The 69,253-nt window shown below is 35.1% G+C and overlaps 3 protein-coding genes and 1 pseudogene across 4 annotated transcripts in view; all 4 read right to left on the bottom strand.

Moving 5' to 3' along the window:
- Window positions 1-5,204: 5,204 nt before the first annotated feature.
- LOC105883079 (UDP-glucuronosyltransferase 2B31-like) lies at window positions 5,205-23,612 on the bottom strand. 2 transcript variants are annotated; one of them, XM_075997818.1, is made up of 6 exons: window positions 22,820-23,602; window positions 21,125-21,273; window positions 11,986-12,117; window positions 9,881-9,968; window positions 8,779-8,998; window positions 5,205-6,283 (listed from the first exon to the last, which is right to left on the bottom strand). In XM_075997818.1, exons 1-6 carry the CDS (start codon window positions 23,583-23,585, stop codon window positions 6,004-6,006), a joined length of 1,635 nt encoding a protein of 544 aa, XP_075853933.1. In that variant the 5' UTR covers window positions 23,586-23,602; the 3' UTR covers window positions 5,205-6,003. The 2 variants fall into 2 exon arrangements, with proteins under 2 accessions (XP_075853933.1, XP_075853934.1); XM_075997819.1 differs by lacking the exon at window positions 11,986-12,117 and having other exon boundaries at window positions 22,820-23,612.
- A 1,526-nt stretch (window positions 23,613-25,138) lies between these two features.
- Window positions 25,139-44,929, bottom strand: LOC105883081 (UDP-glucuronosyltransferase 2B7-like). Its single transcript, XM_012785960.3, has 6 exons — window positions 44,070-44,929; window positions 42,101-42,249; window positions 33,913-34,044; window positions 31,806-31,893; window positions 30,704-30,923; window positions 25,139-27,369 (listed from the first exon to the last, which is right to left on the bottom strand). The coding sequence occupies exons 1-6, from the start codon at window positions 44,833-44,835 to the stop codon at window positions 27,090-27,092; spliced, it is 1,635 nt and encodes a 544-aa protein (XP_012641414.2). The 5' UTR covers window positions 44,836-44,929; the 3' UTR covers window positions 25,139-27,089.
- Window positions 44,930-45,069: 140 nt separating this feature from the next.
- Window positions 45,070-58,143, bottom strand: LOC142864717 (UDP-glucuronosyltransferase 2B4-like; annotated as a pseudogene).
- Window positions 58,144-67,842: 9,699 nt separating this feature from the next.
- UGT2A3 (UDP glucuronosyltransferase family 2 member A3) overlaps window positions 67,843-69,253 on the bottom strand; it is a 15,403-nt gene continuing 13,992 nt past the window's right edge. The window contains exon 6 of the mRNA XM_012785953.2: window positions 67,843-69,253. This exon is cut by the window's right edge and continues 1,244 nt beyond it. The gene's annotated coding sequence lies outside the window, so the exon portion shown is untranslated.

The following is a 69,253-nucleotide window of genomic DNA, read 5'->3' as shown; positions in this document are numbered from 1 at the left end:
TCTATGGGAGGAGGGGTGATGTAGTCATCAACCAGCTTCCTGCTGAATTGGGGTGATGTTTCAGATGGAAGGTTTACATTTACTTATGTAATTGCAAAGCTTTGGCAATATATTTATTAAAATAAAGAATGCCACCAATGACCAGGTGACAAATGGTATAAGGAACAATTACAAACATGATGATTGACAAGGTGAAATGTGGGATACCTGATAAGAGCAATTTTATCTCACTTGGTATCTAAGACACTATTAAGATGTGGGTCTTGCTGTCACCTGGTACATAACATCTGATAGTGGGCAGGGCAAGAAGGAAACATGGCTCCTCTGAGTGTAGAGCTATTTATTGCACCCTGTAGACGATACGAGAATCCATCTTCTGCAAATTCTGAAGTCATATACAAGAAAAGTTCCACCAACTGAGGTCTAGGATGACAAACCCAGCTTTGAGACAGATCAGGAGAAAAGGTAATACTCCAGGGAAATTGTCACTAAGGACTTGTATGTCCATCTGATAGACAGGACAAATTAACAAATGAAAGACCAGTGCAAATATCAACATTTTCATTTTTCCTTGTTTTTAAACAGATACATTAGATCACCTAAAGGCTAGCACATCCACTGGCGGTTTTGGTCCCCTTCCTCTATGGGACACCTCTTTATTCTGGCATGATGTATCCAAGGTTTTGCTCCTAATGATTTCAATAAGGTATGAGTTGTTAAAAGCACTTCATTGGATCCCTTCCTCTTCTCTACTTCCAACTGGGGCAAGGGCCTGAAACAGGCAAAATCATGCATAATGGCTAGTATCTGACCCAATGTTTGACATATTGCTTTACTTTGCTTACTTTAATCATAGTTATATTACCTTACTTACCTTAGGGAGACAAGAAGGATCTCTCATAAACTATTTCTTAGGGGCTTAAGTTAAGCCTGCTTCAAGGGGCTACCTTTACCTGGAGGAGGGCAAGCGGCAACATCCTTCCCTCTTTAGATGGGTTTCCTTCATCAATTCTAAGATGCACACAACTTACATTCTAGATGTTGGACTTTCCGGGTTATCTCTGCTACAAAGAGGGTCCATTATCACTCTGGATGGAGGAAAAGAGACTATGAACATTATGATGACCTTCAGAATCATTTAGTTCACCATGTCCAGCTACTTGGAGAAGCAGTTCACCAGTTTCCCACTTAGGATCCACTCGAAGAAGCTCATGGGCTACAGCAAGACATTGTTAAGTAGATGCAGGTGTAGACATCAGGAAGAAAAGACCAGCCTCCCCCAGTGGACACTGCCATGGAGTAGTCAAACACTGTGATACCTTGTGAAATGCTCAGGGCATCGTGGAGTGGGCTCCTGGATCCTGTCAACTATGGGGTCATCAGTCCTGAGACTAAGCCAATAGTTAGACGCCAGGGTGACAACATGGTTACACAAGAAGAGCAAAATGCTCAGGAAGGAGATCAATAGTCTGACAGCCTTCATATAACCCTTGACACAGCTTGACCTTCCCTTGATAATTGGAATCCCAGAGAAGTAACCTGCTACTTACAAATCTGTCCAATTGCAGGTTCCACAAGTCCCCCACTAAGCTCCCATCAAACAGAGCAGGGGAACCTTTTTAAAGCCATGAGGCCACTCCAGTCCCAGGATTCTGCCATTTAAATGCAACTGAGCGCCATTCAAGTTCCTCAGCCTCAGCTTGTCTAGGGCTGACTCACTGCTGCCTAGCCCCTCCCCCACCCCCTGTTTGGCTTGCTGAGCACTGTGCATGGCCAGTGCCAGGACCTGGGTCAGTGGACAGCGGGGAGAGGCCTGGGCCACTTTTGCCCATGCAGCTTTGCCCCAGTGAAGTCCCTGCTGTCAATTTTATCCGGGGCTCCTGTGGGGAATATGTGGATTGCAGCCACTAATGAGGCAGGGGTCTCCAGGTCCCTTCCTTCATCATCTGAATCCTGGACTTGGGAAAAAAAAAGAAACATTTGTTGTCCTGGGGGTTTCTTATTACCTGGAGCTCTTTGCAATTTTGTGCAATCTCTTTCCAATATCCTTCCTCTTTATAGAAAGCACACTGATAATACATCAATCTGGGGTGTCTTTTTATGTCCTTACTTTGCACATTCAAGCCCTCTATTTGATAAAGTAAATTGCCCTGCCCTAGCGAAAGGTGCTCTCTGGCTAATTTGAGTTCTCTGATGGGTCTTACAAGTAGAGACCATTCTCAGCACTGAGTCATAACCTAGTGGGTGTTGGATTGAAAATTAGCTCCTGTCATGACAGCAGACAGCAGTTGCCATGGTCAAGGCTCAGCATGGAGGCCCACTTCCCAGGCCAGCTCTGGGCCTCTGATGGGGTCCCATCTGCTCAAGTGCAACTGAGCCCACAGTGCCTTCCCAGGGATCTCCCCTTCTGTATCAGGTGCTCCCTCCCTGCCCCCCATTTGCCCCTTGCTGCCTGGTAGCAGGTCACACTCACCAGTGGGCCTTCCCACTGTGTCCTCTGGGGCTGTGCCAGAGCCCGGCAGCCAACCCAGAATGGGTGCCCACCAGGGGAATCTGTTTAACTAGAAGAAAGCATCACAAAGGCCTGTCGTATTCCAGGTAGTAAGGACCCCAGCAGAGCGAGCTTTAGCATGGCTGAGCCAATGGTGCCCCCCAGGCTGGGGAGATCTGGCAGTGGACTAGCCAGGTTCATGAGATCCAATTTAGTTAATCCCCGTTCATTTTTATCTGACTATTTCACTCAATGCCCATAGAGGTCCCTCTTGTGTCATTAACTTTATCCCAGGACTTTACACAATTGCATAGAAGATTGTACATGTGGGCTCTCATCCCATTTACCTGGCCTTTGACAAAATAATTCCAATTTTAAGATAGTATAATAATTTATGATTGTGTTCAATGGTCACTTCGCCTCATACCCCAACATGTATTATAATAATACCCCAAACTGTATTATAATAATACACCATTCTTTCTTTAGACATAGGTTCATAGGTATAAATTAACCAGTTAGCCAAAACATTTCCCAAGGTACTTTCACGTGGAACAGAATCAGAGCCTCCCATATTAGGACAAAACTCACAAATAATCAAGCATAGACAATATAAGGCAATCCCAATGCACACAATCTAAAATGCCATGGCCTTCCAAACAAATGGGGACCACTAAAACTGAGAACCAAATTCTCTCAAACAAAAACCAACACCTCATTATTGCAGACAAAAGAACTCCAAATATAAAGCAGGTTCCCTGGTTCCACTCAATCTCATGACTTCCACCCCTAATGGCACCTCTAAGCAAATCCAACAGGGAGGTGTGAAAACCTCCCCCATATGGGTGGAATCAAGAGTCTCAGAATGCATGCCGAGAAACTCACTTAAACAACAATGGCTGAGACTGTCATGTCTCTTCCCAAATCCGTTACCTCCTCATCAACTAGTCTCCAGTTGGTTAGAGCTGTGTCAATTCCAAGGGGAAGGAGAATGGAGTACTCCACAGCTAAAACAGGCTCTGGCAGCTGCTGGAGCCATGACTTACTCTTTCCCATTGAAAAGAAGTTGCTCCTACTGGCAAAGACCCATGGCTTGACCTCGGGCTACTCTCTGCCTCTTTCAGTAGTCACAGGGTACCATTCCACAGGGGTACCACGGACAGTCCTACCACGGACACCAAATTCTGTTACTGAACATTTTGCACTTGTCCCTGAGGCTGCATTGGAAGAATGAGGACAAGTGGTTTGAAGAGAAGGAAAGGGAGGTTTGTTAATTTGCCAGCAGGTGAGGAGAACGGAGACTCTGGTCTTAAAATGTCTTCATCCTCCCTACCAACATAAATGCAGAGGGAGGGTTTTCAACTTCAGTGTATTGCTGTTTAGCTACAGTTGATGGTTCTGATTGATCCCATCTCCAGTGAAGACAATCTGTGACTTCTGCCTGGACAGTTCCTTTGAGCCATCTCCTGTGGTACAAAGAACAAAGGACATTCCCTAACCCTCCTGACCACTGGCCTGGTCAGGGATACAGATTTTAATTTCCAAGAAGAGTGGGGGTGGTTTTAAAGAGACACCTTGTAATACATTCTGCCCTTTTCAGGCCATTCCCTCTGTTACACAGGTATGGGCCACCAATACTGGCTTGTTTGGACTATTTTTAGGTCCCTTGAACATCTATATAAGTTTTAAGATCAGTTTATCAATTTATGTAAAGAAGCTAGCTATGATTTTTATTAGAATTGCAGTGAATCTACATATGAATTTGGGGAGTATAATAAGACCATTATAACAATATTTAGAGTTTCAATCTAAGAACATGAGATACCATTTCATTTAACTGTATATTCTTTAATTTCTTTCTGCAGTGTTTTATAGACTTCACTGTGCAGTTTGAAAATATTCTGTTGTTTTGTTAAATTTGTTCCTAAGAATTATGTTGGTTTTGATGGTATTTTAAGTGTGATTGTTTGAAACTGAATTTTATTTTGAATTTTCATTGCAGTTATCAGGAGTATAGTTTTCTTTTTTATTGATTGATCCTATACATTAAAAACCTGCTTTATTTGTTTATTGTTCTATTTTTCAGTGGATTCCTAAAGATTGTTTTCTATCTTGATATCATATCGTATGACAATATAGTTTAACTTCTTTCTTTCTAAAATGGAGTATTTTCATTTATTTTTTTATGCCTATTTGTGTTGGTTAGAACCTCTAATGTAATGTTGATTGGAAGGGAACAAAATGGATTTATCCTTTTTCCAAAGTATAATGTTAGCCGGATTTTTCTTGGTTTTGTTTTTAATAGACACCATTATTCTGTTTGAGGAAGTTTCCCTCTATATCTAGTTTAGTGATGATTTTTTTGATGTAATGTATTGGATTACAACAAATGATTTTTATGCATGTATTGAAATGGTTATGCAGGTTTTGTTCTTTATTCTAATGATGCATTTATATTAATTAATTTTTGAGATGTTAAGACATCCTTGTATTTTGGGGATAAATTTCAATTGTTTATGGGATATAATCTTGTTACTGCATTGTATTTGCTAACCTACTGTTGAAGATTTTTCTTCTATGATTACAACAATTATTGATCTATAGTTTTCATTTTTATCATGTTTATATGGGGAAGGAAAAACTTCCCCTCACTCTCTGAAGATTCACTATAAAATCACCTGGCAAAAGGAAGATCAATTAGAGACAAGACACCTTTGTTGTGCAGGTTCTATATTATCATAAATTACAACTGAGACATTATTTCTATTATTAAAGGCTGAAAATGAGAGTGAAAGCAACCAGGTCAATCTATCTAAAGGGACATGAGAAAAGAAAACAAGTTAGTGAAACCAAAGACTTTCCCAAATAGTTCGAGTTTATGATAGGAAACAGGTAAAGAGTTGTTATTTTCTAATTCCACATTCATTCACCTAGGAAATGACTAGAAGCAGGTAAAATTCTCTCCATGTCTTTTAGGAATGATGTGTTGCTAAGACTGGATGTTTTATATAAGCCAAGCAGCACTACCAGTCTTCCCTCCAAAAGTATAAGGGTGAGATTTTTTTATACAATTCTAATTATTGACTAATTTTTAACAGAAGTTAAACAGTTAAATCCTATACCAAATTGAAGTAAAGAAATCTGAGCATTTGCAAAAGAGCATTGATACTGAGTGGACTTCTTCCTGTTCTTGTGTTCATGCACAACATGTAAACTAAAAGTGAATACACATTTTAACATAATTTCTGAATTAGAACAGCACATATCAATATAAACTTATATAGTTTTTGTATTTTTATTATCCCCCACTTTTTCTTTTCTCTTTGCCATAAAATATTTCTATCCTTTAAAAAGGTAGTAAATCCTTTGTAAACAAAGATTGACTTGACAAATTATTTGTCATGTTGTCACAGGAGCAAAGAAATCTTATACCACAACCCCTTCTTGCTGGAATCAACTGGACGAGTCCTATCTATGATTATCAGGTATCGCAGATTCAGAGCTAGATCTAATTACTCCCTTTTTTCCTTCTTTCCTGCTGTAGCAAACATCCGGAAGAAAAACAGGCAACATTTTGTGATGACGAATATAGCAGTGGCCACACAGGCCAGCAGGAACCCAAGCACATCCAGAGAGTGGTACTGGAACCAGGTGAGGTCGTGGGCTGCAACCCGAAGGTGTTTGGCTCCCTTGTGGCGCATGACAAACTCGATCCAGAAGACTGCTCGATCGAGAGGCTTCATTGGCTGATCACGTTGAATTCTTGATAATTTCATAGCATTCTCTTTATACCTGGAAAAAACAAACATAAAGATTCCAACACTGAAAGTAAGTAAATTGGCTAAACGTATCACATTCTTGAAAGGTTTATGAAAATGTCATACAAGTGACTGAAAGTAAATGCCATAAAACTGACAAAAATTTGAATATCTTAATATGTCATATTTTAATAAAAGTTATGTTTGGCTTTTAATTGGAAATTTATCACTAACAAATCTTTTTAAAAGTGATAATGGAAGATCAGTTGGGAAAGGTAATATTTTCAAGCAGAGGAAATAGTTGGAATCATTCTAAGTGGTTTAAGTAAGGTAGTGGAAATGCAATCTGAGAAACATCATTTTGATGTTTGCAAAAGGGATTTGTGTCATAGTGGGTGAAATGCCTCCTAAGCAGTCTCTCTGCTTCTATTCTCCTCTTCTCTCTTCTACTTTCTGATTCCTATCCAGCACTCAGATTGATTATTTTTGAAACTCATGTCTCATTATCACTTTGCCTGATTAAGATTTCCATCTGCCTTCTCATCTCATTAAGAATATAACCAAATCTCTCCATTGGTCTATAGGACCCTAAGTCATCAAATGCAAGAACTTCTTGTCATAACACTTTCCCCTGGCACATTGTCTTATAGAGACATTATCATTTAATGTTCTACTATTTCTCCTTGACAAAAGATCTTCCAAGTTTTCCTTTGGGTGATACCTCTTTATCTAGAAATATTATTATTTTTTTTTGAGACAGAGTCTCGCTTTGTTGCCCAGGCTAGAGTGAGTGCCGTGGCATCAGCCTAGCTCACAGCAACCTCAAACTCCTGGGCTCAAGCAATCCTCCTGCCTCAGCCTCCCAAGTAGCTGGGACTACAGGCATGCACCACCATGCCTGGCTAATTTTTTCTATATATATTAGTTGGCCCATTAATTTCTTTCTATTTATAGTAGAGATGGGGTCTCGCTCTTGTTCAGGCTGGTTTTGAACTCCTGACCTCGAGCAATCCGCCTGCCTCGGCCTCCCAGAGTGCTAGGATTACAGGCGTGAGCCACCGTGCCTGGCCTTAGAAATATTATTGATAGTAGTAATAAATCTGAATTGATAATAGCTGGTCTAGATATAGCAAATTCCTAATTATTACCTGTGGAGTACGAAAGCAATTAATTATTAAAGATTTATTTTACTAAAATTAAAAATTTGTGCTTCAAATTAGATCATCAAAAATGTATAACAATAAACCCATTCAGATTGGAAGAAAATATTCGACAATCATATATCTGATAAGAAATTATAAACATAATATATAAAGCATTATTATAAATCATGAATAAAAACATTTAAAATAACCAATTGTTTAAAAGATTGAAATAAAACTTTCTCCAAAGACGATATGTGAATGACTAGTAAGCACTTGAAAAGATGCTCAGTATTTTGAGCCATAAGGGAAAAACAAATCAGGAGTAATGAGAGACTACTTTACACTAGTACAAAGACAGATGATAAGCATTGGGAACACTATGAAGGAATTGAAACCTATTCTGCTGGTAGTAATAAAAAATGATGCATGTACATTGGAGAACAATTTGGAAGTTTTTCATAAATAAAAATTCTCATATCGTCCAGCAATTCCACTAATAATCCCTACCTTCATTATATAAAAACATATTTCCATGGAAAAACATGTATAACGATGTTCATGACTGCAAACAAAATGTCCATGAGCTGATAAATGGATGGATTAATTATGGTATATTCATATACTAAAAAATATTCTACAGCAATAAAAGGGAACAAAATACTGATACATTCAGCCACATGGATAAAACTAAAACTAATTAGGCCTAATGGAAAAAGCTATTTATAAAACATTATAAATTGTATGATTCCATTTATAGCAGATTTCTATAGTGGGTAATCCATACAGAAAAAATTGATATTTCCCTATGGCTTTTGGGAAAAGACATCTATGCCTTATGAAGTTTATTTGGGATTGATAAAAAAGTTCTAAATTTATATTATGGTGACGGCTTCAAAACTCTGTAAATATACTAAAAATATTTAAATTTTATCCTTCAAACATGTGAATTTTATGCATTGTGAATTATATCTCATTATCAAATCTATTAAAATAATGATAATATAAAAGTAAATTTTTGAGTAAGAAAAAGTAATACATTCACAGATATTAGGAATTGAATTAAAATATTTTGTCATATTTCTCAGTTCATTACTCCTTTTGAGGTGAATTCTGCCTTATTTTTAAAAATTCATGCTTTTTATACTTATCTATATATCTGAAGTTATTTTTATGTAGAATATTTTTGCACTAATTTGTTACTCATTAAATTTATAGAGTTCAATACAACTGTGAAATAACTGGTGAAAAATAAAAGCAAATTTCATATTGTTTAAAACATTTAAATTCTTTCAAAGTCTACTAATAAAAGGGCTGAGTCTCATCTTCCTTCTGGACAAGAGAACATATCTATAAATACCACTTATTAAAGAATTATTATACTCACGAAGGATCATTAATGACTGTCCTCAAAGCACTGAGCAAATCTGCACTTGACATTGTGTTGAAGTCCACTCTAACAGCTGCTCCCTTGGCCTTCATGTGAGCAATGTTGTCTGGTTGATCCGCAAACAAAGGGATGCCCACCATGGGGACCCCGTGGTAGATGGCCTCATAGACACCATTGATTCCACCATGAGCTATGAAAGCCTTGGTTTTTGGATGACCTAAAATTGAGTGAATTTCAGCAAAATTATTAATTATGAGTCTTAGGAATAAAATGAGAGTGGCAATGTTTTCTATATAGCAGATTAGAAGACCCATGGAACTTCCCTGAAATTGCATTGGGATTTCAGAGGAAGAAGCACCTACATTTTGTGGAGAGGAAAGTGAAGGCTGCATGTAGAAAATGGTGTGGGACTCGAGAATGGAAAAATGGATACAAGATTTCAAGGAGGACAAATGAAAAAGCACATTCTAGAAAAAGAAAATGTACAGATGTTATAAAAAGGAAAAGAAAAAATAAAGAAAAGGGTTAGGCATGTAAGAACATGTTTTCTGAAAGCAACATGCAGTCAGGGAGTCTGACACGCATGGTGCCCAGAGCAGCAGGGAGAGTGCTGGGAGCAGGGCTGGGAGCAGAGGAAGGACAGGCACACTTCCCTGTGGAGGTGTCATCACAGTGTAGTAAAGACCAGGATTTATTCCCATAGAAAATGCAGAGTCACTGTTAATAGAAGAGGACCTGTTATTTTTCAGTGTCATGTGAAATAAAGCTACTGTAGGGAAAAGGATGGGGTAACGTTCTAGGAATAGGAGACAGACAACCCAGGAAGCTATTTCAAAATTTTCTGAGAGATAATTACACCTGAAATAAGGATATTAATACTTTGTTATGGACACAAAGAATATGGGTTTATGTAACAAAATGCCAACTGGTATTAGGAATTATATTTGAGTTTCAAAATAAATACTATGGAATTTAGGAATTCCATAGTTAGGAATTATATTTGAGTTTCAAAATAAATACTATGTTAGTGACTGTTGGACTACTATCACTCTAATTGGCTGTTAGTCACATATTCAGTATTTTTTCTCCAGTATCTTACCAAGAAGGTCATTCTGGGGCAACCATTTGTACAGCCGAGTATTGGGTCCTATGGTGTCTGGTTTCTTGCCATCAAATCTCCATAGAACCTGTTGGGTAAAGAAAATACCTTGCTCCATGGGTGAGACTCCAAAAGTATGGCACAGTAAAGCTCTAAAGGGGTTAACACCATCTAGCTAAATCCCCTTCATAAAAAAGATGAAGAAATGAGAACAAGGTTGCTAGGTAATGAGAACTACTCAAACCCTGGAGTAAATAGCATAACCAGATTTCAAATGCATAGTGTTATAATCAATTTTGTATATAAGAATTCTAAGTAATGTAAACAAATGATATTTTTAACCACAAATTCAAGTATTTAAGAAAAGGACAGTAAATATTATTCTAATATAAAAAATGTGCATCAGTCATTACATCAGTCTTTTCATTTTTTTGTGTTTTATACTAGGTGTCATCTTCTAAATTTGATAATATTCTTTTTATTGCTTCTTTTACATGTTTTATTTTGAATTATCTTATACACATATTAGTTGTATATATATGTATGAGGTACATGTGAGGTCCTCATATAGAAATAAATGTGTAATAATCAAATCATGAAAATTGTGTTATCTATCACTTCAAGCATTTGAGAGATATGAGTAGAAGTTCATTTATATAAACCTGTTATATAAGTAATTTCTTTACAGTTTGACATTATTTGACTTACAAAAAAAATTATAAGATAAGCTGCTTGTGAGAAAGTTACCAATGCTGCATTGAGAGTTTGCATTACTAAACTTAGAAGTTTTAAACACTTCTTCCAAGAAAAAGTTTAAATGGCAATTTTTGATAAAAAATCAAAGTATTACCACAGTTTCTAGTTTTGGAAATTCTTTCAATGTAGAAAAGTAGAGACAGTGGGCAATTTATGAATAAGAGCACAGCCGTTGAAAAAGTCTGAAATTGTATTTTGTTAAATTTTGCATAATAGATCATTAACACTTAGATGATAGGCTACAGCAGTGATTCTTAAGGTCTGCTATAACCACGCCATGTCCATGCCCAGTACCAAAATAAGCTACTGATTGCAGAATTCCTAGGTAATTCTTATAAACTTGAGTTTAATTTAGAAGTCTTTACCTTCTACTTGTATGTGAGTGTGAGAATAATATAGAGTTTTTTGCAGAAAGTAACAAAGATCATTAAGAAAAGTTTAAGATAGAAAACTAAAAGTAATTCCCAAATACTCATAGACTGTCAGTGTATTCTATACATTAGAAAATAAGTTCTTATTCTATTTTATGGAGGCAGTATTGACCTCTCCCATTCCTGGCTTCATTCTGATTGACTCCTTCCTTTATTCCAGTCTCCTCTCAACAGAAGGAGCTGTTAATCTAGTGGTGAGATCAGAGACTCTGTGGGGCTACATTATAGAATGCACAGGTTCTTCCCTAAGGGCAGGATCCCTCCTGCATCTTTTCATTAGACCAAGGCCCAGTCCAGAAAGGTAGTCAAGTTTGTCTCTTTCTCTAAATATACTTGGCTAGGTGGATACGTATGGTAGTGATTTCTTAGCATGATCATCCTTTCTCTGAATAGCACACAAACAGCACACTAAATAGCCTTATTCCAAATGTATAGGCGGTACACAAAGTCAGAACACATGGGAAGCCTAAACTGGAATGCATTGTACACTTTTTGCAATATATGCTTATTGTTATTGTGCTAGTGCAGATACTCACTAAAATTTATCCTTTCTGATAATATCTATGGTGGGTAGAGTGCCCTCAGGAAGTCTGTTAGCAATAGCACCAACTGACAGGGCAGAATTTGGTGATTTCTGTGTACAAGCTTTCAATCCCATGATAATACCAAAACTTCACTGCACCTCTTCAGTATATTTGTTATGATCACAATGTTAATGTCAAAGGTATTATAAATGAAAACCCATCTCTTTATTATTGTAGCATTTTCCATTTATATTTTAGTCTTTGAGCTTATACTGAGATAAGTAGAGTTATCCTAACAGTTAGCTTTGTGGACAGAAAATTTCTGTAGCTGTACTCTTTACAAAGTTGAACAGCGGGATTCAGTAGCTGTCCACCATTAGGTGCTTTATCTAACCTTTTGTGGGATCTGGGCAAGGGCTGAAGCAATGACATTGGCTCTCTCTTCTGTCATGTTATGGATCATCGACCCCAGAGAAAACACCACAACACCATTTTCTCCAGAGCTCTGGACGAAGTCCTCCAAATCCTGTGAAGAAAGAAGGTGTTCCATCTCAAATGAGTATCAGTATAAGAAACACATTTGAGAAGATTGTTAAAAACATCTAAAAAAAATAAAACCAAGTATTATTAAGAATTATTAGAGTAAGGGTTATTTTTTAACTGAGCTAATCACTAAGTGTATTTAAAAAGAAATGTGTATTATGAGATACATGGCTTCCATTATAGATATTTCTGCAAATATGTGTTTGCATGTGTATGCAGGTATATATGTGCATGGGAGGGAGAAATGAAGTGGAGCTTTACAATGCAGTTGGGAGAGATAATGTTAGAAAATATACACAGATTCTTTATTTATATTATTATGCTTACTAATATAGAGTATTAGTAAATACTCTACTTACTAATAGTGTAATTAGTAATAATTACTAATTATTAGTAATAGTTAATATTACTAATAACAGTACTAATAATATAATTAGTTATTATATTATAACTAATATAATATATTATATTATTATATAATATATAATATTATATAATATAACTAAATTATTTGATGTGGCTTCACTGGGCTTCAATTCTATATAGTTGTAGTTCTAAATTACTATTGTTCATTTCAGGCATTTTTCTATAGAATTTTTTTAGTTTGGAGCCATTACAATCATTCTCTGATTAAAACGAGGAGGAAATCTTACTAAGAGTTGAGATGTGTTTATATTTGCATTTCTTTAGTTATATAAACTTATACACCTCACTTAAAGTTTGTCACAGTTCCCAAGTCTTTTCCCCTAAAGAGCGCACACACACACACACACACACACACACACACACCCATACACTCTAAATAGCTAAAGGTTAAGAATCACTGATATTAAGGATTCTGATACTGTGGCTTAGAGTTTCAGTGAAATAGCCCCATGTATTTGATTTATAATACAGAATTTTATGGTATATAGTTACCTAGTTGAAAGATCACATTTCTTAGGTCATTATTCAGGTATGAGGCAATTTTTATTCTGAAATTACACTGTTAAATTGATGTGCTATTTATAACTGTATAAGAAGGACTGTCATTGTCCCCTCACTGTGTTCCACAGAGAGCAGCTTAGCTATAATGGAGAGAACGACCAGGCCTTTCTGACATGGACATCTGATCAGTCTCTTGAGAAGCTCAATACTATATAAAACTATATAAAACATATATAAACAAAATATATAAAACTATATAAAATATAAACACAACTATATAAAACTAAACACTATATAAAACTCTTTGTGAATATGTGCCTACTTGGAATTAAATGAGAATTACTCTGACCTTGCGATTTCAATTCTGTGCCAAATTTTAAATTGTAATACATTCTATAGAGGAATAATTCTAAATTACTCAATATAGTCTCCCACCAAAGAATAAACAAACAAACCTAAGAGAAGAAAAGAGGAAGAAAATTTAAAAAAGAAAGAAATATAAAGCCAAATGTTTTCTGATATCACATCAAAATTATATAGACTTAAAAGAACAAACTGGGAGGCATTAGTCCTCCTGACTTCAAGCTGTACTATAAAGCAAAAATAATTAAATCAGCATGGTATTGGCACAAGAACAGAAGCATCGATATTTAGAATAAGACTGAGATTCCAGAGATAAAACCATCTGCATACAGTAACCTAATCTTTGATAAAGCAGACAAAAATATACAATGGGGAAAAGAATCTCTCTTCAATAAATGGTGCTGGGAAAACTGGATAGCTACATTCAGAAGAATGAATCTGAATCCCTACCTCTCACCTCTCACAAAAATCCACTCGAGATGCATAACAGATTTAAACCTAATGCATGAAATCTTAAGAATACTAGAAGAGGTTGGGAAAACCCTCTCAGACATTGGCCTTGACAAAGAATTCTTGAAGAAAACCCCCAAAGCAATCACCACAGCAATAAAAATAAACAAATGGGACCTGATCAAATTAAAAAGCTTCTGCACAGCCAAGGAAACTATCATTAGAACAAATAGACAACATTCCTACAGAATGGGAGTAAATATTTGCTCTTTACACTTCTGATTAAGGTCGGATAACAAGAATCTATCTAGAACTCAAAAGAATTAACAAGAAAAAATCAAACAACCCCATCAAGAAATGGACAATGGAAATGAACAGAAACTTTTCTAAAGAAGACAGAATAATGGCCAGCAAACATATTTTAAAAAATGCTCCAAATCTCTAATCATTAGAGAAATGCAAATCAAGATCACAATGAGATATCTATCATCTAACCCCTGTGAGATTGACCTATATCAAGAAATCCCAAAGCAACAAATGCTGGCGAGGATGTGGAGAGTCAGGAACACTCTTATACTGTTGGTGGGACTGTAAATTAGTGCAACCTTTGTGGAAAAGAGTTTGGAGATACTACAAAGAGCTAAAAATAGAAATACCATTCGACCCAGCAATAGCATTATTAGGCATCTACCCAAAAGAGCATAAGACATTCTATTATAAAGACATCTGCACCCAAATGTTTATGGCAGCACAATTCACTATTGCAAGGACATGGAAACAACCCAAGTGTCCGTCAATTCATGAGTGGATTATTAAAATTTGGTATATGTTTACAATGGAATATTACTCAATTCTAAGAAATGACAGTGAGCTACCACTGCTTATATTATCCTGGATTGAGCTTAAGCCCATTATCCAAAGTAAGGCGACACAAGATCAGAATAATGGGCTCCACATATACTCACCATCAAATTGGTACTGAGTGATTAACACTATGATGCTCAAAGGGTGGTGGTGTTCACCAGGGATTTGGGGGTTGGAGGCATAGTCCCACATCTGAGGGATGTGGTGAACATTGTGGTGGGAAAGGGCATACCTCTAATCCTTGCTAGGGAGAGGCAAATATATAAAATGTAACCAACATGTTAAGAAAAAAAGAAAACATTTGTTGGGTGTAGGGCATGTGGGAGGGAGGAGGAGGGGATGGGTATATACATACATTGCAAGTGTGATGCACACAATCTGGGGGATGGACATGCTTGAAGCTGTGACTTGAGGGTGGAGGAGAGACAAGGGCAATGAATGTAACCTTAACGTTTGTACCCCCATATTATGCTGAAATAAAAAAAAAATTCCTATATTGAAGCCAAAATATATTTTATAACTGCCTTTTCTATCTTGACATAGACTTTAAAAGAGGGTCCTTTTGAGTTATAGGGTTAGGCTTCTTCAATCAAACTAGTTAAATATCAATAAATCACGTAAATTAATGATAAAAAAATCATATACTCTTTTCTGTTGTTGTTGTTCCTTTCATACTAAATTAAATCATTGTTTTTCTTTCTTTAAATAATGTTTAGTTCCTTCCAACATAAGGAGTATGCTTTTGTATGCTAATCCTTGGGGTGAAGTTTCTGATTAAAACTTTTGTTTACAAAAAATAATTCCCTACTTTGAAAAATATAGTTTTAACCAAATCACTTCAATTTTAATATGACAGTCACTGTGCTATTAATACTATTCCATGTAATATATGGAGCATCCAGGTATTCTTTGTGAATCCATTTACCTGAAGCCACATTTTATGTAACTTGTGCTCAATGTTCTGTCTCACTGTCTCATTGCCAAAAAACTTTTCTTCATCATTCAGTATAGAAGTAATACAACCTCTCTAACACAATCATTACTGATCTCATTCTGTGACATCTTCATAAAAATAATACAAGATCAATGTGAGAAATTTTGTAATAGTGCAAAAAATTTACAAAAAGATATTGTGTTTCACCCATATTCTCTGCCCAGAGATATTCCCCATTTAAAGTTTGTGTGCTTTCATTATGATTTTTATTCTGTTTATATACCTCAATGTATTTATGTGTCATATATTTAGAATATTTTAATCTTATTTTATATAAATTATAATCATAGAAAAAATTGTGATCTTGTTCTCTTCATCATTTGACCCTCAGTTTCCAAAAAAACCTGCATTATGGATAACTATTCTTTTGTAAAATTATTGTAATAACGTGGTATGCATATAGTATAAGTCTTTATCTTTTTTAATGTAAGATATGTAAATTACTTCAAGTATTCATTTTATGAATATCTGCCACAAATATTGAATCTGCCCATCTTGATTTATTTTGGGTTTATATAGTTTCATATAAGTATACTGAGAAGCCAACAGCTATATGCATTTTTAAAATGCTGGATATATTTTGATGAATGTCTTACTATTTTGAAATATACAGGTATTGTCTCAGAACTTAATATTTAATAGAAAAGTAAGCAATTGTGGCAACAATTATTTTGTATGATAATTAGAGATTACATTTCACAACTATTGACTTGAATTTAAATCATTATGCAAGTTAGTAGCAACAATTATTATTAGTAATTATCATTATTTTACTACTAGTCATCTGGTTCCTTACTTATGCATCTTCTCCTATAATCTTCCACTCTTACTGGCACTATCATCTTCCTTTCAAGTAAATAAGAAAGTATATTACTAGGATTAGAGAGCACAGAATTTTCATTAATCTTACCTCTCATTTTGTCCCTTGTTATGATAAACAATTTGCAAGCAACATAAATATTGGGTTTTAACTATGAATAAGATTTCACTTTTATATGAGTACTAATAAGAAGGTAATTGATAAAAAGCAACACCATAATAGCCAGAGACTTGAACACCCCACTGGCAGCACAGGACAGATCCTCCAACAGAAAATTAACAAAGAAATAATGGACTTAAACAGAATTCTAGAATAAATGGGCCTGACTGTCATTTACTTGACATTCGACCCAAACCCCACTGAATATAAGTTCTTCTCATCAGTTCATGGGACATTCCCTAAGATTGACCATATTTTAGGACATAAAGCATGTCTCAAAAATGTTTAAAAAATATAAATTATATCATGTATCTTCTCAGATCACAGTGCAATAAAAGTAGAAATCAACCCTAATAGAAGCTCTCATTTCCACACAAAGTCATGGAAACTAAACAACCTTGTGATGAATGATTACTTCATAAAAAAGGAAATGAAGATGGAAATCAAAAGGTTCTTTGAACTAAATGACAAAGGAGACACACTTTATCAAAATCTGTGGGACACAGATAAAAAAGTCCTGAGAGGAAAGTTTATTTCCATAAATGCCTATATCCAAAAATGAGAGAGATCACAAATAGACAACTTAATGAATTGACACAAAGAGCTGCAAAAAGAACAGACTAACCCTAAAAGCAACAGAAGAAGTGAAGTCAATAAGATCAAATCAGAAATTAAATGAAATTGACAACAGGAAAACTATAAGGAAGATTAATAAAACAAAAAGTTGGTTCTTTGAAAAAATAAAATTGACATGCCTTTGGCTAGGCTAACGAAAAGCAGAAAAGAAAAATCTCTAATAAGCTCCATCAGGACAAATAAAGGAGAAATTACAATTGATGCCAAGGAGATACAAGATATAATTTATGAATACTACAAAAATCTTCATGCACACAATCTGGAAGATGTGGAGGAAATGGACAAATTCTTAGAAACACACAGCCTCCCTAGGCTTAACCAGGAAGAAATAGAATTCTTGAAAGCACCAATATCAAGTACTGAAATTGAAACAGCAATAAAAACCATCCTAAAAGAAAAGTCCTAGACCAGATGGTTTCACACTCGAATTTTACCACACCTACAAAAAGAACTGGTGCCTATCTTGCAGAAATTATTTCACAACATCGAGAAGGATGAAATCCTCATGAACACATTTTATGAAGCCAACATAACCCTGACACAAAAACCAAGAAAGGATGCAACAAAAAAGAAAACACAGGCCAATAACCCTTATGAATATAGATGCAAAAATTCTCTGCAATATCCTAGCTAACCATATCCAGGTGCTTATCAAGACAATAATCCATCATGACCAAGTGGGCTTCATTTCAGGGATGCAGGAATGGTTCAACACACGCAAATCTACAAATGTAATTCACCACCTAAACAGAAGCAAAAACAAAGACCATATGTTCCTTTCAATAGGCACAAAAAAGGCATTTTACAAAATTCAACACCCTTGTATGATAAGATGCTTAACACAATAGGCATAGATAGGGCTCACTTAAAAGTGATACAAGCCATATATGACAAACTCACAGCCAATATCATACTAAATGGGGAAAAATTGAAAGCATTCCCACTTGGAACTGGAACAAGACAAGGTTGCCCACTATCTCCACTTCTATTCAGCATGGTGCTGGAAGTCCTAGCTATAGCAATCAGACAAGAAAGTGGAATTAAGGGCATCCAAATGAGGGCAGAAGAGATCAAACTCTCATTCTTTGGTGATGATATGATATAAAATCTAGAAAACCCCACGGATTCAACAAACAGACTCCTGGAATTGATAAATCAATTCAGTAAAGTCTCAAGATACAAAACCAATACACACAAATCAAAGGCATTCAAATACGCCAATAACATTCAAACAGAACCAAATCAAAGACTCAATTCCCTTCACAATAGCAACAAAGAAAATAAAGTACCTAGGAATATTTAACTAAGGAAGTAAAAGACCTCTACAGGGAGAACTGTGAAACACTGAGGAAGGAAATAGCAGAGGATGTAAACAGGTGGAAAGCCATACCATGCCCATGGGTCAGCAGAATCAACATTGTTAAAATGTCTATACTACCCAAAATGACCTACAGAGTCAATGCAATCCCTATTGAAATACCAACATCATTTTTCACAGATATAGAAAAAATAGTTTTACTCTTCGTATGGAACCAGAGAAGAACCCGTATAGCAAAAGAAATCTTAGGCAATAACAACAAAATGGGAGGTATTAATTTATCAGAATTCAAACTATACTACAAGGTTATAGTAAGTAAAACAGCTTTGAACTGGCACAAGAACAGGGAAATTCACCAGAGGAACAGAACTGAGAACCCAGAGAGAAAACCATCCTCATATAGCCATCTAATCTTTGACAAAGCAGACAAAAACATACACTGGGAAAAAGAATCTTTATTCAATAAATGGTGCTGGGAAAATTGGACAGCCACATGTAGAAGACTGAAAACAGGATCCACACCTTTCACCTCTCACAAAAATCAACTCACACTGTATAAAAGACTAAAAAGTAAGTTGTGAAACTATTAGAATTCTAGAGGAAAACATTGGAAGTACTCTTCTAGACATTGACCTAGGCAAAGAATTTATGAAGAAGACCTCAAATGCAATCAAAGCAAGAACAAAAATAAATAAATGGGACCTGATCAAATTAAAAAGCTTCTTCACAGCCAAAGAAACTGTCACGGGAGCAAACAGACAACCCACAGAATGGGAGAAAATTTCACAAGCTACACATCCAATAAAGGGCTGATAACTAGAATCTATGTAGAACTCAGGAAAATCAGAAAGGAAAAATCAAACAACCCTATCAGAAAGTGGGCAAAGAACATGAACTGAAGCTTTTAAAAAGAAGACAGAATAATGGCCAACAACCATGAAAAAATGTTTAACATCTCTAAACATCAGGGAAATGCGAATCAAAACCACAATGAGATATCACTTATCTCCAGTGAGACTGGCCTTTATCACAAAATCCCCAAACTATAAAGTGCCAGTAAATGTTGGCATTATTGCGGAGAGATAGGAACACTCCTACACTGCTGGTGGGACTGCGAACTAGTGCAACCACTGTGGAAAGCAATATGGAGATACTGGGCGGGTATATACATACATAATGAGTGAGATGTGTACCATCTGGGGGATGGTCATGCTGGAGACTCAGATTGTGGGGGGAGGGGGGAAAGGGCATTTATTGAAACCTTAAAATCTGTACCCCTATAATATGCCAAAATAAAAAAAATAAAAAAATTTTTAAAAAATATGGAGATACCTTAAAGTGATACAAGTAGATCTAACATTTGATCCAGCAATTCCATTACTGGACATCTACCCAAAAGAACAAAAGACACTCTATAAAAAATACATCTGCACTCCAATATTTATGGCAGCACAATTCACAATTGCAAAGATGTGGAAACAACCCAAGTGCCCAGCAATCCATGACTGCATTAATATAATGTGTTATATATATATATACCATGGAGTACTACTCTGCTATAAGAAACAATGGTGATATGGGAGCTCGTTTATCATCCTGGATAGAGCTGGAACCCATTCTACTAAGTGAAGTACCCAAAAATGGAAAAATAAGCACCACACGTAATCACCAGCAAACTGGTTTCACTAATCAACACCTAAGTGGACATATAGGAATAACATTTTTGGGCATCAGGTAGAAGGGAGGGGGAAGGAAGGGATAGGTATATACATATATAAGGGGTGCGAGATGCACTGTCTGGGGAATGGACACTCTTGAAACTCTGACTCAGGGGCGGGTAGCAAGGCAACATATGTAACCTAAACATTTGTACCCCCATAATATGCTGAAATTAACAAAAAAGGAGGTAGACATCATACAATAGTGCACTAAGAAAGGTTGCTTTATCTTTAGTCTAGAAATTATGATATTAAAGTAAAATATATTTGATTCTGTGTTCCAACATAAGGAATATTATTTTATATTCTGGAATAGTTCTTTTGCAAATTAAAAATCTAAGGTTACTTTTCAGATACACTCTATAGAGTTTATTTGGTCTATATTTTATATGCATTGTACATTTTCTCTGTGCTTCTCTGTTAGGCAATTATGATGTTGAGACAAAAGTTTCCCCAGGGAGCTTTACTGCAGTGTCCTACAGACTTGGCCTAAGGCAGGAAACACCTGCTCTGATAAGGTAAACCATCCTTTTTGTGCTCTAAGAGGTAAAACTCTGGGATCTCAGTGAGGAATGATCTCAATGCTGGAGTGAAACAAGTAAACATTAAGTTTTGTTGTCAACATTTTGGGGACACCTTTACATTGGTGAGGAACAGTGTTCCTTTTAAGCTAGAACAATGGTGAAGAGCCTCAACTCTTACAATAAATAAACAAAGCCAAACAAATAGGAATATGTTCACCTTAGGCAGGGGTTTGGCAGGTTTGCAATGGAGTCCTCCAACGAATTCAAAATTTGGTAAGAGTGGGCGAGGAAATTCAAAATCCCAATAGGTTCGAATAAGCCACATATCAGCTTTCTTCATTGTCTCATACAATGTAGTGGGTCTGCCTGAAGGGGAGAAAGAAAAGAAAATATAGATGACACCAGAGAGTCATCATGATAATATAAAAGTAGTTTCCTGAAAGATGTTGGAATAAAGTAGCCAAAAGGAAGCAAAGGGTTAAAAGACTATTTAGAGGAGATATGTCCCTACAACAGATCAGTATATTTACAATCATCAATGATCATTAATATAAGCCACTATTGAATTACCCATGCATTTTTTTAAAAGCTGAAGTAATAACAAATGCACATTTAAGCAAATCTTGGAGTTACGCTATCAATTAATCCTACTAAACCTAGAAAAATTTCCTTCTAATAAGAACTCAGTTTACTTTCTACAATTTATGAAACTAGTCTCATGATCCTTGTTTCTCCAAGTATATCAACAGTTTTTTGAATATATGGTTGAAATCCTAGTACCTACTATTACTTTTGGTTCATGTGAAGTTTTTAATAGTATTGGTAGTTTAATAATAAATATATTTGGCCAGATGCGGTGGCTCACACCTATAATCCTAGCACTCTGGGAGACCAAGGTGGAGGGATCGATCCCTTGAGCTCAGGAGTTCAGCCCAGCCTGAGCAACAGCGAGAGCCCGTCTCTACTAAAAATAGAAAAACTTAGTTGGGCATGGTGGCAAGTGCCTGTAGCCCCAGCTACTCAGGAGGCTGAGGCACGAGTTTGCAGTTGCTGTGAGCTAGGCTGACGCCATGGCACTCTAGCCCGGGAGACAGAGTGAGACTCTACCTAAAAAAAAAAAAAAAAAAATATATATATATATATATATATATATATATATATAGTCATAATAATAAATATATTTACAAAGAACAACTAGAAATTTTCCAATATTATAGAAATGGATAGCTTTTGCTATCCCTTCATTTGGCTCATATTTTTCTTAATGTAGTTATGTAATTTAATAAAATATAAACACAAACTTAGATGTTCACACATCAGTAAGATTTTAGGCCTTAAAAGAGATAATCTTCAAGCCCTTCAAGAAGGAACATAGAAATGTTGGAAACCTCAAATTTTTGATGTCCATTTCTGAGATAGACTGATCCCTCAACTGTGAAGGATTTCTTCTGGATATATAGAAAAACATTTCAATTTCTTAATAGGGAAAATAAGGTACCCAAAAAGAAACAAATTTTTCAATGCCACATTGATGGTTGTGCTATAAAAATGTTTAATTTTTCAATCTACACATCTGCCCTCATTAAGATGTTTCTTGATGTATCTATTAACTTGTATTAGACATGAAAATAATGTATAGTATAGTAGATATGAGATTGTTTAAAAAATCCTAACTGCTTTAGTTTGTACATTTATGACTTAATGGAGTGTCCTGTTTAAATTATGGCCACAAGAATCTACCTGATCCTGTAATCTTTCCATAATATTTGTGAGATTGATAGATCATCTATATTTTCATTTTATAATTGCCTTTGCAAAACATATACTCTCTGACTTCATATCATACAAGCTTGCCTTCTAAGATATAAGGAAAAGTAGAAATTAATAACCACCAATTAAAAACATGACTCACCTAGTACTTCAAGGTACAACTGATTCCACTTCTTCATGTCACATATTTGGAACCAAAAATCATAATAGAGCACATATATCATATTTTTTACCCTCTCCATGAATGTCATTTGATCACTGAATTCTGACATAAGTACAGGTACATAAGAAGGAGGGAATAAACGTCCTCCACCATGCTTCTCAAATATGTAGCCAGGAGAGACATTGAGACTATACACAAGGGGTGTTTTGAGTATCTCAGCCAGCAGGTCAGCACAGAAACCAATAGCATCTGCAAAAAGGACATCAAACTTTGATTCTTGTAGCTTTGTCATAAGTTTCTTGTTTAAAACTGCATCTTTGCAGAGCTTTCTCATAACTTCCGAAAATCCTGCCATGATTTCTTCCATTTGTGAAACACCTGACCAAAATTTGTCCTTTGGAAGATCATATATTGCTCTATGGAGCATTTTCATTAAAAAACCATCAAAGTCCTCTTGACTTAAAGATGTAGGATAAACTTCAAATTTAATAGCAGTTGTTTTGCTGGGATCAATAACAATGGACGTTGAAGATGCCAGTACAGTCACCTCATGTCCCCTCTGGACAAGTTCATCCAGGATTGTCTTCATGTTTCTCCAGTGGCTGTATTCTGTGGGCCACACCAGCACCTTCCCACAAGTCCCAGAGCTAAAGTAAACGCTCAGTTGCATCAGCAGAAGAACTGAAGTCCATAGCAGAGCCATTGTGCTGCAGTGCAATTGCTGTTCTCTCCTGCCCTTTCTCATGCTTATATCCAAGCACAAATCAATCAAGTTAAAATTTAACTCCTACATTTTATAGTAAGTGCATTAACTGAACAGTCTGAGCATGTGGTTGGCAAGTGGACATACCGAAGTTAGATGAGTTCGTATTTACTCAAGTGTGTTTAATGTCCCTTTTATGTTTGTATGTGCTATAATCCAGGTAATTTTGATGACCTCGCATGTGAAAGTAATATGTTTTATGTGATGTATTCTAGAATAGTATCAAAAATTCTGACAAGGGAGTGGCTCCTTTGTGTTCAGTCCCTTGATACAGAAGTAGAAATAAATCAATTGTGTAGCTGAATCAGTATTGTTGAATATCATGTTTCAATGTTTTGCTCTAGTAAATCTTTGTTAATAGGTAATGGATATCCCATATGACTCACCATTATTGTTTAAAATTTAGTGTTTTCTAAATGTGTTCATTGAATTGCGCATGCACTACAACGCATAGTTTTATCTCCCTAAAAGAATCCCTGTGCACTTTAGCTCTTATGTCCACACTCTGCGTTTGTCCATCCCCCCTGCCCTAAGCAACCAATAATCTAATTTTTGTATCTATAAATTTTCAGTTTCCATACAATTTGATAAATGGAATCATAACTATGTGGTCCTTCATGAGTTGCATTTTTCACTTAGCATAATATTTTAAAAGGGTTGTGCATGGTGGCCCTTATATGGGCCACCATGCATCACCCTTCATTCCTTTTTTTATCAAATAGTATTGTATCAGATGGATATACACATGTGATTTAATCATTTATCAATTGATGGACATTGATTGTGTCCAATTTTTGGCTTTCATAAAAGCCTAAATTATTAATATATTAGCATAGACTCTTCTCTTAATAGTTATAATAAACATGAATGTTATTTATTTTTGCTTAATATTGTTATAGTGTTTATTGTAGCTTATAAACATTCATGTACAGTCTTTGTATGGACATATTTTGATTTCTCTTGGGTATATGCCTAGAGTTAGAATTACTGGGTCATATGCTACCTGTATGTTGACCCTTTCAAGGAATTGCTGGACTTTTTCTTCAATAGCTATGCCATTTTCCATTCCCATCTGCAATATATAAGGCTTTAAATTTCTCCACATCCTTGCAAGAACTTTTTGTTATACATCTTCTGATTATAACCAGTGGCAGTGAAGTGATATCTCATAATTTGCTAATGTTCTTGAGATTTTTACTTGTGCTTTTCAGCTGTCGTATATTTTTTAACAGAATTTTTTATTCAAATCCTTAGCCCATTTTTGAATTGCTTATTTGTCTAATTATTGAGTTGTATTTTTTAAAAGATATTTTTATAATACTTCCTCATTAGGCATCTAATTTGCAAATATATTGTCCAGTTCTGGTTGTTTTCTTTTCACTTTCTTGATGGTCCTTTGAAGCCTAAAATTGCTTATTTTGATGAAGTCAAATTTACATATTTTAATTAGATTGCTTTTGATTTTGGTGTCATTTCTAAGAAACTAATAGCAAATCCTAGGTCACAAAGATTAATTTTTATGTTTTATTTTTAGAGTTTTATAATTCTAGCCCTTAAACAATGTTTTGACCTATTTTGAGAATTTAAGGTAGGGGGTTCAACTTTACTCTTTTGGATATGGATAATCAGTTTTCCAACCAGCATTTGTTACATAAGCTGTTATTTTTCTTTTAAATAATTTTGTCACTCTCTTAAAACCCGTAAATGTGGGTGGGCATGGTGACTCAGGCCTATATTCCCAGCATTGGGAGGCAGAGGCAGGAGGATCACTTGAGTTCAGAATTTCTAGCAGACTGGTATACATTGCAAGACCATGTGTCCACAAAACAGACAAAGAGAAAATTAGCCAGGCATGGTGGCATGCATCTGGTGTCTTATCTACTTGGTAGCCTGAGATAGGAGGATGGCATGAGTGTAGGAGTTGGAGGTTCCAGTGAGCCTTGTTTGTGTCACTGCACTTCAGTCTGCGCAACAGAGCCAAACTGTGCCTCTACAAAAAAAAAAAAGAAAAACAAACAGCATGAATGCATGGATATACATTAGGATTCCCAAACTGATTTCATCTGATTTCATTGATCTATATGTTTATCTGCATTCCTGTTGTATCATACACTACCATACTCTCTTGATTATCATGAGTTTGCATTTGTCTTTGAAATTAGAAAGTGTACCTTCCAATTTCTTTTTTAAGATTGTTTCAGCTATTTCTTTTAATTTTATTTCTTTTTTAATCTTTCACATTGGTGTTTCCCTATGTTGCCCACCCCAGACTTGAAACCCTAGGCTTAATTGATTCTCTGGTCAATGCTTTCAGATTACTTGGGACTATGGGCATTACCAGAAATTCAGTACTTGTCCCTGAGGCTGCAGAAGAAGAATGAATACAAGGGTCTGAAGAGAAGGGAAGGGAAGTTTATTAATTTGCTGGCAAATGAGGAGGATGGAGACTCTTGTCTTACAATGCCAACTTCTTGTCCATTGGCAGAAATACAGAGCTTTTAAAGGGAGGGTATTCAGCTTTAAGGTATTGCTATTTAACTACAGTTGATGGTTCTGATCAGTCCTATCTCCAGCAAAGGCAATCTCGTGACCCCTGCCCAGACAGTTCCATGGAGCCATCTCCTGTGGTACAAAGTACAAAAGACACTGACCCTCCTGATCACTGGCCTGAGGCAGAGATGGAGGTTTTAATTCTCAAAAGGCGTGGGGTAGGTTTTAAAGAGACATCTTGCAATACATTTCACACTTTTCTAGGTCTTTCCCTGTTACGTATTCCCCACTGTCCGTTTTATCCTTCCGTATCTATGGGAGGAGGGGTGACGTAGTCCTCAACCTACGTCCCATGGAATTGGGGTGATGTTTCAGATGGAAGGTTTACATTTATTTATGTAATTGTAAAACTTTGGCAATAGATTTATAGAAATAAAGAATGCCACAAATGACCAGGTGATAAATGGCATAAGGAACAACTACAAACATGACTCGACAAGGTGAAATGGAGGCTACCTGATAAGAGAGATTTGACCCCGCTGGGTGTCTAAGACACTAGTAGGATCGTGGGTCTTGCTGTCACCTGGTACACAACATCTGATAGTGGGCAGGGCAAGAAGGAGACATGGCTCCTCTGAGTGTGGAGCTATTTATTGCACCCTGAAGGTGATCTGAGAAACCATCTTCTGCAAATTCAGAAATCATTTACGAGAAAAGTTTCACCAACTGAGGTCTAGGATGACAAATCCAGCTGTGAGACAGATCCGGAGAAGAGGCAATAACCAAGGAAAATCATCACAAAGGACTTGTATCTCCATCTGATAGACAGAACAAATTAACTAAAGAAAGATCAGTGAAAATACCAATATTTTCATTTTTCCTTGTTCTGAAACAGGTGCATTAGGTCACCTAAAGCCTGGCCCATCCACGAAGTGCTTGGGTTCTCTTCTTCTATGGGACACCTCTTTATTCTGGCATGATCAGGCCTAGATCTAATTACTTCCTTTTTTTCTTCTTTCCTGCTGTAGCAAATATCTGGCAGAAAAACAGACAACATTTTGTGATGATGAATATAGCAGTTGCCACACAGGCCAGCAGGAACCCAAGCACATCCAAAGAGTGGTACTGGAACCACGTGAGGTCGTGGGCTGCAACCCGAAGGTGTTTGGCTCCCTTGTGGCGCATGACAAACTCGATCCAGAAGACTGCTCGATCCAGGGGCCTTGTTGGCTGATCATGGTGAATTCTAGATAATTTCATAGCATTCTCTTTATACCTGGAAAGAAAAACATAAAAGATTCTAACACTGAAACTAAGTTTATTGGCTAAACATATCAAATTCTTGAAAGGTTTTAAAAAATGTCATACAAGTGATTCAAAGGAAATGCCTTAAAATTGACAAAAATTTGAATATCTTACTATGCCATATTTTAATATAAGTCATATGCTTGGCTTTTAATTGAAATTGTATCATTAAGAAATCTGTTTAAAAGTGAAAATGGAAGTTCAGTTGGGAAATATCTTTCAAGCAGAGGAAATATTTGGAATCATTCTAAGTGTTGTAAGTAAGGTAGTGGAAATGCAATCTGAGAAACATCATCTTGATGTTTGCAAAAGGGATTTGTGTCATGGTGGGTGAAATGCCTCCTAAGCAGTCTCTCTGATTCTATTTCACACTTCTGTCTTCTACTGTCTGCTTCCTACCCAGTATTCAGAATGATTATTTTGGAAACCCATGTCTCATTTTCCCTTTGCCTGATTAAGATTTCCATCTGCCTTCCCATCTCATTAAGAATATAACCAAATCTCTCCTTTGGTCTACAGGACCCTACATCATCAAATACTGGAACTTCCTCTCCTAACACTGTCCCCATCCACACTGTCTCCTAGGGACACTGTCCTTCTATTACCCTTTAAGATAAAAATATGTTCTTAGGTTAGCACCCTTACAATTTTCATCCCCTGTCTCCCTCTCTTGGGGCATTCCTCTTTGAAACAATACAAATTTTGCTTGTAGCTCCTTTTCAAGCTTCTCCTTAAATGTTATCTCTCAGAGAGGCCTTTAGTGGCATGGCAGCATGGCTAGGATTTTCTCTTTTTTAGTGTGCTTATTTTGCTATTTGATCTTAGAATTTGAAGATATGTTCTATATTTTCTCAAATAAACTGTTAAGTATGAAATACATAAGATAAATGCACACACTATTAGTAAACAGCTCAAATGTTAAAAATTATTATGAAGTCTCCAATGGACTATTACTTTTAAAGAGATTACTTGATTATTTCTAACTTATTCATAATATGGCTAGACCATATAGCTATATGGTTTTCAATCTTTTAAAATGTACTGAGTCATGATCTATTACCCATTATGTGCTCAATTCAGGTAACTATTCTGTATACTCTTGACAAATATATATTTCTAGTTTATACACAGAAGCACACACATGTGCACAAGTATATACATGTTATAAATGCATGTGCTATATAAAAATATCTATACATATATCCTATGTGAATAGGTACATTTTTGAATTGTGTTCCTCAAATGCTTTATATCTTTAATCATTATTTTGTCTTTTCTTTGTTTAGATTTCATATAAGTACTGGTATATATAGATTTATATCTATAATCTCATTCTGTATTTTCTGTTATGGTTTTCCAACCTGTTTTATGTTTATTTTCTAGTTTTCTCCTGCCTTCTCTAAAGTATTTTTATCATTTATTGTTCTACTATTTTTCCTTGACAAAATATCTTTCAAGTATTCCTTTAGGTGATATCCTTTATATAGCAATTTTATTGATGGTAGCAATAAATGCTAAATTGATAATAGCTGGTCTAGACAACGCAATTTCCAAATTGTTTCCTGTGGAGTATGGAAACAATTAATTATTAAAGAGTTATGTTACCAAAATTAAAAATTTGTGCTTCAAAGTATGTCATCAAAAATGTATAACAATCAACCCATTCAGAAGGAAAGATATATTTTAAAATCATACATCTGATAAGAAATTGTAACCCTAATATATAAAGTATTATTATAAATCAGGAATAAAATAAATTTAGAAATAACAGTGTTCAAATTATTCAAATAGAACTTTTGCCAAAGAAGACACATGAATGACTAGTAAGCACTTGAAAAGATGCTCAGTATTTTTAGCCATAAGAGAAATACAAATCAAGACTAATGAGACAGTACTTTTCACCCGTACAATGGCAGTAATAAAGACAGATGATAAGTATTGGGAACAGTATGAAGGAAATGAAACCCTCCTATCTGGCTGGTAGTAATGAAAAATGGTGCATGTATGTTGGAGAACAATTCGGAAATTTTCCATAAACAAAAATTCCCATATAGCCAAACAATTCTTCTAAAATCTACTTTTATAATATAAAAACATATTTTGATAAAAAATCATGTATAACAATGTTCATAATTGCAAACAAAATCTCCATAAGCTGATAAATGGATAGATTAATTATGATATATTGATATACTAAAGTATATCATTATACAAAAATAAAAGTGAACAAAATAATGATACATGCAGCTACATGGATAAAACTAAAAAAAATTAAGCCTAATGGAAAAAGCTATGTACAAAACATTACAAATTGTATTATTCCCTTTATGGGGGATTTCTAGAGAGGGTAATCCATAGAGAAAAAAATTGGTATTTCCCTAGGGTTAGGGACTTATGGGAAAAGACATCTATGCCTTATGAAGTTTATTTTGGGTAGATAAAAAATTATATTATGGTCATGGCTTCAAAATTCTATAAACACAGTAAAAATATTAAAATTTTACACTTAAAATAGGCGATCTTTATGCATTGTAAATTATATCTCATTATCAAATCTATTAAAATAATGATAATATAAAAGTAAATTTTTGAGTAAGAAAAAGTAATACATTCAGAAATTTTAGCAATTGAATTAAAATATTTTATTATATTTCTAAGTTTATCACTGCTTTTTTTTTTTTTTTTTTGAGACAGAGTCTCACTCTGTTGTTGCCCAGGCTAGAGTGAGTGCCGTGGCGTCAGCCTGGCTTACAGCAACCTCAATCTCTGGGGCTCAGCGATCCTACTGCCTCACCCTCCTGAGTAGCTGGGACTACAGGCATGCGCCACCATGCCCGGCTAATTTTTTTTGTATATATATTTTTAATTGGTCAATTAATTTATTTCTATTTTTGGTAGAGACAGGGTCTCGCTCAGGCTGGTTTTGAACTCCTGACCTTGAGCAATCCGCCCGCCTCGGCCTCCCAAAGTGCTAGGATTACAGGCGTGAGCCACCACGCCCGGCCTTATCACTGCTTTTAAGTGTGAATTCTGTCTTACCATTTAACATTCATCCTTTTTATACTTATTTTTATAACTGAAGTTATTTTGTGTAGAACATTTTTGCACTAATTGGTTACTCCTTAAATTTATAGAGTTCAATGCAACTGTGAAATAACTGGTGGAAAATAAAAGAAGATTTCATATTACTTAAACAATTAAATTCTTTCAAAGTTAATCAACTAATAAAGGGATGAATCTCATCTTCCTTCTGGACAAGAGAACATATCTATAAATACCACTTATTAAAGAATTAGTGTACTCACATAGGGTCATTAATGACTGTCTTCAAAGCACTGAGCAAATCTGTACTTGACATTGTGCTGAAGTCCACTCTAACAGCTGCTCCCTTGGCCTTCATGTGAGCAATGTTGTCTGGTTGATCCGCAAACAAAGGGATGCCCACCATGGGGACCCCGTGGTAGATGGCCTCATAGACGCCATTGGCTCCACCATGAGCTATGAAAGCCTTGGTTTTTGGATGACCTAGAATTGGGTGAAATTTCAGCAAAATTATTCAATACAAGTCTTAGGAATAAAATGAAAAATGCACAATACAGGACAATGAGAGGGGCAATGTTTCTGGATAGCAGATTAGAATACCCACTTCCCTGAAATTGCTGTTAGATTTCAGAGGAAGAAGATCCTGCTTTTTATGGACAGGAAAGTGAAGCCTGCATGGAAGAAATGGTGTGTGACTTGGGAATGGAACAATGAATACAAGATTTCCAAGCAGGCAAATGAAAAAGCACATTCTGGATAAAGAAAATGTATAGATAATATAAAAAGGGAAAGAAAAAGGTCAGTCATGTGAGAACATGTCTCTGAAAGCAACATGCAGTCAGGGAGTCTGACACGCAAGGTGCCCAGGGCACAGGGAGAGTGCTGGGAGCAGGGCTGGGGTCAGAGGAAGGACAGGCCACACTTCCCTGTGGAGGTGTCATCACAGTGTAGTAAAGACCAGGATTTATTCCCATAGAAAATGCAGTCACTGGTAATAGAAAAAGACCTGTTATTTTTCAGTGTCATGTGAAATAAACCTACTGTAGGGAAAAGGATGGGGTAAAATCCTAGAAATAGGAGACAGACAACCCAGGAAGCTATTGCCAACTTTTATGTGAGGCAATTACTCATGAAATAAATATATTAATACTTTTTTATGGACATCAATAATACGGGTGTATGTAGCAAAATGTCAACTGATACACTTTATTCTTTCCCCCTAAAGATAGAAAATCAATATGAAATAGCTAGGATTTATATTTGAGATTTCAAAAATCAATATTAACTATGTTAGTTGCTGTTCACTTACTGTTACTCTAGTTGGCTATTAGTCATATATTCAGTATTTTTTCTCCAATATCTTACCAAGAAGGTCATTCTGGGGCAACCACTTGTACAGCCGAGTATTGGGTCCTAAGGTGTCTGGTTTCTTGCCATCAAATCTCCATAGAACCTGTAGGGTAAGAAAATACCTTGCTCCATGGGTGAGACTCCAAAGTTATGGCACGGTAAAACTCTAAAGGGGTTATCAACCATCTAGTTAAATCCCCTCCATACAAAAGATGAAGAAATGAGAACAAGGTTGTTAAGTAATGAGAAGTACTAAATTTCTGAGGTAAATAGCATAACCAGATTTCAAATGCATAGTGTTATAATCAATTTTGTATATAAGAATTCTAAGTAATGTAAACAAATGATATTTTTAACCACAAATTCAAGTATTTAAGAAAAGGACAGTAAATATTATTCTAATATAAAAAATGTGCATCAGTCATTACATCAGTCTTTTCATTTTTTTATGTGTTTTATACTAGGTGTCATCTTCTAAAATTAATAATATTCTTTTTATTGCTTCTTTTACATGTTTTATTTTTAATTATCTTGGACACATACTAGTTGTCTGTATGTATGAGGTACATGTAATGTCTTCATACAGGAATGCAGTGTGTAATAATTAAATCATGGTAACTGTTGTAACTATCACTTCAAGCATTTGAGGGATATGAGTAGAAGTTCATTTATAATATTTGTTTTATAATTACTTTCTCTCCAGTTTGACATTATTTGACTTACAATAAAAACTATAAGATGAGCTGCTTGTGAGAAAGTTACCAATGCTGCATTGAGAGTTTGCATCACTAAACTTAGAAGTTTTAAGCACTTCTTCCAAGAAAAAGTTTCAGTGGCAATTTTTGACAAAAACTCAGAGTATTACCACTGTTTCTAGTTTTGAAAATTCTTTCAATGTAGAAAAGTAGAGACAGTGGGCAATTTATGAATAAGAGCACAGCCGTTGAAAAAGTCTGAAATTGTATTTTGTTAAATTTTGCATAATAGATCATTAACACTTAGATGATAGGCTACAGCAGTGATTCTTAAGGTCTGCTATAACCAAGCCATGTCCATGCCCAGTACCAAAATAAGCTACTGATTGCAGAATTCCTAGGTAATCCTTATAAACTTGAGTTTAATTTAGAAGTCTTTACCTTCTACTTGCTATGCGAGTGTGAGAATAATTTAGAGTTTTTAGCAGAAAGTAGCAAAGATCATTAAGAAAAGTTTAAGATAGAAAACTAAAAGTAATTCCCAAATACTCATAGACTGCCAGCGTATTCTATACATTAGAAAATAAGTTCTTATTCTATTTTATGGAGGCGGTCTTGACCTCTCCCATTCCTGGCTTCATTCTGATTGACTCCTTCCTTTATTCCAGTCTCCTTCAACAGAAGGAGCTGTTAATCTAGTGGTGAGATCAGGATCTCTGTGGGGCTACATTATAGAATGCATAGGTTCTGCCCTAAGGGCAGGATCCCATCTGCATCTTTTCATTAGATCAGAGCCCAGTCCAGAAAGGTAGGAAGTTTGTCTCTTTCTCTAAATATACTTGGCTAGGTGGGTACCTGTGATAGGCATTTCTCAACCCAATCATCCTTTGTCTGAATAGCACCCTGAACAGCAGATCAATGAGTTTTATTCCAAATTGATAGGCCATACAAAAGGTCAGCTCACATGGGAAGCCTAAACTTAATGCATGTAAACTATTTTCAATACCTGCTTATTGGGATTGTGCTCGTGCAGACACTCAACAATTCAACTCCTTACTGATAATATGTGTGGTGTATATGATGTCCTCGGGAAATCTGATAGCAATAGCATCCAATGACAGGGCACAATTTGGAGATTTCTGTGTACGTGCTTTCAATCCCATGATAATACCAAAACTTCAGTGCACCCCTGCGGTATATTTGGTATGGTCGCACTGTTAATGTCAAAGTTACCATAAGTGGAAATCCGCCTCTTTACTATTGTAACACTTTCCATTTATACTTTTAGTTTTTAAGCTGATACCTGAGGTAAATAGAGCTATGCTAAAATAGTTAACCTTTTGGACAGAAAATTTCTGCAGCAGTACTCTTTACAATGTTGAACAGAGGGATTCAGTAGCTGTCCACCATAAGACACTTTATCCAACCTTTTGTGGGATCTGGGCAAGGGCTGAAGCGATCACATTGGCCCTTTCTTCTGTCATGTTACTGATCATCGACCCCAGAGAAAACACCACAACACCATTTTCTCCAGAGCTCTGGACAAAGTCTTCCATCTCCTGTGAAGAAAGAATGTGTTCCGCCACAAACAGGTTATCAGTAGAAGAAACACATTTGAAAAGATTATCTGTGGAAAGCAATATGGAGATACCTTAAAGCGATACAAGTGGATCTACCATATCATTCAGCAATCCAATTACTGGGCATCTACCCAAAAGAACAAAAGTCACTTTATGAAAAAGACACCTGTACTCGAATGTTTATAGCAGCACAATTCACAATTGCAAAGATGTGGAAACAACTGAAGTGCCCATCAATACATGAGTAAATTAATAAAATGTGGTATATGTATACCCTGGAGTACTAGTCAGCTATAAGAAACAATGGTGATATAGCACCTCTTGCATTTTCCTGGCTAGAGCTGGAACCCATTCTACTAAGAGAAGTATTCCAAAAATGGAAAAATAAGCATTACATGTACTCACCAGCAAATTGGTATTAACTGATCCACACGGGAGTAGACATATAGGAATAACATTTATAGGGTGTTGGGCAGGGGGCTTAGGGAGTGGGTATATACATACATAATGAGTGCAATGTGCACCAACTGAGGGATGGACACGCTTGAAGCTCTGACTCGAGGTGGGAAGGGGGGCAAGGGCAATATACTTAACCTTAACATTTGTACCCCCATAATATGCTGAAAAAATAAAAATAAAAAAAGAAATCTTAAAAATAAAAATTTAAAAAAAAATCTAAGAAGAGAAAACCAAGTATTATTAAGAATTATTAGACTATTTTTTAATAAGGTAATCACTAAGTTTATCTGGAAAGAAATGCGTATTATGAGATAGATGGCTCCTATTATGGATATTTGTGCAAATATGTGTATGCATGTATGTATGTGTATGGGAAGAACAAATGAAGTAGAGATATTACAATGTAGTTAGGAGAGATAATGTTAGAAAGTATTTTACCCAGACTCTTCTTTTGTATTATTATAGTTACTAATATAGATTATTAGAGGGGCTTCACTAGGCTTCAGTTATATATGGTTGTAGTTCTAAATCACTATTGTTCATTTCAAGCAGTTTTCTGTAGAATTTTTTTAGTTTGTAGTCATTAGAATCATTCTCTGATTATGACAAGTGGGAAATCTTACTAAAAGTTGAGATGATTCTATATCTGTATTTCTTTAGTTCTATAATCTCTTATACCTCACTTAAAGTTTGTCAGAGTTTCCAAGCCTTTTCCCTTAAAACACACACACACACAGACACAAATGCATACACACTAAATAGCTGAAGGTTAAGAATTACTGCTATTCATGATTATAATATTGTGGTTTAGAATTTTAGTGAACTAGCCCCAAGAATTTTATTTATAATACAGAATTTTATGGCATATAGTTACATAGTTGAAAGATCACAATTCTTTAGTCATTATTCAGGTATGAGGCAATTTTTATCCTGAAATTACACTACTAATTTGAAGTGCTATTTATAACTGCCTGGGAGGGACTATCATTGTCCCCTGACTGTGTCCCATAGAGAGCAGCTTTGCCACCATGGAGAGAGCCACCAGGCCTTTCTGTGATGGACATCTGGTCCCTCCCTTAAGTAGCTCCATCACACTTTATGAGACTCCGGGTGAATGTGTGCTTACTTGGAATTGATTGGGTATTACTCTGACTTGTGATTTCAATTCTGTGCCAATTTTTAAATTGTAATACATTCTATACAGGAACAATTCTAAATTTCTCAATATATTCTCCCACCAAACAAACCTACCAAAAAAAAAGAAGAAGAAGAAAATAAAAAAAAAGAAATATAAAACCAAATGTTTCTTGGATATCACATAAAAATCATATAGTCTTTTTTATTGTTTTTGTTCCTTTCATATTAAATTAAGTCATTCTTTCTTTCTTTGTATAAAATAATGATAAATTCCTTCCAACATAACAAGTATACTTTTGTATGTTAATCCTTGGGGTGAAGCTTCTGATTAAAACTGTTATTTACAAAAAAAAATTCACAACTTTGAAAAATATAGTTTTAACCAAATAACATTAGTTTTAATATGAGAATCCTATACTATTAATACTATTCCATGTAATACATGGGGCATCCAGGTATTCTGTGTGATTCAAGTTACCTGAAGCTACATTTTGTGTAACTTCTGCTCAATGTTTTGTCTCCCTGTCTCACTGCCTAAAAAACTCTTCTTCATCCATTCAGTATAGATGTAATACATCTCTACAGAATCATTACTGATCTCATTCTGTAGCATCTTCATAAAATAACACAAGATCAATGTAAATATTTTGTAATAGTGTGAAAATCTTATAAAAAATATATTGAGTTTCACCCATACTCTCTGCCCAGAGATATTTCCAATTTAAAGTTTGTGTGCTTGCATTATGATTTTTATTCTGTGTATATAGCTTGATGCATTTATTTGTCATATGTGTAGAAAATTTTAATCTTATTTTATATAAATTATAATCATAGAAAAAATTGTGATCTTGTTCTCTTCATCATTTGACCCTTAGTTTCCAAAAAAACTTGCATTATGGATAATTATTCTTTTGTAAAATTATTGTAGTAATGTGGTATGCATATAGTATAAGTCTTATCTTTTTTAATGTAAGATATGTGCATTACTTTGAGTATTTATCTTATGAATATCTGCCACAAATATTGAATCTGCCCATCTTGATTTATTTTAGGTTTATATAGTTTCATATAAGTATACTGAGAAGTCAACAGCTATATGTATTTTTTAAATGATTGATATGTTTTGCTGAATGTCTTGGTATTTTAAAATATACAGATATTGTCTCAAACTTAATATTTAATGGAAAAGTAAGCAGTTTGTGGCAAGAATTACTTTATATAATAATAGAGAATGCATTTCATAAGTATTGACTTGAATTGAAATCATTATGCAAGTTAGTAGCAACAGATATTATTAGTAATTATCACTATTTTACTACTAGTCATGCTGTTACTTACTTATCCTTCTTCTCTTACTCTCTTCCCTCTCTTACTGGAACTATCATCTTCCCTTAAAGTAAATTGGAAAATATATTACTATGGTTAGATTGCACAGAATTTTCATTAACCTTACCTCTCCTTTTGTCCCTTGTGAAAGTTAATATAAAAAATTGGCATGCAACAGAAATATTGGGTTTTAACTATGAATAAGATTTCAATTTTATATTGGTGCTAATAAAAAGGTAATTGATAAACAGCAACACCATAATAGCCAGAGACCTGGACACTCTGCTGGCAGCACAGGACAGATCCTCCAACAGAAAATTAACAAAGAAATAATGGACTTAAACAGAATTCTAGAACAAATGAGCATGTCATTTACTTGACATTCAACCCAAAAAAACCACCGAATATAAGTTCTTCTCATCAGCTCATGGTACATTCCCTAAGATTGACCATATTTTAGGACACAAAGCATGTCTCAAAACTGTTAAAAAAATAGAAATTATACCATGTATCTTGTCAAGTCACAGTGAAATAAGAAGTAGAAATCAACCCTAATAGAAACTTTCATTTCTAAACAAAGTCCTGGAAATTAAACAACCTGTGGTGAATGATTACATCATAAACAAGGAAATGAAGATGGAAATCAAAAGGTTCTTTGAACTAAATGACAAAGGAGACATACATTATGAAAATCTTTGAGACACAGCTAAAGGAGTCCTGGGAGGAAAGTTTATTTCCATAAATGTCTATATCCCCAAATGAGAAAGATCACAAATAGACAACTTAATGAACTGACTCAAAGAGCTGCAAAAAGAACAGACTAACCACAAAAGCAACAGAAGAAGTTAAATCAATAAGATCAAATCAGAAATTAAGTGAAATTGACAACAGGAAAACTATAAGGAAGATTAATAAAACAAAAAGTTGGTTCTTTGAAAAAATAAAATTGACATGCCTTTGGCTAGGCTAACGAAAAGCAGAAAAGAAAAATCTGTAATAAGCTCCATCGGGAAAAATAAAGGAGAAATTACAACTGATGCCAAGGAGATATAAGACATAATTTATGAATACTACAAAAATCTTCATGCACACAATCTGGAAAATGTGGAGGAAATGGACAAATTCTTAGAAACACACAGCCTCTCTAGGCTCAACCAGGAAGAAATAGAATTCTTGAAAGCACCAATATCAAGTACTGAAATTGAAACAGCAATAAAAAACCTTCCTAAAAAGAAAAGTCCTGGACCAGATGGTTTCACACTCGAATTTTACCACACCTACAAAAAGAACTGGTGCCTATCCTGCAGAAATTATTTCACAACATCGAGAAGGATGAAATCCTCATGGACATATTTTATGAAGCCAACATATCCCTGATACGAAAACCAGGAAGGGATGCAACAAAAAAAGAAAACACAGGCCAATAACCCTTATGAATATAGATGCAAAATTTCTCCACAAAACCCTAGCTAACCATATCCAGGTGCTTATCAAGACAATAATCCATCATGACCAAGTGGGCTTCATTCCGGGGATGCAGGAATGGTTTAACATACGCAAATCTATAAATGTAATTCACCACCTAAACAGAAGCAAAAACAAACACCATATTATCCTCTCAAAAGACGAAGAAAAAGCATTCAAGAAAATTCAACAACCTTTTATGATAAGAATGTTTAACAAAATAGGCATAAATGGGGCTTACCTAAAAGTGATATAAGCCATATATGACAAACCCACAGCTAACATCATACTGAATGGTGAAAAATTGAAAGCATTCCCACTTTGGACTGGAACCAGGCAAGGTTGCCTATCATATCCACTTGTATTCAACATAGTGCTAGAAGTCCTTGCTATAGCAATCAGACAAGAGAGCTGAATTAAGGGCGTCCACATGGGGGCATAAGAGATCAAACACTCACTCTTTGCTGATGACATGATATTATATCTAGAAAACTCCAAGGATTCAACCAAGTAACTCCTGGAATTGACAAATGAACTCAGTAAAGTCTCAAGATACAAAATCAATACACACAAATCAAAGGCATTCATATATGCCAATATCAGATCAAACTGCAAACCAAATCAAAGACTCAATTCCCTTCACAATAGCAACAAAGAAAATAAAGTACCTAGGAATATTTAACTAAGGAGGTAAAAGACTTCTATAGAGAGAACTATGAAACACTAAGGAAGGAAATAGCAGAGGATGTAAACAGGTGGAAAGCCATACCATGTCCATGGGTTGGCAGAATCAACACTGTTAAAATGTCTACACTACCCAAAGTGATCTGCAGAATCAATGCAATCCCTATTAAAATACCAACATCGTTTTTCACAGATATAGAAAAAATAAATTTATGCTTTGTATGGAACCAGAGAAGACCCTATATAGCAAAAGCAATATTAGACAATAAAAAGAAAATGGGAGGTATTAATTTACCAAACTTCAAATTATACTACAAGGCTATAATAATTAAAACAGGTTTTCACTGACACAAGAACAGGAAAATTGACCAGAGGAACAGAACTGAGAACCCAGATAGAAAACCATCCTCATATAGCCATCTAATCTTGACAAAGCAGACAAAAACATACACTGGGGAAAAGAATCCTTATTCAACAAATGGTGATGGGAAAACTGGATTGCTACATGTAGAAGACTGAAACTGGGTCGGCACCTTTCACCTCTCACAAAAATCAACATATGCTGTATAAAAGACTTAAAACTAAGGTGTGAAACTATTAGAATTCTAGAGGAAAACGTTGAAAATACTCTTCCAGACATTGGCTTAGGGAAAGAATCTGTGAAGAAGACCCCCAAAGGCAATCACAGCAACAAAATAAATAAGTAAATAAATAAATAAATGGGACCTGATCAAATCAAAAAGCTTCTTCACAACCAAAAAAACTGTCATGGGAGCAAACAGACAACCTACAGAATGGGAGAAAATTTTCGTACTATACATCCAATAAAAGAGTGATAACTAGAATCAATTTAGATCTCAGGAAATCAGCAAGAAAAAAATCAAACAACCCTATCAAAATTTGGGCAAAGGACAAGAACAAAGCTTTTAAAAAGAAGACAGAATAATGGCCAACAAACATGGAAAAATGCTCGACATCTCTAATCATCAAGGAAATGCAAATCAAAACCACAATGAGATATCACTTAACCCCAGTGAGAATGGCCTTTATCAAAAAATCTCCAAACAAATGCTGGCATGGTTGCGGAGAGAGAGGAACACTCCTACACTGCTGGTGGGACTGCAAACTAGTTCAACCTCTGTGGAAAGCAATATGGAGATACCTTAAAGCGATACAAGTGAATCTATCATTTGATCCAGTAATCCCATTGCTGGGCATCTACCCAAATGATCCAGTGACACTCTACAAAAAAGACACCTGCACTCGAATGCTTATAGCAGCACAATTCATAATTGCAAGGCTGTGGAAATAGCCCAAGTTCCCATCAATCCAAGAATGGATTAATAGAATGTGGTATATGTATACCATGGAGTACTATTCAGCTCTAAGAAACAATGGTGATATAGCACATCTTATATTTTCCTGGTTAGAGCTGGAACCCATACTACTAAGTGAAGTATCCCAAGAATGGAAAAACAAGCACCAGATATATTCTCCAGCAAACTGGTGTTAACTGAGTAGCACCTAAGTGGACACATAGGTACTACAGTAATAGGGTATTGGGCAGGTGGGAGGGGGGAGGGGGGCGGGTATATACATACATAATGAGTGAGATGTGCACCATCTGGGGGATGGTCATGATGGAGTCTCAGACTTTTGGGGGGAGAGGGGGAAATGGGCATTTATTGAAACCTTAAAATCTGTACTCCCATAATATGCCGAAATAAAAAAAAAAGAAAAAAAAAGTTCCAAAACAATAAATGTTGGTGTGGATGTATACAGATAGGAATACCCCTACACTGGTGGTGGAACTGCAAACTAGGGCAAACACTGTGGAAAGCAGTATTGTGAAATACAAGTAGATCTACCATTGGGTCCTCCAATCCCATTACTGGGCATCAACCCAAAAGAACAAAAGACATTCCCTAAAAAAGACATCTGCACTTGAATGTTTATAGCACCACAATTCACAATTGCAAAAATGTGGAAACAAACCAAGTGCCCATCAATACATGAGTGGATTAATAAAATGTGATATATGTATACCATGGAGTACTATTTAGCTGTAAGAGACGATGGTGATATAGTACCTCTTGTATTTTCCTGGATAGAGCTGGAACCCATTCTACTAATTGAAGTATCCCAAGAATGGAAAAATAAGCTCCACATATACTCACCAGAGAATTTGTTTCACTGATCAACACTGAAGTGGACATATAGGAATAACATTTATCGGGCGTCAGGCAGATGGGAGGGGGGAAGAGGGGATGGGTATATACATGCATAATGAGTGTGAGGTGCACCATGTGGGGAATGGGCGTGCTTGAAGCTTTGAATCTGTGTGGGGGGGCAAGGCAACATACATAACCTAAACATTTGTACCCCCCATAATATGCTGAGATCACCAAAAAAGGAAGGTAGACAAAAAGATCATATAATAGTGCACTAAGAAAGATTGCTTTTCCTTTAGTCTTAAAAGTATGATATTAAAGTAAAATATATTTAGTTCCTATGTTCCACCATAGGGAATTATTATTTTATATTCTGGCATAATTCTTTTGCAAATTAAAATCTAAGGTTACTTTTAAGATTCACATTGTAGACTTTATTTGGTCTATATTTTATATGCATTCTGTGCTTCTCTAATAGGCAATTATTATGTTGAGACAAAAGTTTCCCCAGGGAGCTTTATTGAGGTGTCCTACAGACTTGGCCTAAGGCAGGAAACACCTGCTCTGATAAGGTAAACCATCCCCTTTGTGCTCTAAGAGGTAAAACTCTGGGATCTCAGTGAGGAATGCTCTCAATGCTGGAGTGAAACAAGTAAACATTACGTTTTGCTGTCAACATTTTGGGGACACCTTAACATTGGTGAGAAACAGTGTTCCTTTTAAGCTAGAACAATGTGAAGAGCCTCAACTCTTACAATCAATAAACAAAGCCAAACAAATAGGAATATATTCACCTTAGGTAGGGGTTTGGCAGGTTTGCAATGGAGTCCTCCAACGAAATCAAAATTTGGTAAGAGTGGGCGAGGAAATTCAAAATCCCAATAGGTTCGAATAAGCCACATATCAGCTTTCTTCATTGTCTCATACAATGTAGTGGGTCTGCCTGAAGGGGAGAAAAAAAAGAAAACATAGATGACACAAGAGAGTTGTCATGAAAATATAAATGTAATTTCCTAAAACGTAGCCAAAGGAAAGCAAAGTATTAAGAAAATTCTTAGAGAAGATATGTCTCTAACATCAGATCAGTATATTTACAATCATGGAGTACTACTCAGCTTTAAGAAACAATGGTGATAAAGCACCTCTTGTATATGCCTGGATACAGCTGGAACCCATACTACTAAGTATGGGTTTCCATTCTTGATGTATCTCAAGAATGGAAAAACAAACACCACATGTACTCACCAGCAAATTGGTATTAACGGATCAACACTTAAGTGGACATATAGGAATAATATTTATTGGGTATTGGGTGGGTGGGAGGGGGGAGGAGGGAATGGGCAATATATGTAACCTTAACATTTGTATTCCCATAATATGCTGAAATAAAAATAAAATAAAATAAAAATAAAACATCCAACTTAAAATAAATAAATAAATAATCATTAATATAATCCACTATGGCATTACCCATGAATTAGTTTATTTTCTAAAGCTAAGTAGTAACAAATATACATTCAAGCCACTCTTGGGGTTCCACTATCCATTAATCCTACCAAACCCATAAAATTCCTTCTAATAAGAACTCAGTTTAATTTCTACAATTTATGAAACTAGTCTCATGATCCTTCCTTCTCCAAGTGTATCAAGAGTTTTTTGAATATATGGTTGAAATTCTGGTACCTACTACTACTTTTGTTTCATGTGAAGATCTTAATAATATTAGTAGTTTAATAATAAATGTGTGTGTGGTGGCACACACCTGTAATCTTAGCACTCTGGGAGGCTGAGGCAGAAGGATCCCTTGAGCTCAGATGTTCCAGATCAGCCTGAGCAAGAGTGAGACCCCATCTCTACTATAAATAGAAAACTTAGTTGGGCATGGTGGCAAGTGCTTGTAGCCCCAGCTACCCAGGAGGCTGATGCAGGAGTTTGCAGTTGCTGTGAGCTAGGCTGACACCACGACACTCTAGCCTGGGAGACAGAGTGAGACTTTGTCTCAAAAAAAGAAATACTACTAACAATAGATGTATTTACTAAGAACAAGTATAAATTTTCCAAAATTATTGAAATGAACAGCTTTTGCTACCCCCTCATTTGGCTCATATTTTTCTTAATGTAGTTATATAATTTAATAAAATATAGACACAAACTTGGATGCTCACATATCAGTAAAATTTTAGGCCTTAAAACAGATAATCTTCAAGCCCTTTGAGAAGGAACATAGAAATGTTGGAAATCTCAAATTTTTGATGTCCATTTGTGAGATAGACTGATCTCTCAACTGTGAAGGATTTCTTCTGGATATATAGAAAAAACCATTTTAATTTCTTAATAGAAAAAATAAGTTACCCAAGGAGAAACAAATTCTTCAATGCCACATTAATGGTTGTACTAGAAAAATGTTTAATTCCTCTATCTACACATCTGCCTTCATCAAGATGTTTCTTGATGTATCTATTAACTTGTATTAGACATGGAAATAATGTATAGGAGATATGAGATTGTTTAAAAACTCCTCTCTGCTTTAGCATGTATATTTAGGACTTCATGGAGTGTCCTGTTTAAATTATGACCACAAGGTTTTAACTGATTCCATAATCTTTCCATAATATTTGTGAGATTGCTAGATCATCTGTATTTTTATTTCATAGTTACATTTGCAAAACATATACTCTTCTGACTTTATATTCATACAAGCTCGCCTTCCAAGGTACAAGGAAAACTGGAAATTAATAACCACCAATTAAAAACATGACTCACCTAGTACTTCAAGATACAACTGATTCCACTTCTTCATATCACATATTTGGAACCAAAAGTCATAGTAAAGCACATATATCATATTTTTTACCCTCTCCATGAATGTCATTTGATCACTGAATTCTGACATAACTGCAGGTACATAGGAAGGAGGGAATAGACGTCCTCCACCATGCTTCTCAAATGTGTGGCCAGGAGAGAAGCTGAGACTATACACAAGGGGTGTTTTGAGTATCTCAGCCAGCAGGTCAGCACAGAAACCAATAGCATCTGCAAAAAGGACATCAAACTTTGATTCTTGTAGCTTTGCCATAAGTTTCTTGTTTAAAACTGCATCTTTGCAGAGCTTTCTCATAACTTCCGAAAATCCTGCCATGATTTCTTCCATTTGTGAAACACCTGACCAAAATTTGTCCTTTGGAAGATCATATATTGCTCTATGGAGCATTTTCATTAAAAAACCATCAAAGTCCTCTTGACTTAAAGATGTAGGATAAACTTCAAATTTAATAGCAGTTGTTTTGCTGGGATCAATAACAACGGACGTTGAAGATGACAGTACAGTCACTTCATGTCCCCTCTGGACAAGTTCATCCAGGATTGTCTTCATGTTCCTCCAGTGGCTGTATTCTGTGGGCCACACCAGCACCTTCCCACAAGTCCCAGAGCTAAAGTGACCACTCAGTTGCATCAGCAGAAGAACTGAAGTCCACAGCAGAGCCATTGTGCTGCAGTACAATTGCTGTTCTCTCCTGCCCTTTCTCATGCTTATATCCAAGCACAAATCAATCAAGTTAAAATTTAACTCCTACACTTTATAGTAAGCATTAACTGAACAGTCTGAGTATGTGGTTGGCAAGTGGACATACCGAAGTTAGATGAATTCATATTTATTCAAGTGTGTTTAATGTCCCTTTTATGTTTGTGAGTGCTATAATCCAGCTGATTTTGATGACCTCGCATGTGAAAGTAATCTGTTTTATGTGATGTATTCTAGAATGGTGTCAAAAATTGTGACAAGTGTGAGGCTCCTTTGTGTTCAGTCCCTTAATACAGAAGTAGAAATAAAGCAATTGTGTGTAGCTGAGTCAGTATTGTTGAATATCATGGTTCAAAGATTATTTTTTGGTAAAACTTTGTTGATATGTAATGTATATCTCATATGATTCACCATTTTGTTTAAAATTTACTGTTTCCTACATGTGTTCATAGAATTGCGCTTCTACTACAATGAATAGTTTTATCTCCCTAAAAGAATCCCTGTGCACTTTTGCTTTTATCTTCCCACCCTATGTTTCTCCATGCCCCCTGCCCTAAGCAACCAGTAATCTTATTTCTGTATCAATAAATTTTCATTTTATGTACAAGTTGATTAATGGAATCATAACTATGTGGTTCTTCATGAGTTGCTTTTTTCACTGAGCATAATATTTAAGAAGGATCATGCATGGCATCCCTTATATGTGGACTACATTCCTTTTAATTGCCAAATGTATTGTATCATATGGGCATATGCAATTTATTTTTTCATTTATCAATTGATGGATATGGATTTTGTTCAATTTTTGGCTTTCATAAAAACCAAAATCATTCATATATTATTAACATAGACTCTTCTCTTAATAGTTTTAATAAACATTAATGTTATTTATTTTTTGTTAACATTGTTACAGTATTTATTATTGCTTATTAATATTCATGTACAGGCTTTGTATGGATATATTTTGATTTCTTTTGTGCATATGCCTAGAATTAGAATTACTGGGTCATATGCTACCTGTATGTTGACCCTTTCAAGGAATTGCTGGACTGTTCTACAATGGCTGCACCATTTTCCATTCCAACCAGCAATATATGAGGCTTTCAATTTTCCACATCCTTGCAAGAACTTTTTGTTATATAACTTTTGATTATAACCAGTGGCACTGAAATGATATCTCATGATTTTCTAAAGGTATTGAACTTTTTTCTTGTGCTTTTCACCTGTTGTGTGTTTTTTCTTGACAGAAATTTTTGTTCAAATCTTTAGTCCATTTTTGATTTGCTTATTTGTTTATCTGCATGGCTGTACAACACACTACCACACTCTCTTGATTATCATAGATTTGTATGTGTCTTTAGAAGTAGGAAGTGTGTCTTCCAATTTACTTCTTTAAGATTTCTTTGGCTATTTCTTTTAATTTTATCTCTGTTTTATTCTTTCAGGTAGGTGTTTCTCTATATTGCACAAGCCAGGCTTCAAATCTTCATCTTAATTAATCTTCTGAGCTGTGCTTTCAGATTAGTTGGGACAGCAAGTGTTACTTGAAGTTCAGTACTTGTCCCCAAGGCCACATGAGAAGAAGGAGGACAAGGTTTCTGAGGAGAAGGAAAGTGAGGTTTATTAATTTGCTGGCAAAGAAGGAGGATGGAGACTCTTATCTTATAATGCCAGCTTTCTCTCTATCAGCAGAAATACACAGTTCTTAAAGGGAGGGTATTTGGCTTTAAGGTATTACTATTCAACTATAGTTGATGGTTCTGATCAGTTCCATCTCCAGGGAAGACAATCTTGTGACGTCTGCCCAGACAGTTCCCTTGAGTCATCTCCTATGGTACAAAGTACAAAGGACACTTCCCTGACCCTCCTGACCACTGGCCTGGGGCAGGGATAGAGGTTTTAATTCCCAAAAGGCGTGGGGTAGGTTTTAAAGAGACATCTTGCAATACATTTCACACTTTTCTAGGTCTTTCCCTGCTACGTATTCCCCACTGTCCGTTTTATCCTTCCGTATCTATGGGAGGAGGGGTGACGTAGTCATCAACCTACGTCCCATGGAATTGGGGTGATGTTTCAGATGGAAGGTTTACATTTATTTATGTAATTGTAAAACTTTGGCAATAGATTTATAGAAATAAAGAATGCCACAAATGACCAGGTGACAAATGGCATGAGGAACAACTACAAACATGAGTAGACAAGGTGAAATGGAGGCTACCTGATAAGAGAGATTTGACCCCGCTGGGTGTCTAAGACACTAGTAGGATCGTGGGTCTTGCTGTCACCTGGTACACAACATCTGATAGTGGGCGGGGCAAGAAGGAGACATGGCTCCTCTGAGTGTGGAGCTATTTATTGCACCCTGAAGATGATCTGAGAAACTGTCTTCTGCAAATTCAGAAATCATTTACGAGAAAAGTTTCACCAACTAAGGTCTAGGATGACAAACCCAGCTGTGAGACAGATCCGGAGAAGAGGCAATAACCAAGGAAAATCATCATGAAGGACTTGTATCTCCATCTGATAGACAGAACAAATTAACTAAAGAAAGATCAGTGAAAATACCAATATTTTCATTTTTCCTTGTTCTGAAACAGGTGCATTAGATCACCTAAAGGCTGACCCATCCACTGAGTGCTTGGGTCCCCTTCTTCTATGGGACACCTCTTTATTCTGGCATGATCAGGCCTAGATCTAATTACTCCCTTTTTTCTTCTTTCCTGCTGTAGCAAACATCTGGCAGAAATACATACACTTTGTGATTATGAATATAGCAGTTGCCACACAGGCCAGCAGGAACCCAAGCACATCCAGAGAGTGGTACTGGAACCAGGTGAGGTTGTGGGCTGCAACCCGAAGGTGTTTGGCTCCTTTGTGGCGCATGACAAACTCGATCCAGAAGACTGCTCGATCAAGAGGCCTCATTGGCTGATCATGGTGAATTCTAGATAATTTCCTAGCATTCTCTTTATACCTGGAAAGAAAAACATAAAGATTCTAACATTGAAAGTAAGTTTATTGGCTAAACATATAAAATTCATGAAAGGTTTTTGAAAAGTGTCATACAAGTGATTCAATGTAAATGCCACAATATTGACAAAATTTGAATATTTTAATATGTCATCAGATTTTAACATAAGTCATATGTTTGGCTTTTAATTGGAATTTTATCATTAAGAAATCTTTTTAAAAGTGTAAATGGAAGGTCAGTTGGGAAATATATCTTTCAAGCAGAGGAAATATTTGGAATGATTCTAAGTGCTATAAGTAAGGTAGTGGAAATGCAGAAACATCATCTACATTGCAATGGAATGCATTGGAGTGGAATCTGAAAAATATCATCTTGATGTTTGCAAAAAGGATTTGTGTCATGGTGGATGAAATGCCTCCTAAGCAGTCTCCCTGTTTCTATGTTACTCTTCTGTCTTCTACTCTCTGTTTCCTACCTAGGACTCAGAATGATTATTTTGGAAACCCATGTCTCATTTTCCCTTTGCCTGATTAAGATTTCCATCTGCCTTCCCATCTCATTAAGAATATAACCAAATCTCTCCTTTGGTCTACAGGACCCTACATCATCAAATACTGGAACTTCCTCTCCTAACACTGTCCCCATCCACACTGTCTTCTAGGGACACTGTCCTTTTATTACCCTTTAAGATAAAAAATATGTTCTTAGGTTAACACCCTTACAATTTTCATCCCTTGTCTCCCTCTCTTGGGGCATTCCTCCTTGTAACAACACAAAGCTTGTTTGTATCTCCTTTTGACGCTTCTTATTAAATGCTATCTCTCAGAGCAGCTTTTCCTGATATGTTAGCACCTCTAGAATTTCCTGTATTGTTTTTGCTTTTTTATTTGATTCCTGGAATTTAAAATATGTTGTATATTTCTCAAATAAACCCTTAAGTATGAAATGCATAGTATAAATTATATATTGAGTAAGTAAACAACTCAAATGTTCAAAATAAACTTGACAATTATTATGAAGACACCAATGTACCTATTACTCAGATCATGATACATGGTATCACACTTGCAATGTAGTACCCTCTTTTTGTACACAATTTTACTCATTAGTCCCATCTCAAATTCAGTATTATCCTGATCTTCTAACCACATAGATTTGATTTGCTTATTTAAGTAATTAAGTCATATAATCTGTCCTCATTTGTGTTTTTCTTTTTTTATAGAAATTGTTAGGTAATTCCCTGGCTATGTAGTATCTCATTCACTGACAAATGTCATAGATTATCTCTTCATTTTATAATTCATGGACATATGAGATGTGAACATGTTTGGACACTACTAATAATTCTGGCATAAATATTTTTGTATATATATCATTAATTTTCTATATTCATACATTTTTGTTGGCTATATACTTGGAGAAGAATTGCTGAGATAAAGGAACGTGCGTAATTTTGATTATCTTATTAACTCTGAAATTTTACATTTTAACTCGATAATTATTATGAGGACACTAACATACTTGTTACTCAGTACATTTTTAATTTCTAAAATTTAAAGATTTTTAGTTATCTTTTCTTTCATAATTCCTAACTTATTTATAGTATTGCTAAGCCATATATTCTTTATGATTCTGAATCTTTTAAATTTCCTTAGTCTTGACTATAACCCAGCACATAGTTAATTTAGGTAACTATATAGTATGTTCTTGAAAAATGTGTATTCCCAGTTGATAAATATACACACAAACATATAAGTGTGTGTATACCTCTATACATATATATGTGAAACATATAAATACGTTGTATGTGTGTGTGTATGCATGTGAGTGTATGTATATCACATAGGCTACTTTCGTAATTATGTTTTTCAAATGTTTTATATCCTTAATCAATATTTTGTGGTTTTTTGTCTGTTTACATTTAATATAAGTATTGCTATATTTACATTTAAATTTACATCTTAGTCTGGTTTTTTTTATTTGTCCACCCTTCTTTTCTAATTATTTCCTGCCTTATTTAAAGCATTGTTATCATTTATCATCCTACTCTTTTCTTCTTAATACATTCTATTCTTTTCTTCTTTTACAGTATACCTTTTGGTGATACTGCCTTATGTAACTGTATTACTAATAGCAGTAATAAATGCTGAATTGATGGTAGCTTGTCTAGTCACAGAATTTTCAAATTATTTCTTTTAGAGGATGGAACCATTTATTATTAAAGATTTATTTTATCAAAATTAAAACCTTGTGCTTCAAACAACATCATCAATAAAGTAATATACCAACTCCACCAGAATGAACAGAAATATTTTGAAATAATATCTGAGAAGGGATAACATCCATAATATATAAAGAATTATTTTAAATCAATAATAAGATGACTTTAAAAATCACCTAATGTTCAAAAGATTGAAATATATACTTCTCCAGAGAAGATGTATGACTGACTAGTAAGCACATGAAAAAACGCCCAGTATTTTTAGCTCTAAGGGAAAAGCAAATGAAGACCACAATGAGAGTATTCTTTACACTCTCTATGACCATTATTATAAACAGATAGATGATAACAAGTGTTGAGAGCAGTGTGAAGAAATTGGAACCCTCCCATACTGCTGGTGGTAATGAAAAATAGTGAAAGTACTTTGGAAACAGTTTGGCAGTTCTTCATAAACATAAATTCCCATATGGCCCAGTAGTGCCATGCCATTCCTAGTATCTACACAAAAGAAATGAAACATATTTTCCCACAAAAACATGTATAGCTACATTCATAATAACCCAAATGGGAGCAATCAAAATGTCCATGAGCTGATAAGTGATAAATTAAATGTGGTATAATCATATGGAAGAATATTATCTAGCAATAAAAAGCAACAAAATATTGACAGAGACAACAACATGGACAAAACTAAAAAATAATGATGCTATGTGAAAGAAGCCATTTGAAAAATGCTACAAATTTCATGATTAGATTTATAAGAAATATTCAGAGAAGATAATCTATAGAGAAAGAGAGTGAATTGTTATTTCTCTAGGCTAGGGGTTTATGAGGACTGACTTCTACACATAATGCATTTTCTTTTGGGATGATAAAAATATCCTAGAATTATATCACAGTGATGGCTTCATAACTATAAACATACTAACTAGATTTAGACTTATACATTGAATAGGTGAATTTTATGCTATGTAAAATATATCTCATTGTCAAATGTATTATATAAAGGTAATAATAAAAATAAATTTTTGATCAATAAAAGAGTTATGCTTTCTGAAATTTTATGTATTGAATTAAAACATTTTATCATATTTCTCAGTTTATTATTCCTTTCTATTATATATTCTGTGATTTAAAAATCACATTTTTTCATACTTACCTATATATCCTTGAAGTTGTTTTTATATAGAAAACTTTTGCACTAATTGGTTACCCATTAAAAATATCAGTTTCAAATGCAACTTCCACAGCTTAAGTGGATAATAAAACCAGATTTCTTTTTGGTTAAATCATTTAAATTCTTTCTACATTAGTCTCCTAAAAAGGGATGAAACTCATACTCAGTGTTGACAAGAGAAGCTACATATAAATCCCACTTAGTAAAAAAATTTGTTAAACTCACATGGGATCATTAATGACTGTCCTCAAAGCACTGGGCAAATCTGTCCTTGACATTGTGCTGAAGTCCACTCTAACAGCTGCTCCCTTGGCCTTCATGTGGGCAATGTTGTCTGGTTGATCCGCAAACAAAGGGATGCCCACCATGGGGACCCCGTGGTAGATGGCCTCATAGACGCCATTGGCTCCACCATGAGTTATGAAAGCCTTGGTTTTTGGATGACCTAGAATAGGGTGAATATCAGTAGAATTATTCACTATAAGTCTTAGGAATAAAATGAGAAATGCACAATACAGGACACTGAAAGTGGTAATGTTTTCTAGATAGCAGATTAGAACACCCATAAAACTTCCCTGAAATTGCATTCAGATTTCAGAGGGAGGAAGCGCCTACTTTTGCAGGAGAGGAAAGTGAAGGCTGCAGGGAGGAAATGGTGTGGGACTCGAGAATGGAAAAATGGATACAAGATTTCCAGGAGGACAAATGAAAAAACGCGTTCTGGAAAAAGAAAATGTACAGATAATATAAAAGGAAAAGAAAAAGTAAAGAAAAGGGTTAGGCATGTAAGAACGTGTTCTCTGAAGGCAACATGCAGTCAGGGAGTCTGACATGCGAGGTGCCCAGGGCACAGGGGGAGTGCTGGGAGCAGGGCTGGGGTCAGAGGAAGGACAGGTCACACCTCCCTGTGGAGATGTTGTCACAGCGTAATAAAGACTGGATTTATTCCCATAGAAAATGCAGAGGCACTGGTAATGAAAGAGCAATTGTTATCTTTCAGTGCCATGTGGAATAATCCTGCAGTGGGGGAAAGGACAGGGGTAAGGTTCTAGAAACAGGAGAGAGAGACAACTGAGGAAATTAGTGAAAATTCCCTGTGAGAGGGAATCAAACCTGAAATGAAGAAACGTTGTTTATGGCCATAAAGAACATGAGTGTATTTAATAAAATGCCAACTCGGCTGTTACAGTTTATTCTTTTCCCCCAAGACCTAAAAATAAATATAAAGTAGGTAGGTTTTATTTTTGATTTTTCAATAATAAATATTCAATATATTAGTTACTTTTGACCTACTATCACTTCACTTGGCTGATGCTGATATATTCCGTATTTTTTCCCCAGAATCTTACCAAGAAGGTCATTCTGGGGCATCCATTTGTATAACCAAGTATTGGGCCCTAAGGTAGTTGGTTTCTTGCCATCAAATCTCCATAGAATCTGTTAGGCTAAAGAAAATATTTTTTTTCCATGAGTGAAATTCTAAAGTTATGGCATTTTAGAACTCTAAAGAGATTATCAATCATCTAGTTAAGCCCTTTCCATATAAAATATGAGGAAATTAGAACTAGATTGTTACTTAATGAGAACTACTAAAACTGTGAGGTAAATAGAATACCTACATTTCATGTACTTACTTTATTTTTGAGACAGAGTCTCACTTTGTTGCCCAGGCTAGAGTGAGTGCCGTGGCGTCAGCCTAGCTCACAGCAACTTCAAACTCCTGGGCTCAAGCCATCCTCCTGCCTCAGCCTACCAAGTAGCTGGAACTACAGGCATGCACCACCATGCCTGGCTAATTTTTTCTATATATATTAGTTGGCCAATTAATTTCTTTCTATTTATAGTAGAGACAGGGTCTTGCTCTTGCTCAGGCTGATTTCAAAATCCTGACCTTGAGCAATCCTCCTGCCTCGGCCTCCCAAAGTGCTAGGATTACAGGCGTGAGCCACTGTGCCCGGCCTTCTTGTACTTACTTTTATAAACAATTTGGTATATAGGGAAGTCATAGTGTTTCACAAACATAATAGCTTAGAAAAATTATATTTTCAATAGATAATATAATTTTCTATTGAAAATAGTGTAAAAACAATAACAATTTCATAATGACTTGTACCTTTATTTTGTGTTATGTATTTTATACTAGTTGTCATCTCCTAAATTCTATATTAATTTATTTTTTAAATTTTTTATTTTTAATGGTTATGGGTATGTAGTATTTATTCATATTTATGAGATACCTGTGATATTTTGATACAAATATATAATGTATAATAATCAAATCATGGTAATTGTGATACTCATTACTTAATGATTTGAATGATACGAAGTAGTTATGTATATCTATTTATTCTATAAATAATTTCATTACAGCTTGATATCTTTTGATTTACCAAAAAAAACTATAAAATCAGGTTCTTGTGAGAAATATATCAATGCAACTAGACACTACATATTAGTAGTATGTAGAACTTCTTTTAAATTATAACTTACCAAGCACTACTTCTAAAAAAAATTTGAAGTGGCAATTTTTTACACAAATTCAAAGTATTTTTAGTATTGCTAGTTTTGGAAGTTCTTTCAGTGTGAAGAAAGAGGTAGTTGGCAATTAATGAATAACAATACAGCTGTCAAAAAAGTTTAAAATTATATATTTCTAAATTTGCATAACTAATTATTAATGCTTAGATGAAGACTACAGCAGTAATTATTAATAATGTGGTCTGATAGAGCAAATCCATTTGCATCCTCAGTACCAAAATGAAGTACTGATTTTAGTATTCCCAAGAGATCCTTATAAATTTGCATATAATTTACAAAAGTTTACCTTCTATTTGCTACATGAGTGTTAAAGTATTTTGGGTTTTCAGCATAAAAGTAGCACAGATCATTAAAGAAGGCTATGTCAGAGAAGCTACTAAAAAGTAATTCACAAATACACAGAGATCACAGGTATATTCTACATATTAGAAAATATGTTCCTACTGTATTTTATAATGGGCAGGTATCTGAACCTCATTCCATGCCTGGCTTCCTTCTGATTGACTCCTTCCTCTATATCTTTCTCCTTTTTATATTGGGAGGTGCCAATCTGGTGGTTAGAGCAGAGTCCTTTGGGGGACATATTTTATAATGCACAGGTTCTGCCCTAAGGGCAGGATGCCATCTCCACCATTTTCCTTACATTAAGGCCCAGTCCAGCAAGCCAGGCAAGGTTTTCTCTTTCTCTAATTCTACTTGGCTAGCTGGGTACCTGGAGTAGTGATTTCTCAGCCCAATCATCCTGTCTCTGAATAATACCCTGAAAAGCACACTAAATAGGCCTATTTCAAATTTATAGGAGATAAAAAGGGCCAGATCACATGGGAAGCCTAAATTGCAATGTATTGCAGACATAATGCATTGCTTATTGTGATTGTGCTAGTGCAGACACTCACTACAATTTAACTCCTTTCTGATAATATCTGTAGTGTGTACAGTGCCTTCAGGAAGTCTGTTAGCAATAGCATCAAATGACAGGGTAGAATTTGGTGATTTCTGTGCACGTGCTTTCAATACCATAATAATATCAAAACTTCAGTGCACCTGTTCAGTATATTTATTTGTTATGATCACACTATTAATGTGAAAGTTATTATAAATGAAAATCCACCTCTTTACTATTGTAGCACTTTCCATCTATATGTTAGCTTTTGAGCTGATATCTGATATAAGTAGAGCTATGCTAAAATAGTTAACCTTTTGGACAGAAAATTTGTGCCGCTGTACTCTTTACAAAGTTTAACAGAGTGATTCAGTAGCTGTTCACCATTAGGCGCTTTATCTAACCTTTTGTGGGATCAGGGCAAGGGCTGAAGTGATCACATTGGCCCTTTCTTCTGTCATGTTACTGACTATCGACCCCAGAGAAAACACCACAACACCATTTTCTCCAGAGCTCTGGACGAAGTCTTCCATATCCTGGAAGGAAAAAAAGTGTATTCCATCACAAAAGAATAGCAGCCCAGCAAACACTATTGAAAGCATCAGTACAAATGTCTAAGCAGAGAAAATAAAGTATTATCAAGAATTACCACTCAGAAAGTTTTTTAACTGACCTAATCACTCTGTTTATTTGGAAGGAATAGGTAATATAAGATGGGTGGCTTCCAATATACATATGTGTATAAATATGTGTGTGTATGTTTATGCATATAAATGTGTATTAGGAAGAAGTGAAATACAGAGTTACGCTATAGCTGGTAGAGATAATTCTAGAAAGTATTATAACTAGAATATTCATTTATAATATAATAAGTGCTAAAATGGATTCTGGGAAGGTGGCATCACTTGGCTTTAATTCTATGTGATCGTTGTTCTACTAAATCACTTGGAATTATTTTTTTAAATTTTCTTGTTTATTTCAAAATATTAAGGGGGCACAAATGTTTTAGTTTACATGGGTCATTTTTATAATACTTGAGTCCTGGCTATAGGTGTGCCTATCACCCAAATAGTACTCATAGTACACATTAGTTTGATTTATTCCCCTCCCTTCCCCCCATCTCCCTGGTTGCTTTCCACTGAATTTTACTTCCCTCTGTGCACATGTGTGCTCATTGGTTAATTTCAGTTTATTACTGAGTACATTTGGTGTTCATTTTTCCATTTTTGAGATACATCATTTAGGAAAATGATCACCAGTTCCATCCAGATTGTTGTGAAAAGTATTAATTCATCTTTCTATGGCTGAGTAGTACTCCGTGGTGTACATGCACCATATTTTATTAATTGGGTCATGAATTAGTGGGCACTTGGGTTGATTCCACATCTCTGAAACTTTTAATTGTGCTGCAATAAACATTTGTGTGCAAGTATCTTTTTGATAAAATGACTTGTTTTCCTTTAGGTAAACACCTTGCAGTGGGCTTGCTGGATTGAATGGTAGGTCTATTTATAGTTTTTTGAAGAATCTCCACACTGTTTTCCATAGAGATTGTAATAATTTGCAGTCCTACCAATAGGGTATAAGTGTTCCTTTCTCTCTGCATCCAAGCCTGCATCTATTGGTTTGGGACTTTTTAATAAATGCTATTCTAACTGGAATAAAGTGATATCTTATTGTGGTTGTAATTTGCATTGCTCTGATGATTAGTGATATTAAACATTTTTTCATATGCTTGTTAGCCATTTGTCTTTTTTCTTTTGAGAAGCTTCTGTTTATGTCTTTTGCCCACTTTTAACAATGTTTGTTTTTTCTTGCTGATTTGCTTGAGTGTTTTGTAAACTCTAGTTATTAGCCCTTTACCAGATATGTAGCTTGCAAATATTTTCTCTCATTCCATAGGTTGTCTATTTGCTCTGTTGATTGTTTCCTTAGTTGTGCAGAAGCTTTTTAGTTTAATCAAATCCTGTTTATGATTTTTATTGTTGCCATGATTGGCACTGGGGTCTTTTTCATAAATTATTTGCCTAGGCTGATATCTAGGAGAGATTTTCCTACATTTCCTTTACAATTTTTATAGTTTCATGCTTAGATATAAGTCTTTTATCTATCTTGGATTAATTTTTGTGAGTGGTGAGATGTAGGGGTCCTTTTTCATTCTCTGCATGTGTCTATCCAATATTCCCAGCATCATTTGTTGAATAGAGGATCTTTTCCCCAGTGTACAATGTTATCTGTTTTTTTGAAGATCAGTTAGTTGTAGGCAGATGCTTTCGTGTCTGGGTTCTTTGTTCTATTCAATTGGTCCATGTCTTTAATTTTTGTACCAATACCATGCTCTTTTGGTTACCATAGCCTTGTAGTATAGTTTGGAAGTCTGATAATGTGATGCCTTCAGATTTGTTCTTTTTGCTTAAGATTGCTTTGCCTATTTGAGCTCTTTTCGGTTTCCAAATGAAGCATAGAATTATTTTTTTCTAGAGCTATGAAGTATGACTTGGTAACTTGATGGGGACTTCTTGAATTTATAAATCACTTTGGGTAATATGGACATTTTAACAGTGTTGATTTTACCTAGTCATCGGCATGATATGTTATTCCATTTGTTTGTTTCCTCTGTTATTTCCTTCCTCAGAGTTTTGTAGTTCTCCTTTTAGAGATATTTTACTTCCTTGGTTAAGTATATTTCTAGCTATTTTATTTTATTTGTAGCTCATATGCCAAGACACAAGTCAAGTTAGGGATTAATAACCAGCAATGAAAAACATGACTTACCTAGTACTTCACTGCAGAACTGATCCCACTTCTTCATTTCAAATGTTTGGAATCAAAAATCAAAATAAAGCACATATATCATGTTTTTTACCCTCTCCATGAAAGTCATTTTATCAGTTAATTCTGACAGAGCAACAGGGACATAGGAAGGAGGGAATGAAAGCCCTCCACTGTACTTCTCAAAAGTGTAACCAGGAGAGAAGTGAATAGCGTACACAAACAGTATGTCAAGTACCTCAGCCAGCAGGTCAGCACAGAGATCAATGGCATCTGCAAGAAGGACATCAAACTTTGACTCTTGTATTTTCGTCATAAGTTTCTTGTTTAAAGTTGCATCTTTACAGACCTTTTTCATAATATCTGAAAATCCCTACATGATTTCTTGTGTTTGCAAAAAATATGACCAAAATGAGTCTTTTGGAAGACTTATCCATTTGTTAACCATTTGCAGGACAACATCCTCAAAAATCTTCTTTGGTTAAAGATGTATGAAAAATTTCAAATTTAATAGCAGATGTTTTGTTGTGATTAGAATGAAGGAAAGCTGTAGGTATCAATACAGTCACCTCATGTCCTCTCTGGACAAGTTCATCCAGGATTGTCTTCATATTCATCCAGTGGCTGTATTCTGTGCCCAACACCAGCACCTTTCCACAAGTTGCTGAGCTAAAGTAACCACTCAGTTGTAAGAGCAGAAGAACTGAAGTCCATTTCATAGCCATCCTGGTGAAATGCAATGCTTCTTTTCCGGTTGCTGCCCTTTCTGTCATTTCTCATGCTTACATCCAAAGACAAGTTAATCGAGTTAAAATTTAACTACCACACTTTAAGTACATTATGTGAACAGGTCTGAGCATGTCGAAGGCAAGTGGATAAACAAAAGGTTAATGACCTCGTATTTACTCAGGTATGTTTGATGTCCCTTTTATAAGTGTTGTCATCTATCTAAGGTTGATGACCTTGCATGTGCAAGTCATTGTCCTATGTGACATATTTAGAATAGTGTCAGTAACAGTAGCATTGAGAGGTTCCAGGGTCTATAGCCTCTTGAACAGAACTAGAAATAAAATAATTATATAGCTGAATCATCAATTCTTGAATAACATGGTTCAAGGATTTGTTTTGTTTTTTTTTTTTTTTGAAAAATCTTATTGATAGAGTTCATGTAGCATATTAGTCACTAATGACTGTTTAAAATTCAGTGTTTTCTAGGATATTCACAGCACCGTGTATCTACTACAACAATCAGTTTTAAAAGCATAGGAAACCCTGTGAATTTTAGTTTTTATCTCCTCACTCAGTTTCTTCATCCACCCTGCCCAACTCAACAATGAATCTAATATCTGTCTCTGTAGATTTGCTTCTTCTTGACAATTTTATAAATAGCATCACACTATATGTGATCTTCCATGACTGACTTCTTTCACTTAGTATAACGTTTTTTAAAGATATATCCATGGTATGTCATATATAAAGGCTTCATTGCTTTTTTTTTGCCAAATATTATTTCATAGTATGAACATACATATTATATTTATTCATTTATCATTTATTCATTTATTGTTTGTTGGAAATTGATTTTTTCAACTTTTGTCTATTTTAAACAAATTTTTTTAACATTCATATATAAGCTTTATATGAATATGTTTCCATTTCTCTTGGGTATATACCTAGAAGTGGAGTCACTGGGTCATATGGTACCTGTATGTTTATCCTTTTGAGGAATTGCTAGACTGTTTTCTGCAATGCCTGCGCTGTTTTCCATTCCCATCAGCAATGAATGAGAGTTTCAATTTCTCCACATCCTTGCAAGCACTTGTTATTATATGTATTTTAATTATAGCCAGTAGAAGGCAGTGATATCTCATTATGGTCTGCTTTTTTTTTTTTTTTTAATTTTAAAGGTGTTGAGTCTTTTTCATTTGCTAATCAGCCATTGTATATTTTACTTGGCGGAATTTCTATTCAGACCCTTCGCCCATTTTCAATTTACTCATTTGTCTTACTATTCAGTTGTGTTTTTTAAAATATATATTTGATATAAGTCCCTCATTATTATATATATAATTTGCAAATATGTTTTCCAATTTTGGTTGTTTTCTTTCCACTTTCTTGATGGCATCCTTTGAAGCATAAAAGTGTTAATGTTGATGAAGTCCAATTTATCGATTTTAATTTGGTTGCTTTTATTTTCATTTCATTCCTAGGAAACTCTTGCCAAATCCAAAGTAATAAAGATTAGTCCCTAAGTTTTAATTTTTAGAGTTTTATAGGCTTTATATTTTCATTTTTGATATATTTTATGTTAATTTTTTATATAGTTTGAGGTAGAGGTTCAAATTTATTCTTCTTCATGTGATAATCATTTTCCCATCAGCATTTGTTAAATATTTTCTTTCCATATTGTTTTGACATCTCTGTAAAAAAAACCCATAAATGTGTGGATTTATTTATGGATTCTAAATATTAATTCTAAAATTTATTTCATTGATCTATACGTCTATTCGTATGACTATACTACACCCTTGTGATTATTTTAGATTATTTGTCTTTATAACAAAGTATAAGTCTTTTAACTTTGTTCTTATTTTAATATTGTTTAAGCTGTTTTATCTATTTATTTTGGTATATTGCTCAAGCTGTACTTGAACTCCCAGGTTTAAGTGATCTTCCTGCCTCAGGTTTTTGAGTAGCTGGAACTACAGGTATGCAATACCACACCTTACTTATTTTGGCTATTTCCATGTCTTTTAAATATCTATACAAATTTTAGGATCATCTTGTCAATTTATACAAAGAAGCTAGCTGGGATTTTGATTAGAATTGAATTCACTCTGTATGTCAATTTGGGGAATATATTATGGCTGTTATAACAATATTAAGTGTTTCAATCCATGAACATGAGACATATTTTCATTTATTTAGGTATTCTTTAATTTCTTTCCATGGTGTTTTGTGGATTTCATAGTGCAAGTTGTATACTTTTTTGGTTAAGTTTAATTCTAAGAATTGTATTCATTTTGATGATATTTTAAGTATGATAATTTTAGTCTGAAGTTTATTTTGAATTTTCATTGCAATTTTGATTATTTTTTAATTCATTTTGTATCTTAAGAATTTTCTTTCTTTGTTTATTGGACTAATATTTTTCTAATGGATCCCTAAAGATTTTCTCTTTTTAAGATCATGTCATATGCCAATAGAGATCATTTAACTTCTTCTTTCGATTCCTTTATTTTACTAGTTTCATATTCTTGCTTTTTTTTGTCTTTTCTAGAACCTCCAATATTATGTTGAATAAAAATGAGGGGAGTGGATTTAGTCTTTTGCCATTAAGTATGATGTTAGCTGTGGGGTGTTTCATGAATGTTATTTGTCAGTTTGAGGAAGTTCTCCTCTATTTATGGTTTAGTGAATATTTTTATGATGAAGGGTATCAGATTTCATTAAATGATTTTTATGCATTTATTAAAATGATTATGCAGGTTTTTTATATTCATTTTTTTTTATTTCAGCATATTATGGGGGTACAGATTTTAAGGTTTCAATAAATGCCCATTTCCCCCCCTCCCCCCAAAAGTCTGAGTCTCCATCATGACCATCCCCCAGATGGTGCACATCTCACTCATTATGTATGTATATACCCGCCCCCCTCCCCCCTCCCACCTGCCCAATACCCTATTACTGTAGTACCTATGTGTCCACTTAGGTGCTACTCAGTTAATACCAGTTTGCTGGTGAATATATGTGGTGGTTGATTATGCAGTTTTTATACTTTATTCTAATGATGTATATTATATTAATTTTTCAGATGTTAAAACAACTGCATTATTGGGATAAATTTCACTTATTTATGATGTCTAGTCTTTTATGTATGTTCTTGGATTCTGTTTTCTAACATGACATTTGAAGACTTTTGTGTCTATAATCCTAAGAGTTCTTGAGCTGTAGTTTTCTTTTTTGTGATGTTTTTAGAGCCAAGGGAAATCTTCTCTTTCACCCTGTGAAGGTTCACTGAAAAATCACTTCACAAAAGAAAGATTAACTTGTGAAAAGACATACAAATTTACTAATGTATACACATGGAAGAATCACAGAGTAATTACTCTGTGGGGTGCAGAAACTTATGTACCATTTTGAAAGAAGGGAGGCTGTTTTGTGGCAAAGTTGGTCATAGGAGGGTTAGAAGAGGAGGCCTGACTAGCACAGGTGGTCTTATTATGTAAATGAAATCTCACAGGTAGCAGCCCTCAGAGAATAGATGGTAAGTGATACTTTTATATCTTTAGAGTATCACACTGCCTGTCAATCTTCCCTAGATCAGGGCAAGTGAAAGCCTCAGGGAAAACCTGGCTTTATCAATGCAGATTTTCTACAGATGCACATTTCCCCACAAAGCAGAACTTTCCAGGATTACTTCTGCTTGCTACCTCCCAGCAGCCAAATCAAAATATGTCCAAGCAATATATTTTGAGGTAAAATATATTGATTTCCTTCATATCTTTGCATAGTTGTGTTACTTAATTTAAAATGTTGGTTGACAACCCCATGATAAGTTGCTGACACAAAGATCTCAATCCATGGAAGTTTATTTAGCCAAAATTTGAGGATACCACTGGGATACACACAAACTGCAGATACACCTGTGACTGTTTATCCAAATCAGGATTTGGGAACTATTTTTAAAGGGGGAGGGCATGCACAAAGGACAAAGAGGAGAGAGATGGGCAGTAAGACACATGAGAAATCATTTCAAAGAATATTACTTGTGAGCAAACTACTTTAATAACTTTCTATTTTAAGTATATTAAAATTTGTATTCTATGAAATGGCCCCTAAGATTCTGATAACTTTCTCCTCCATCTATATCAGCTTCCTTTGAGATTCCTGATGATAAGAAATTCTTCCCTACCTCAATACCTTTGCCCTTGTTTTTTTCTCTTTTGGTCTCTTTCTCATCATTCCAATTTCATGCTAAATTTCACTTTTTTGGGAAGGTTTCCCCCATCATGCAATCTAATATGATTTCCTAAGTTATTATGTTTTTGACCTTTTGCCAAATGTTCAAAATGTTTTGAACATTTTGACCAAATGTTCTATGTTTGTTTACATATAAAATGTGTTTAATAAAGTTACAATGGATGTAGGAAGTCACACTCAACAGCAGCAGGACCTTTTGAGAAATTGATTGTAGACTGTGCATCATACAAGTATCTATATACACACCAAATAATTTCTTATTTTTTTAAGTTTATAATATTTTTAGGGATAAACACAAGTTATAAAATGCAAAGAAAATGCACACAAAAAGTCAAAAACAAATATAATTCCTCCAGAGAACTACAAATGGAAGAGACAAAAGAGTACCTGTTCTGTACTTCAATAAAGCAGAACTATAATTAAATAATCATTGGTATTACTGAACTCAACCCTGTTGGCTGTGTGGTTAATCTCACAGATAATTGCAATGCACAGGCTGCTGCCTTAGTGAGTCTGTGGTGGAAATTGTGCTTCCCAACTCAAAGTACCAGAATGTTTGGTACACATAGAAGAGTAAACACCAACTCTTGTCAGCAAAGGGTGAAGTCAATTTTTATTCCTGTCCAGAATCTGAAAAATACTTGATATTCTTTGTTGTTTCTCTGTAATATTAAATAAATTACATGACAAAAATCTAATTATATGCATTTATTGATATAAGTACATTTTTTGTAACTTTTACAGGACTCCAGCCCTTTTGTAACTTGATCTCCTTGTGCAGACTTGCAAATTTTCTCAGAAAACAACCAGCCCCTATTTTTTTCTTTTATGATATGGTTCTTCCTCATTCCTGGAGAAGAAATCAGGGAAATCCACATTCCTTACTGGATTCTTGGCCTAAGTCTTTGTCCAACTTTGTGAAAGAAATTACTTGCGAGGCTGTTTTAAACATTGTTTGGCACGGCTTTAAAGGCTTTAAAAAAAAATACACTCACAAAACCAACCAAAATTGCAATGAACCTAAATCTACAGTTGTATCTCAAATGTGCACTCATTTTGAGCTTGCACATTGAGGGTACTGCTAAGATACTGTTAGAGCGGGAAACTGTAGGACCACAGAACAAAGAGACAGGGTCACTGAGGCTGAAATCATCAAGAGGAGTTTTATTGACTAGCTCGAGCTAGGGTCTAAGTCCCAGAGCACCGATATGGCGGCCTCTATTGGGACAAAGACACCACGGACTGTGGGACAAAGCCCTTTATACCCTAGGTGCATAACCTGTCCACGCGCTTGCCCTTTACATTGATTGGTTGGCCCCTGTGCCCACGCGCTTGACCTTCACATTGATTGGCCCCTTGTGCCCATGCGCTTGACCTTTTGTTTCATCCCAAAAATTTACTGTGATCGGCCTGCTCAACCCAACTTCCTAAAAACAAGCAATATACATAAACTAAATGAAAGCAATTAGCCTGAGGCTTCACAATACTTAAAAGTTTCTGATGCTTTGGGAATCCATAATTATGTACAATTTATGTAGGTAATTCCAAATATTAAAAAGCACTAATGTATAATTATTATAGTTAACCCATGAAATTTTCTAACATACAGAGTAGTTTGTTTGAATTCAGGAGCTGCCTCCACTTACTAAGAACTCTATTTTTAAGAAATAGTACAAAAAGAAAAAATTCTTACCTCAAAGACCCAAAATTTCCCCTAAATGTTTGTGTTTATAATAGAAATATATAACAAAGATTATAAAAATTTATCTAGTTACATATTTACAAACTATTTTAAACTCATATACTGTTTTAATGCTCATCGAGGAAATATGAAATATAGTGAAGGTACATTAAAAAAGAATACATTGCAATAGCCTAGACAGTATTGTTAACTCTTGTCAACATAAAAAAAATAGAAAAATGTCTAAGTAAAAATATTTTATTCAGGCCGGGCGCTGTGGCTCACGCCTGTAATCCTAGCTCTTGGGAGGCCGAGGCGGGCGGATTGCTCAAGGTCAGGAGTTCGAAACCAGCCTGAGCAAGAGTGAGACCCCGTCTCTACTATAAATAGAAAGAAATTAATTGGCCAACTGATATATATATAAAAAATTAGCCGGGCATGGTGGCGCATGCCTGTAGTCCCAGCTACCCGGGAGGCTGAGGCAGAAGGATCACTCGAGCCCAGGAGTTTGAGGTTGCTGTGAGCTAGGCTGACGCCACGGCACTCACTCTAGCCTGGGCAACAAAGCGAGACTCTGTCTCAAAAAAAAAAAAAAAAAAAATATTTTATTCAGCAATAATATACAAGAAGTAGGATTGCAATCTGAGACATATATAAAAATGGCCTCCAGTATGTCTGGAGAACAAAGGAAAAGGTTAGGATTTTGTTGAGGAAGGTGGAGGTTATGCAAATTGTTTTTAAAGAAAGTTTATTCTGGTGATGTCTTTTGGGAGCTGACAAGCTCTGATTGGTGAGTGGTGCCAGATTTAGGTAAAATTTGTAATCCTCGGGCCGGGCGCGGTGGCTCACCCCTGTAATCCTAGCACTCTGGGAGGCCGAGGCGGGCGGATTGCTCGAGGTCAAGAGTTCAAAACCAGCCTGAGCAAGAGCGAGACCCGTCTCTACTATAAATAGAAAGAAATTAATTGGCCAACTAATATATATATATATAAAAAAAAAATTAGCCGGGCATGGTGGCACATGCCTGTAGTCCCAGCTACTTGGGAGGCTGAGGCAGAAGGATTACTTGAGCCCAGGAGTTTGAGGTTGCTGTGAGCTAGGCTGACGCCACGGCACTCACTATAGCCTGGGCAACAAGCGAGATTCTGTCTCAAAAAAAAAAAAAAATTTGTAATCCTCAAGCCATGACATGCTGTTTAGTTGGATTGATCTTTTGAGACAGTGTGTTACACAAGTGCTCTTATATAAGCAGCCAGCTGTCCTGTGTGTAGTTAGCTTCAGTTTGAAAAAGTGTCTTGTGATAATTCTTTTTATCAGGCAAATTGGTGTGAGAGCCCTTCCTTTATAGATGATATGGTTTGGATGTTTGGTTCCTCTAAGTCTGGTATTGAAATCCAATTCCCAGTATTGGAGGTGGGGCCTGTTGGGAGGTATTTGAATCATGGGGGCAGATCCCTGATGAATGCCTTTTTGCCCTCCCCTTGATAATGACAATGAGCGAGTTCTTGCTTTATTAGTTCAGACCAGAGCTGGTTGTTTAAAAGAGACACCACCTCCTCTCTCTCTTGTTCTCTCTCTTGCCATGTGACAGAGCTGCTTCCCCTTCACCTCCCACCTGGATTGAAAGCTCCCTGAAGCCCCCACCAGAAGCAGATACTGATGTCATGCTTGTGCAGTCTGAAGGACTGTGAGCCAGATAAACCTCTTTTCTTTATAAAGTACTCAGGCTCAAGTATTCCCTTCATATCCGCACAAAATGGACTAGCATAGTGGTGTTTCCTGTTTCCACTGTGCCAGTATTTGATAGAAGTGATTCCATTTTGAATTTTAGAACTTTCACATTTTCCTTTTTTAATCAAGATCTTTCTCTGAAAGCATCGCTGATCACCCATCCTGTGTTTAGATTTTGAGTGTCTACTTAGTACCAGGATGGACCTGTCTTGGTCTAGTTTCTCATAAGGGAGAATTGATTGGTGACTAGGAATTCATAAGTGGACTAACAAAATGTGGTGTAGTATACCATGGAATACTACTCAGCCATAAAAAGGGGTGAATTAATGCCTTTTGAAATAATTTAAATGGAACTAGAGACCATTATCTTAAGTGAAGTATCTATAGAAAAATAAAAACCACATGTACTCACTATTAAATTGGAATTAACTGATAAGCACCTATATGCACAGTGGGTAGTAATACTCAGTGGAAATCAAACATGGGGGAGAGAGGAGGAGGTGATGGGTGCAAACGTACTTAGTAGGTACAGTGAACACTATTCGGATGATGGGCACACTTATAGCCCTAATTGTAGGTACAGTGAACACTATTCGGATGATGGGCACACTTATAGCCCTAATTGTAGGTACAGTGAACACTATTTGGATGATGGGCACACTTATAACCCTAACTGATTTCTGGAATTCTCACAAAAGCAATGTAGTCTAGATATAAGTCCATTTCCCCTTGTGCCAGTATGAACAGGGGATTTGTATTCTGCCACATTTAAGACACTCACTCTACCACGTTTGACTTTTAAAAATATGTGATAAAATATGTAATTAAACTCTTATTTGTTAAGCCTAGATGTTGATACCCGAGGCACTTATTAAAAATTCTTTTAAGTTTTTTTTGTTTGTGATAATTCATAAAATATAAAAATACTAGAGATAATATTCCAAGAAAATTTTAATTTCTTAGAAATTAAGAATTTATTTCTGAAATAAAAAAAAGTAATGGCATTGTTTTGGTGACTTTGTATTCATTTATTTATGTTTCCTCAGGCCATTCTTAACCTAATGTGAACATGGGGTTAAAGTTTCAGTTATAGCTTAGTAGTCTGGAATTTTTTTCATAGAATCAACTTAGCATATAAACATTTACCTAATTGCTAAGATTCCAAAATTTCAACATTTATATGTTAAATGATTATGGAAAACGATGTAGCTAAATTATCAGTGAACAAAATATATAAACAAAATAGCTAAACAAATAATTTGCTTTAAACTCATTTGACAGAAAGTAAAATAGAAATTAATGTAGGAGTAGATGATAAGTAATGTCAAAAATATGTTCATGATGTCCAGGTCTATGGCCTAAGCTCTTCCTGAGTAATTCACTTCATGTTTCATACACTGACAAGTTGATTCACAACATCCCAGAATGGCATGTGTCAAGGAAATTTGAGCTTATTAATATTAGCTGTAAAGTTTAATAATAATATCTACTGCATGGATCCATTAATAATTAAAATGTACTTTAATTAAAATAATGTATAAAAATAATATTACATGATTTGTGGTAAATTTCAATATAGGAAATGATAGATAATATGCTAATGTATATTACACTAATGTAGTATTAATAGTATATTTGTAAGTGCTAAAGACAAACATTAAATAATGACAATTTAAAAGTTGTTTTCCTTTTAAGAAAGCAAAATTAAGGAAAAATTAATTTTAAAGAGTTGGTGGTCATCCATGAACATGATTATTTGAGGGAGAGAAAACACACTCAATGGAATATGAGGCAGAAACAGGGAGGAAGACATTTGTGATATAAGAAACATGCCTCTGCTCTATCACAGAGAGTTACTTCTGAGGAAAAGAGAGTGTGTTAAGTTATTCTTGAATTGGCCAATAAGTGACATGAGGAACTAAACTAGAATAACAAAACAAAGGCTTGGTGCATGGGGAAATAGGGTATGACTATGGCAGGGCATGGAAGCAAGACATGTCATCTTGTGCATTAGTACTACTTTGGAATAAACCTGTACTGCTGTACTGTTCATTCATCTTATCCACAAATTTTATTAAAACTATAACTATGTTTTAAAGCTACAAACATTTTATATTTAATTTAGGCAATAAATAATAGAATGGCTAATACTTAATTGATTAAATTACTCCTCAAATTTCTCGACACATTCATTATGGATCCCAAGGCAAATAATAACCATGTTCACTGCCTGTCTAGACTTTAACCCAATGTTTCCCACATTTCACTGCACATTGGAATCATCTAGAAATCTTTTAAAAGCACAAAATCTTGGCTCTTAATGATAGAAATTATGTTTTTATGAATATGGGATGTGGGCATCAGTATTGCTAAAATCTCCCCAAGTGGTTTTAATGCGTAGCAAAAGTTGGGAACCACTGCATTAAACTATTTAATACTCAAACTATATTATTTATATGCATATCAGAAATGTAACTAATCTCACTTTCCCCTCTGATAACACATGTAAATATTAATCTTTCATTAAATGTCTTCTTTCTCAAAATTTTCTTCTATGTTTGCCATGGGTTTTAGTCTTCTACGCTGGGAACTCTTTACAGGGAGGAAAGAACAAACCTGGGCAGGCTCCTGGTAACAGAGGGGGTAGCTAGGACAGAACATAGCATACCCACAAGATCAGCTGGCCTCTGATTGCACCTGATCTCAAAATGTGATACCACATTGAAGAAGAAGGAGAATCTTATGAGCAATGGCTCTTCAGTGGCAGGTAATCTCACGTGCAGTGTTTCCAGCTTACATGACCAATAAGAGCCCCAAAGTGTTAACAGGCTCAGCTCCAGGGATGTCCACCCATCTGCCACAGTATCTTAGCCAATTGCTGCATTTAATTACAGAGAACAGATGAGACTTAAAACATACATAAACAGCTCTTTCTAGATTCCAATAAAATTTTAAACGTCAAAATACACATCAGTATAAAAACTTAAAGTTTTAAGCACAACAAATAAATTTATTTACACTTTAATCATATACATGCATTAAAAGAAAAACATATCTTTCCTTTATATAGCTATTTTTAGATTAGAAATAACTTATAAATATACTTCATTAAAATGTATGAGAATTTCAAAATTTGTTTCAGTAAACAAATTGAGATTATCACTTATACAAAACAAATCACTTATAAGTATCACTTATACTTAAACAAATACTGAAATTAAGCTTAAGTAGACATATCACTTAGATTATAAGGATTTAAGCAAAATAAAAAATGTAATGTGTTTAATTAATGAAAGATTGATTAAATTATATTCAGTTTAATGTAGAGCTTTACATTGCTAAATATTCAATATATCATATTCTTGCTCAAGCAGGAGTTCTAATGTCTTAAATTCCTATCATGTAATTAATTATTTGATAAATTTATATTTCCTGAAGATTGAGACTGAAAACCATATAATAATCTT

Source organism: Microcebus murinus, chromosome 26 (genome assembly GCF_040939455.1).
Source record: "Microcebus murinus isolate Inina chromosome 26, M.murinus_Inina_mat1.0, whole genome shotgun sequence".
Taxonomy (NCBI): Eukaryota; Metazoa; Chordata; class Mammalia; order Primates; family Cheirogaleidae; genus Microcebus; species Microcebus murinus.
This window is presented reverse-complemented; position numbering and strand designations above follow the sequence as displayed.

What these genes read in the sequence shown, in the direction of transcription:
- LOC105883079 (XM_075997818.1), bottom strand. Translation starts at nt 23,585, where the DNA reads ATGAGAAAGGGCAGGAGAGAACAGCAATTGCACTGCAGCACAATGGCT. An exon ending in CTGCCAAACCCCTGCCTAAG is followed by an intron (nt 12,118 to 21,124) that starts GTGAACATATTC and finishes CTTTCTTCACAG; the next exon opens with GATTTGGAGGACTTCGTCCA. An exon ending in TTGCCCAGATCCCACAAAAG is followed by an intron (nt 9,969 to 11,985) that starts GTTAGATAAAGC and finishes TTTACCCAACAG; the next exon opens with GTTCTATGGAGATTTGATGG.
- LOC105883081 (XM_012785960.3), bottom strand. Translation starts at nt 44,835, where the DNA reads ATGAGAAAGGGCAGGAGAGAACAGCAATTGTACTGCAGCACAATGGCT. An exon ending in GTTGTATCTTGAAGTACTAG is followed by an intron (nt 42,250 to 44,069) that starts GTGAGTCATGTT and finishes TCTCCCCTTCAG; the next exon opens with GCAGACCCACTACATTGTAT. An exon ending in ACAGTCATTAATGACCCTAT is followed by an intron (nt 27,370 to 30,703) that starts GTGAGTACACTA and finishes TTTTCTTTCCAG; the next exon opens with GTATAAAGAGAATGCTATGA.